The sequence below is a fragment of the Erinaceus europaeus genome, chromosome 12, assembly GCF_950295315.1.
Source record: "Erinaceus europaeus chromosome 12, mEriEur2.1, whole genome shotgun sequence".
Classification (NCBI taxonomy): domain Eukaryota; kingdom Metazoa; phylum Chordata; class Mammalia; order Eulipotyphla; family Erinaceidae; genus Erinaceus; species Erinaceus europaeus.
Window position 1 is genome coordinate 55,005,839 of NC_080173.1, and position 60,948 is coordinate 55,066,786.

The following is a 60,948-nucleotide window of genomic DNA, read 5'->3' on the forward strand; positions in this document are numbered from 1 at the left end:
CGAGTAATGAGGCTGAAGGGTCGACATTCCACACCTGACGTCTCTGGACACCGTCTGAAGTGAAGCATGCTGAGAAGGTACTCGTTGCGTTGATTACGTTGGGATCGGCGGATGCAATATCATTTGGTATGAATTGAGAGAAGCATGCAGAAAAGTGAGCCCCACCAGAGAGGTTCCATGACTGGGGGAAATATAGGCTCTATAAGAGATTCCTGTTGTCTTAGGGTTTAAGAAGGCAAGTTATTGCTATAATCACATTATTTGAGAATTGAGTTAACTTTGAAATATCTCTTTGTTAGGATTTGCTGTATCTTACACAGCATCACCATAATTTATGTCCTTTGACATTATTTGTAGATAGCTGTGCCACTGGTTGCTTCTGTTCTTCCTGGTCTAAGCTTTTAAGGGAGTCAACATATCAAAGACTCAGCCTATGGTCTGTGCATTAAAAAGTTTGAGACATTCAATCAATTTTCCCCCTCTCATATTAATTAAATAGTGATTTATAAGACTACAAATTAATAGGAGTGTACATAAACACCATTCCCACCACCAAAAGACTGTGTCCCATCCCATCCTCCCCCACCCCCCCACCCCCGTGAAGCCGAACATTCACCCTCACCCTCAACCCAGAGTTTTACTTTGGTACCCTACTCCAAACTGTTCAATCTTTCTTAGAGAAATTCCTACTAAATTTATGGCTAAGGAAAAAAATCAAAATGCAGAGAAGCAAATGTAGTATGATTCAACTTTTTAAGTTAAAGTTTTATTTATTTACTGATAGATAGGAGGAAAGAAAACCAGAGCATCATTCTGGTACATGCACTGTGGGGATTGAACTTGGAATCTTATGCTTGAGAGTCCACTTTATTTACTACAACACCTCCCAGACCACAGATTAGACTTTTTTGAGTATGACACTCCATTTGCCCTAATATGTTTTTTAATTGTGTAAGAGAGAATTGTTACAGAGAAAGATGGGAGAAATGAAGTTATGAAGGAAGCTAGCAAACAATTCAGACTGTTAATATGGAGAAGAATGGGTGAGAACTATTTTAAAATAGGTTTTTGTAGTTTAAACTCACTAGTGTGTGGGGTCAGGTGATGGCGTACCTGGTTGGTTGCACATGTTCCAATGTGCGAGGATTCAGGCTCAAGCTCCTGGGAAAGCTTTGTGAGTCGTGAAGCAGTACTGTGGGTGTCGCTTTTTCACTCTTCCTATTTATTTCCCCCTTTCCTCTTGATTTCTCTCTGTCTCTATTTTATTTATTTGTCAATAAATAGATAAATAACTTATGCGTACACTGGGAGATAGTGCACAGAACATGAGTATGTGAGGTTCAGAGTTCCATTCCTGGCAATTAATATATTTAAAATGTTTCATGAGTAAATAGTTGACACAATCAGTGGGAAATAGAGTTATTCTTTTGTTGGGAGACTATTGGCAGGTAGACATCCCTTGGGAACTGGTTTAATGAGCACAAAAGATCAATATTTAATTAACATATCAACTGCTGGCATGTCAACTGATGTTTTCCAAAATCCTTGAAGTGGAGTTTCTCTTTAAGTAGCCAAACTGTCATCCGAAACAGTGTTTACAGTTCTCCATTTAACTAACACTGAAGAACTGAATGATTACCTATGGCAGGTCAGCAGAACATAAATCAAGGAGAGTTTGTTGAATTAGGTGCCATCAAATAACTATCTCCTGTCCTCATCACAGCTTACAGTTTTCTCACCAAACTAGTCTCCTGACAACTTCCATGTGCCTTTATCATTGTTTTCAATTATTTATTTATTTTTTAAATATACGTATGCATTTACTAAGGGGAACAGGAGGGAAACAGAACACTGTTCCAACATCTCAGGTGCCAGGTTTGGAACCCAGACTCATACATGCAAGTTCTTCTTCTTTTTCTTCTTCATATATTCAAGTTCTGAACTCTACCCACTGAACCATGGGCTGCTTAAATGTCTCCCCAGACCTTTCTGTAGTGATTCTTAAAGTGTTTGTTTTAAATCTTCAGTCTTGTTTTTCTCTTTATGTTGCTTCCTTCCCAACTTACTGGGTTTCTTCCCCAGCTGGTTATGCCTCTGGTTTGGGGGGTGGGGGTGGGGGTCACTTGCTTTTCTTCTCCCACCTTCACTGGCCTGCTAGTTCAAGAGAGGGCTGCAGGTGTATAATCCTTGTCTGTGTGGTGCTTACACATGCAGGGAGAAAGAAAGAAGGTGGGGGGGGGAGTGAAGGGGCGTGGGGAGGGCCGAGGTGAAGAAAATAAAGTAGAGGGAAGGAGAGGAAAGTAATCAGCTGATTAAATAGAAAGTTGGATTTCACATCTTTGGGGCTTCACGGCTTCCACCAACTTTTTCAGATGATAAGCGCCACACTACTGAAGCCTGCCCCATTGCCCTAATGTTCCTATGTGATGTACGGGGGTGGGGGTGGGGGGCCGAACCTGAGTCGCTAGCATGGCAAAGCAGGCTCCTCCCAGATGGGCTACATTGCCATGACACCTTCACAACTTTTTGAGTATTGCTAGGTGTCCAGTGTCTAGTTAAGGTTTCACATTTGAATAAGGCCTGACCCCAGAGATATCCGGCCAGATGTGTGATCCGTGCCCACTTGCACTGTGCCAGGGAAGCACCTGGGGAAGATGCCATAGACAGCAGGTGCAGGAGAGGGAGCAGAACAGCTGCTAGGACTTGGCAAGGAAACAACAGCATATGCCAAGGTCTAGAGGTTCTCCAAGTGTGGTCCCAGCACCACCTGGGAACCTGTTGAAAATCTAATTCTCCCACAACACTCCCGCTTAGCAAAGCAGAAACGCAGCGGGTGGAGACAGGTTCCCTGTTATGGCAAGTACTCCAAGTGAAAATCATACACTTTGGAATTTGAGAACCTCGGCTCTGGCCTCAGGCGGAGGGGCGTGAGGGTTCAGGAGGGGAGGAAGTGAGGCTCAGAGAGGGGCCTCTTAAACCAGGCAGGGGAGTTAGACTTTGCCCCATGGGAGTGGCCTCCCGGGTGCTTTAATCAGGAGTGCAGATAGGGTCTCTCCATCTCAGTTGTCTGAAGCTCTAGCTGGGTACTGCCCCACGCTGAGTCCCTCGACTTCGATATCCGGCGGCGAGCGGGAGATTCGGCTGCAGACCTCCGGGTCCCGGGATGCTGCGGGTGTGCTGTGCTGGAAGAAGTACGCAGACCCAGGTGCAGGCTTGGCGGGACCCACGCAGACCGCGCGCCCCGCCCAGGGCCCGCCCCACGCCCACCGCGGCCTAGCGGCCCGACGCTCCGCCCCCAGCCGCGGGGCGCGGCGCCTCCAGCCCTGGGGCCCCGCCCCGGCGCGCGCCCGGCCCGCCTCCAGACGGGGGAGTCGCCGGGGCCCGCGCGCGTGCCCGCGGCCGGGTTGCAGGGTTGGGCGCGCGCCCCGCGCCCGGGCAGGAAGATGGTGGCGAGCGCACGGGTGCAGAAGCTTGTGCGGCGTTACAAGCTGGCGATCGCCACGGCGCTGGCCATCCTGCTGCTGCAGGGCCTGGTGGTGTGGAGCTTCAGCGGCCTGGAGGAAGAGGAGCTGGGCGAGGTGCTCCGACGGGCGGGCGGGCGGGCGGGCGGCAGGGCAGGCCGGCCGCGGGGGCGCGCCGGGTCCTGGCGGGGCTGCAGGCGGCGGGACGGGGGGAGTGAGGCGCCGGCCGCGTGTGTGTGGGGTGCGGACGGCCGCCTGGAGCCGGGCATCGGACCCCTGGCGCTCCCTCCCCGGAGGGCTGGAGGGGCTGCACGCCAGGGCGGTGCATGACCCCGAGGCCCGGACCGGGGCGAGAAAGGGGAGCTGGGCGCACTGGCCTCAGGCCCCAGGAGCCGTGAAGGTCGGGCTCAGGGAGAGGGAGTGCGGCCGGGAGGCGGGGCTCCACCCGAGGCTGCTAGGAGGTGGGGAGCCCCAGGCCAAACTTTCTGAAGTTGGGAGGGGGCGGGGGTGTGCATGCCGGGGCGGAGAAATGGGGCGTGGGGACCCTGTGCATCCGCGCCCGGCTGCGCCTCAGGAGCCGTGGCGAGTGGGAAGTGAGTCGGAGTGGAACTCATTTCGGCCACTGAGGGGGCGACAGGGAGTGACCCCGACAGATGGAACTGGACTGTCCCCTAGACGGGCTCTTGCAACCGGGCATCTGAGCACGAGGGTGTCTGAGTGCGGGAGTCAGGAAAAGGGCAAGTGGCCTGTGAGTTGGGCTCAGGACACCGGGGAATTGTGGGGCAGGCCCCGTGACTCTCAGGGATTGGGGACAGTGCCTGCTGCTCAGCGTAGCCCCCGGCCCTGGAGCAGGGAGAAACCCTGGACTGCTCCAGTCGGCCCCCATTTCCCCATTGCACGGGTCTCTCTCGCTCTTGCCTGACCTGTGCCAGCTGGAGGTCCGGGTGTGCCCTGCCTTGTGTGGTCAGGAAGTGGGGTCTGGAGCCATCCTGGAAGGCCCAGGAGGATAGGCTCTGAACTGTGAGCCAGAGGGCATGACTGCCCTGCCCAATTCCACCCCCTTGGTTTCTGGAGCCTCTAGGACTAGAAGGTGAAATTCCCTTTGCCTTGTCCTCTTGGGCTGTTCCAACTGACAGGATGAAGGCCAAGGGACCCTGATATCCATGGCCCTTCCCTACATCAAGGCAGCTGGGAGACCTGCTATGAAGGCCAGGGAAAACTGCTGCCTTTTTAAGGGATGAGAGGACAGGAACAGAGTGATAGGAGACTAACTCCAAAAGGAGCCACAGGCAGGGGGCTGGCTTTGTGACATCTGAAGGAAGTGAGCTGGGCTGTTTGGATGGGGGAGGCAGCTTGAGGGTGGGGTGGGCTAGGAGACAGCTGGTGGTGGTGCTGGGAGGGAGGGAGGCTGCTGACACTGGGGGAAGTGAGCAGACCCACTGACTGCTCTGGGGGAGGGACAGGCTGAGCTTCTGAAACTTTTCAGCAACATGTGGCCCTGGCCTGCACGGCTCTGTAAGTCCACATAGATGGAGTGATATAGAGTGCAGGCCTCAAGTTTCCGGCAGCAGCCCTGTGCACAGCCTGAGGTGGAGAACTGGAGCAGCTGTGTAGCTGGGGTACTGCTTCCCTGCCCTCCTCCAGCTTCCTGATAGCACCTGCGAGAGGCCTCCCTGGATTGCAGGGTTAAGAGATCCGTGATGCCCAAGAGACTGTGCAGTCCTGGATGCCTTCAGTGTTGGACACCGCCAGCAACTTCCTCACTTGGCCTGGGATTTGCCAGGCAGCATAACATAGTGCTTAGGAAGGTGGATGCTGACAGGGCACCCACTTCACCACCCTATGTCCTCCAGTGGTGCTGCTAAGTGTCAGTGTCACCACAGACAAAGCACCCAACTTCTTTCTGTGTCCTCATCAGTGTCCTGCCTCCAGATGCTGGTGACAGTGCCTCTCTAGTCAGGCATTTGTAAACACTGAATGAAAATGATGCCTGGGGAGTATTTGCAGAGCTCCTGGCATTTGCTATGCTAGCGATAAATAACACATTGTTATATCAGAATCAGTCAGTCATTCAACAGATTTCCTTTTAAAGATTTCTGTATTGATGAGAGCGGGAGGAGAGAAGCAGAGCATCATTCTGGCATATGCAATGCTGGGGGTTGAACTCAGGCCCTCATAATTTTAAGTCCAACACTCTTGCCACTGTGCCACCTCCGAGATAGCCAACAAATATTTATTAGGTCCTGCTTCATACTAGTCACTGTTCAGGAAGATAGCACAATGGTTATACATAACTGGCACTGTGCTAAAGTGGAGATACAGGAATAAAATAGACAAGGTTTCTGTCATGGGCAGGCAGTGTGCAGGAGAAGCCTGGCAGTGAAAAGGCAACTCAACAGAATTCCCAAGGGACTGGTGGGGAGCGGGTGGTCTGGAAGGCTTCTGTAGGAAGGGCATGTAGCTGAAGGGTGGGGGACAGGAGGACAGAGCTGAGGCAGAAGACCCAGTGGAGGATGGACTCTGCTGGTGCCTTGGAGGGATGGAAAGGAAGGTGTGGTGTATTCCCTGGAGGAAGGTTTCAGTGAGTGCAAGCAGGGGCCAGGGTTTTATTCTAAGTGCAGTAGGAGAGCTTGGGTGGGGTCTGAGCAGAAGCAGCTCAGATGTGCATTGATAGCTCACTCTGCCTAAATGTGGAGGGGCTGGAGTGGAGGCCAGGAAGGCTAGTACCATCAGGAGAGCCACTTTAAAGTTCTCAGAGCTTTCTCAAACATCATCTCACCACTTGGACGTGGTGGAGTGTGATGCATGCATTTCAGTGCTCGGAGTGGCCACAGAGCTAGGAGGTGGCAAAGGACTCTGAATAGTACCACTTCAAGAGGACAGAGAGGACTTAGAGCACAGTCCTTGCCACTAGTAATCAGAAACCCTGACTTCAGGGGCAGCTGAGACCCTTTCCCCCAACCATGTAAACAGGCTAGGGGTTAGAATCCCAGGACAGAGTCCTCACTGCTGCCTCCTGGGCTCTTGGCTTCTGGGGTTGTCCTTTGCAGGGTCAGCCAGCTCTGTGCTGCAGTGCCGACCACCAGTCTGTCCACCTCCTCCCACATCCTGTCCCCATCCCTACCGCAGCTCGCCTGGCCATGTGTACCAGATCTTGCCTTCTTGACTGGCTTTCTGACTTGCTGATACAGGCTTCCACCCTCAGAGCCCACAACTCCACTGTCATTTCTACCCACCTCAGCTGGAACATGGCTTTTCTGTGCCCCTTGTGCGGCCAGGCTCGGTTTTGACAGGTGGACAGTCTCATGTGGGGCCACATTTACCTTTCCTGAAGCCAGCCCAGTTTAGAGTGTCTGCCTCACTGTAGGCATAGAATGGGATCTACTCCCCTAGCTCTGCACCCCCCCCCCCATCCTGTATGTGTCTTTTCTTAGGTTGGGCACAGGTATCCTCAGCTCTCATTGAGTACCTCTCAAGAACAGAGGCCTGACTAGGGGCACACGGGACCTGAGTGCTAGGGTGCAGGTTGGACTCTACCCAGGTGTCAGCCTGCTGTAGGGTCAGGAAAGGGGCAGAGCCTGGGGAAGGGAAGGCAAGAAGACCTCAACCCTGCAGGGTCCAAAGTATTAGAGGGCTGGGAGTTGGGTGGTAGTGCAGCAGGTTAAGTACACATGGCGCAAAGCACAAGGACCAGCTGAAGGATCCTGGTTCGAGCCCCCAGCGCCCCACCTACAGGGGAGTTGCTTCACAGGCGGTGAAGCAGGTCTGCAAGTGTCTTTCTCTCCCCCTCTCTGTCTTCTTCTCTCTCCATTTCTCTTTGTCCTATCCAACAATGACGACATCAACAACAACAAAAATAATAATTATAACAACAATTTAAAAGGCAACAAAAGGGAAAATAAAAACAAAAGTATTAGAGGACCTTGGCCCCTCTCCTGGCTTCCTAATCCCTGTCCAGCCATAATACAAATGGCAGTATTATTGATTATTAAGAGTTTCGCATTCATTCATTCATTCAACAAGTATTTGTTGAGTGTCTCCCACTGTGAGGCTCTCCTCCAGGCTCAGTGACCACATGGGTGAACAAAACACCAGAAAACCTGTCCTCATGGAGCTGGTGTTCTTGTGAGGGGAAAGACCCAGACTAACACCGCACAAATCAGTTAGAGGATGAAGGCAGGTCTTGAGCATCAGGTGGAATTGGGAGAGTGAAGGCAGCCTGGGGTTGTCACTTCAGTCGTCAGCGCTGCTCTATTGAGCAGATGCCCTTAGAGCAAATAATGATAGAGGCGTGGTATAGACTATAGGGATGTCTGAGACCAGGGGAAGACACAGTGTACAGTGAATACTGGGCAGTCAGAGGTGATATTGGGAAGGCCTTGTGGCTGGAGCCTAGTGAGCTTAAGAAGGGGTAAGTAGATGAAGTCAGAATAAGAAATGGGCAGCAGGCAGTGCACACAGCACAGCACTCTGATCTGGTGTGAGGGTGCAGGGGTTTTGGAGGGAGGTTTTGGAGGGATCAGAGGCTTGGTGAGTGGGAGTTGTTTTAACAGGGACCTTGGCTGCAGTGATGGCAGCAACTAGAGAGCAGGGGAGGAGCCAGGACTCCAGACAGGCTGGCAGCGAAGGAGGAAGCGAGGAATGGAACATTCAGGATGTCTTTGGGAGAAGGACCCAGCAGGATCTACTGAGGTTGCATCAGGTGTGAGGGAAGCGAGTCAAAGGTGATTCCTGTGACCCGGGAGGTGGTGCCATGAACAAGGCATTGGACTCTCAAGGTTGAGGTCCCAAGTTTGATTCCCTGCATTCCATGTACCAGAGTTATGTTGTGGTTCGTCCTTTCTCTCCCCCCCTTCCTCTCTCTCTCCCTCCCTCTCTCTCTCTTAGATAAATCTTTGGGGAATAAAAAGATGGGGGTAGGTGACATACCCCTTTAAGCACACACATTACACTCTGCAAAAGGGACCCAGATTCAAGCCTCTGGTTCCCATTTTCAGGGAGGAAAAGCTTCACGAGTGGTAAAGCAGCACTGCGTGTATCTCTTTCTCCTTATCTTCCACTCCACTCTCAATTTTTCTCTGCCTGTATCCAATGTAAATAAATAAATGAATAAGAACATGTTTGGCCACAGCCACCCAAAGAATAAAGTTGGTGCTGAGGTGAAGGTTGAAGCAGGCTGGGAAGAACAAGAGTCTTCTTTTGGGGAGTTGGGCGGTAGGGCAGTAGGTTAAGTGCACATGGCGCGAAGTGCAAGGACAGGGCGGCATAAGGATCCCTGTTGGAGCCTCTGGCTCCCTACCTGCAGGGGAGTCACTTCACAAGCTGTCAATCAGGTTTGCAGGTGTCTATCTTTCTTTCCTCCTCTGTCTTCCCCTCTCTCCCTTTCTCTCTGTCCTATCCAACAATGACAACAATAATAATTACAACGATAAAACAAGGGAATAAATATTAAAAAAAGAAAAGAATCTTCTTTTGGGTCCATGGGTTGGAAACGTCTAGTCAGTTCCCAAGGGTGAGGTCAGGGAAGCTGGCAGTTCAACTCCCAAAGGTGTGTAAGGAACAAGCCAGGTCAGAGTGAGGAGCCTAGTAATGGATAGAGTTTAGAGACTGAACGAGATCACCAGGAAGCTAGGACAAGGAAAGTTCCCAGAGTTCCCAGGAGAAAAGCTTGAAAAGTCAGCCAGGAAGTCTAAGGAGTGGCCAGGAGGCAGGGGCCCAGCAGGAAGCCAGGTGAGGAGGATTCCTCCAGGAAAGGGCTGGTTGAGTAAGTCAGGCTGCTGACAGGCCAGGCAAGAAAGAACTTGTGGTGGCACTTCTGGAGTGGCAGAGGCAGGGAACCATTAGCGGGGTTGACAGGAGTGGCTTCTCAGTCTCAATTCACACCAGCACATTAATACTTGCTGTCACCCTGTGTGTGACGACAGGAACAGCTCAGACCAGGTGGATAGTTGTGGGGAGAAGCAGAGCTTGGTGGATCCAGCATATTCACACTGGATCTCTTGCTCCTCTGTCCCTTGTGTGTCTTATCTGCCTGATGCCAGCCTAACATGTGCCTACTACACCAGCCACTGGGGAGATGGGGCTGACGTTAGAGTCTCAGGGAGCCCAGTGTCAGTTAGAGGAGCATCATCTTCTAGGGCAGACAAGACAGCTTCATACTTGGAACCAGTCTTGAAGGGTAGCTGAGATTTGTTTAGGCAGGGAAGGGGGGAGGTCATATGGCAGGGGGTGAAGGAGATGGGGAAGAGGGTGGGTAGACACTTAAAAAAAGAAAAGATTTGTCATTAGTGAGAGAGAGAGAACCAGACATCACTGGCATATGTGATGCTGAGGGTAAAACTCAGAACCTCATGTTTTTTGCAAGTCCAGTGCTCTAGCTATGAACAGCTTCCCTGGACACACAGTAAACACTTTCAGATGTGACCAGAAGCTTGAGAAGAGGCAGCAAGATTGGAAAGCAAACAGGGCAGCCACACGTGTATGTTCAGAAGCAGCTCACTGCCAGCTGCCAGTGGTGGCACCTTCAGGTAGAAATGCTTTTCTTCTGGCCTGGGGAGATAGCAAAGTGGTAATGCAAACAAACTTTTAGGCCTGAGGCATCAAAAGTCCTAGGTTCAGTCTCTAATACCAACCAGAGCTGAGCAGTGCTCCAGTAAAAATAAATAAATAAATTAAATAAAATGCTTTCCTTCTGAGCACACCTCCCCCCCCCCGCCCCCCCAGTAGACCCAGGGAAAATGCTGGTGGACATTTCTGTGTGGCCTGCAGTATCTCGGCACACTTCCATCACCACGAGTGCAGACATTCCTTTTTCATATCTACTGAAAATTATCTGGTTGCAAAGCATGGGAAGACGCAGTGTCCTGTGACCCTGCTGTAGAAGGGGTGGTGCACAGGTGCTTCCTCCAGGGCAGGGCAGGGAGGGCTCCCAGCAGAGGTGTTTGTGCTCAGTCCTCAGGTGATTGGAGCTTCTCTATTAAAAATAATTTGTTACCACCGGAGCTTTACTGCTCCAGGCTGACATTTTTCAGATAGACAAAGAATCAAAGAGAGGGAAAGAAGCCACAGTGCCAAAACTTCCTCTAGTGCACGGGGGTCCAGGCTTGAATCTGAGTCACACATGGCAAAGCAGCACTTTCCAAGTGAGCTATTTTGCTGGGCCAAGGATCAAGGATGCCTGACTGGGAAACATTTTTTTTAAAGATTTTATTTATTTATTAATGAGAAACATAGGAGGAGAGAGAGAAAGAGCCAGACATCACTCTGGTACATGTGCTGCCAGGGACTGAACTCAGAACCTCATTCTGGAGAGTCCGATGCTTTTATCCACTGCGCCACCTTCTGGACCACTAGAGAACATCTTTTTTCTTCTTTTTTCCAAATATTTATCTATTTATTAATTAGAAATAGGAAGAGAACTAAAGCACCACTCTGGCACATAATAATGCCAGGGATTGAACTCAGGACCTCATACTTGCCAGTCCAATGATTTATTCACTGTACTACCTTCCAGGCCAGAGCAGAGCTTCTCCAGGTACAGAGTGGCAGAGGCTTCTTGGCTTAAGGGTGCCCCTGGCCAGCAGAGTTAGAGGAGCAGGAGAATAACTATCCCAATGGCCTCTGTCTGCTTGTCTTTTGCAGAAAGGACGGCAGAGGAAGCCCCGGCCCCTGGATCCCGGCGAGGGCTCCAAAGACACCGACAGCTCTGCAGGGCGACGGGGCAGCGCAGGCAGAAGGCACGGGCGCTGGCGGGCCCGTGCTGAGGGTCCGGGCGTGCCCGTGGCCAAGGTTGTGCGGGCAGTAACCAGCTGGCATAGAGCCAGTCGTCGGGTGCCCCCTGCCCCACCCCCAGAGGCTCCGGGCCGCCAGAACCTGAGTGGGGCGGCAGCTGGGGAGGCTCTGGTAGGGGCAGCCGGCTTCCCACTGCATGGAGACACAGGCAGTGTGGAAGGAGCCCCCCAACCCACGGATAACAACTTCACCCCCAAGTGCGAGATTGTGGGCAAAGACGCCCTGTCTGCACTGGCCCGGGCCAGCTCCAAGCAGTGCCAGCAAGAGATTGCCAATGTGGTGTGTCTGCACCAGGCCGGGAACCTCATGCCCAGGGAGGTGCCTCGGCATTGCAAGCTGCCTGGTAAGGAAGGGACAGGCCTGTGCAGCAAAGGGCAACCCTGGGAGGCAATGTCAAGTGCTGTGAGTGGCCTGTACCCCTCAGAGTTGGGCTCCCTCTCCAGGATGTCCCCTCTTCCCATTTCCCATCCTCACTGTGGCTTGGGGCAGGGTCTCACTGGTGCCCCTGTTCTCACCACTCAGGAAAGATGAGCCCAGGCATCCAGTGGGATGAGAGCCGGGCCCAGCAACCCATGGATGGCCCCCCTGTGCGCATTGCCTACATGCTGGTGGTCCATGGCCGGGCCATCCGCCAGCTGAAGCGTCTCCTCAAGGCCGTCTACCACAAGCAGCATTTCTTCTATATCCACGTGGACAAGGTATTGTGGGGGTACACTTAGGAACAGAGACCCAGAAGGTCACAGACGGAGTTTCTGACCTGCTCAGATGGCCCAGAGATAGGGAGATAGCCTCGGATAGTGCAGCCCACACAAAGAGACCGGCTGCTTGGGACCTGGAGCCCTCCCCATGCCTTCTTTGTATCACTGGGCTCTGTCCTACTGCTGGGCGGGGCTGGGGTTCAGCCTGTGGCTGAAGAGAACCACTCCCCTCTTCCTTGACCCCCCACAGCGGTCCAACTACCTGCACCGGGAAGTGGTGGAGCTGGCCCGGCACTATGATAACGTGCGGGTCACGCCCTGGCGCATGGTCACCATCTGGGGCGGGGCCAGCCTGCTGAGGATGTACCTGCGCAGCATGCAGGACCTGCTGGAGGTGCCCGGCTGGGCCTGGGACTTCTTCATCAATCTCAGTGCCACCGACTACCCTACCAGGTGCGGAGCTGTGCTCTGAAGCCTCCAGGTGGGAGGGGTGCCCACCAAAGCCCTCATGGGCTCTTTCTCCTCCCCTGGCTCCAACCATATTTTAGGGATTTGGTTAGTAAAGGGTGATCTGAGGACTGAGAGGAATAAGAGACCCCAGAGGTGGTACAGTGGATAAGGTGTTGGACTCTTAAGCATGATGTCCTGAGCTTCCATCCCTGGCACCTTATGTGCCAGAGTGGTGCTCTGGCTCTCTCTGTCCTCTTCTTATCCCTCTCAAATAAATATTTGGACATAGCATAGTGGCTGTGCAAAAGATTTCCAGGCCTGAAGCTCTGAGAGGAACAGGAGATGGGTAGGAGAAGGAGCCACAGCTCTGTACCTGGGGGCTGCTAGGTCAGACAGCAAAGGTGTGGAGGAAGGACAGGGCGGTTTTCCTCGGGACCTCAGTTGCCCACCAGCTCAGAACATCATCCAAGGGTAGGGCACACAGTCCAGCAGCTCTGAAAGAAGGTAGAGTACTTTGGGGGCTCTGATCTGAGCCAGTGACTCGGCCCCCCTCATATACACTGCCCACACCTCATCCCTTCTGCAGGACCAATGAGGAGTTGGTGGCCTTTCTGTCCAAGAATCGAGACAAGAATTTCCTCAAGTCGCATGGCCGGGACAACTCCAGGTAAGGGGCAGGAGCCCTCGCCCTGGGGCTCTCCAGCACCCTTCTCTTCCCACAAGACTTCAGGGTCCACAGAGCAATCACAGCTGGAGGAGAGCTGGTCCCTGGGTAGGTGGGAAAGCCTGGCCCTTGAGCTGTGAGTCCCTCAGCCCTGACCAACCTGCTGCCCACAGGTTCATCAAGAAGCAGGGCTTGGACCGGCTCTTCCACGAGTGTGACTCACACATGTGGCGACTGGGGGAGCGGCAGATCCCAGCAGGCATCGTAGTGGATGGCGGCTCTGATTGGTTCGTGCTGACACGAAGCTTTGTGGAGTATGTAGTGCGCACAGAAGACCCTCTGGTGGCCCAGCTTCGCCAGTTCTACACCTACACGCTACTCCCAGCTGAGGTGGGTAACCCAGGTCTGAGCCAAAGCCAGGGAGGACTATGAGGGTGTGGGGGTGTGCTCCCCTAACCCAGCTCACCCACCCTGCACCCTGCAGTCCTTCTTCCACACAGTGCTGGAGAACAGCCAGGCCTGTGAGAGTCTTGTGGACAATAACCTGCGGGTCACCAACTGGAATCGCAAACTAGGCTGCAAATGCCAGTACAAGCACATTGTGGACTGGTGTGGCTGCTCCCCCAACGACTTCAAGCCCCAGGACTTCCTCCGGCTACAGGTGCTCCCCACACTCCTGCCCCTTGCTAGGGCTGCCCCTCAGCCACTCACCAGGATCAAAAAGGATTCAACCCGAGAGTAGATGTTTTTTCCTTTCCTTTTCTGTTTAAGATTGATTTATTTACAATAGAGACAGACAGGGCATCACTCTGGTACATGTAATGCTGGGGATCAAACTTGGAGCTTCATGCTTGTAATCCCAGCACACTAGCCATAGCACTACCTCCCAGGCCGCTGAGAGTATACCTGAAATGTCCTTGCCACAAAAAAAGAAATCGTAGTTATGTGATGTGGTGGAGGTGTTAGCTACTGTTACTGTGGTTATCCACTGACGGTATATGAGTGTTTCAAATCAGAACTCTGGACACTGAGTTTGTACAGGGCACACAGTGCTGTCTATCAGCTACAGCTCATGATGGGGAGGGAGGAGGGAGAAGACTCAGGAGAGGCCAGTCAGGGTATCTCAGGGGGCTTCACTTGGGACAACCCCTCAATGGCAGCAGGAAGCCTTAGTGGTTGACTTCTAGTTTGTCCTGGGAGGAACTCCCTCTCTGTTCTGTCCTCTGGGGCCTCCAGATTCCTTTATCCCGATTTTCCTGCTCCAGCAAATCTCTAGGCCCACCTTCTTTGCCCGAAAGTTTGAGTCAACCGTGAACCAAGAGGTTCTAGAAATCCTGGACTTCCACCTGTATGGCAGCTACCCACCTGGCACACCAGCCCTCAAAGCATACTGGGAGAACATGTATGACACAGCTGACGGCCCCAGTGGGCTCAGCGACATCATGCTCACCGCCTACACCACCTTCGCTCGCCTCAGCCTGCGCCATGTTGCCACTGCTGTGCCCCCAACAGCCACCTCACTCTGCAGGTAGCCTCCTTCAGACTCATTCACTTTGGGGTGCAGGGCCTTGGGGAGGACAGCCATAGCACTCCCAGCCCCTATTAGGGGAGGATACAAAGGAAAAAAAAACCCAAGGTGAGAGCCAGGCACACATTGCTGTGGGTGTGAGATTCAGAGCAATGGAAGTACCTGGGGTCGGGACTCCCCAAAGCCCCCTTCCTGGGATTCCAGGCCAGACCAGGTGTGCTCATGGCTTCTCCCTTTCTCCTTGCTGGAACCTTAGGTTTGAGCCCCGGGGCTTGCCGTCCAGCGTGCACCTGTATTTCTATGACGATCATTTCCAGGGCTACCTAGTGACGCAGGTGGTGCAGCCCTCAGCCCAAGGGCCGGCAGAGACGCTTGAGATGTGGTTGATGCCCCGAGGGTCGCTGAAGCTGTTGGGGCGCAGTAACCAGGCCAGCCGGCTCCAGAGTTTAGAGGTGGGACAGGTCCTCCCCTTGCTTTCTCCTGACCTCTGGCAATACTCAGGGTAGTGGGGAGAGGAATATCCAGGGGAGGGGTAAGAACTGGGTTCTCAATAATGGCAAATTCAAGTGCCCGTGCTGTGTCACTCTTGTGTGCATACATTGGGGAGAACCTCCCACTTGGGGTGCACAGAAATACAGGCAGGGAGGGGAGTAGACTTTTATTCTGACACAAGCCCTGTCTCTAAACCATAGAGATTTCCTTCCAGAGGGGGTTGGCTGTCCAGTGGCTCCTCTGTCTCTTCTCCAGAGGCTTTGGCTTTCTATGAGATGGTGTCTGGGCAAGCCGGCCTACACAATGTTTCTCTGCCTTCCTGTTCCTGCCACTTCAGAGCAATTCAGAACAGGAGGAGAACTGGCAGAACCTAGTTTGATCCTCCATTCTGCAGATGGGGAAACTGAGGCTCCAAACGATAGTGACTGACCTGAGATGACTTAGAGAGAACTCTTCCCCCAGGCTCCTGCCCAGCTGCCTTCCTTCCTGCAGGTTGGCACGGAGTGGGACCCCAAAGAGCGTCTTTTCCGGAACTTTGGGGGATTGCTGGGGCCGCTGGATGAACCTGTGGCCATGCAGCGCTGGGCCCGGGGCCCCAACCTCACAGCCACCGTGGTGTGGATTGACCCCACCTATGTGGTGGCCACGTCCTATGACATCGCAGTAGACTCGGAGACTGAGGTCACACAGTACAAGCCCCCGCTGAGCCGACCTCTGCGGCCAGGGGCCTGGATTGTTCGGCTGCTTCAGTTCTGGGAGCCTCTTGCTGAGACCCGCTTCCTCGTGCTGCCCTTAACCTTCAACCGCAAACTACCTCTCAGGAAAGGTAAGGATCTTGGTCCCAAGTGATGTCCAGAAGCCAGGCAGAATAGGATCCACCATCTGGGTGACCCCTATAAGCTGACCATCAGGGGCTGATTCCCAGCCCAAGAGTGGGGAGGTGGGGGTAGTTGGATCCTTCAATCCCTTAGCTGCTCAGGGCCCTGCACTGTGTCCTGACAGGAAGGTAAGCTTTGGGGTCAGGCAGACTTGGCTTTGGAACATAGCTCTGACACTTTAATTGGGCTTTCAGCCTTGGCAAATTACTTGGCCTGTTTATTATGTACAAAGTAGAAGTAATACAACTATTGAGGATCTCCTGGGAGCATGGAACAGAAATCACTGGTGTGGAGCAGGTGCTCAGTTGCTAGTTGTTTCTTTCTCCAGCCACATCCTGTCTCAGAGAAGGTGGGGGAGGGAAGGGCTAACATGAGGAGGACTGGGTACCAGGTGTGGTAGATCCAGAACAGGCAGGCTGCTCGTTCCCCCAGAACTCAAGAGCCCACTGAAGGAGGCAGAGGGAAGGATGGAGGCCAGACTGGCAGGCAGGTACTAGAGCTGAGTCTTCAGAAACACACTGGGTGTTTAGAGACAGGAGAGCCTAAGCTGGGAAACAAAATTGGGAGGTACATATGAGGTGCCACAAGGGAAGGGGAGTAGGATGCAGGGGGTTGGCAGGAAGAAAGGCTGGCAAAGCAAGCAGGGTGGCCCTTTGCTGAAGGGCCTGAGACCTAGGCGCTTTTGTTTGTTTTGTCTTGTCTCTTTATGCCACCAGGGCTACTGCTGTGGCTTGATACCTGCATGGCTTCACTATTTTTGGCAGCCTCCCCCCCTTTTTCTTTCTTTTTGATAGAGGGTGAGAGACAGGGAGAGAGGGACAGAGAGGAGAAACACCTGCAGAGAAAGAGAGACACCTGCAGCAGTGCTCTTCTGCTCATGAAGCATCTCCCCTGCAGGTGAGGACCAGGGGCTTGAACACAGGCTCTTGTACATGGTACTGTGTTCCCTCCACTGGATGTGTTACTGCCTGACTTGGTATCTAGGATTCTGACTGCTCTGGGAACCACTAAAAACGCTTGCGATGGGGTGCCAGGCGGTAGCACAGTGGGCTAAGCACACATGGTGCAAAGCGCAAGGACCTGCATAAGGATCCTGGTTTGAGCCCCGGCTCCCCAGCTGCAGGGGGATCGCTTCACAGGCAGTGAAGCAGATCTGCAGGTGTCTGTCTTTCTCTCCCCCTCACTATCTTCCCATTTCTCTCTGTCCTATCCAACAGCAACAACAGCAATGACAGCAATAATAATAACAACAACAAGGGTAATAACAAGGGCAACAAAATGGGAAAAATGGCTTCCAGGAGCAGTGGATTCGTAGTGCAGGCACCAAGCCCCAGTAATAACTGGAGGCAAAAAAAAAAAAAAAAAAAGTTTGAGACAGACCAGGGTTTTACACAAATCAAACTGTTACTAGAAAGTACCCACATTTTCTGAAAGTGCCTTGAACTTTTTTTTTTTTTAACCAGAGCACTGCTCAGCTCTGACTTCCGGTGGTGTGGGGGACTGAACCTGGGACTTTGGAGCCTCAGACATGACAGTCTCTTTGCATAAACATTATGCTATCTTCCCTGCCCCACCCCCCTTTTTAAAAGATAGAGATAGGCAGGGTTGAATGGTGATGCACCTGGCAGAGCTAGCATGTATAGTTTACATGTTAAAATGCACAAGGACTCGGGTTCAAACCCCTGGCCCTCACCTGCAAAGGGAAGAGCTTCACAGGCGGTGAAGCAGTGCTGCAGGTGCCTGACTCTCTCTCTCCCTCTCTACATACTCTTCCCCTCTCAGTTTTTCTGTATCTATCCAGAATAATAATAGTAATTATAATTTTTTTAAAAAGAGAGAGAGCCAAGGCAAAGAGTGAAAGAGACGATAGTTGAGGGCTGGGCTGTAGTGCACTAGGCTGTGTGCACATTGTGTGAAACGTTAAGGACTGACAAGGATCCTGGTTTGAATCCCTGGCTCCCCACCTGCAGGGGGGGTCAGTTCACAAGCAGTGAAGCAGGACTGTAGGTGTCTATCTTTCTCTGCCCCTCTCTGTCTTCCCTTCCTCTCTCAATTTCTCTCTGTCCTGTCCAACAACAATAAACAACAATAAAAACAGTGGCAACAAAATGGAAAATATGGGCAGAAGGTAGGAGCATAATGGTTATACAAAGACTCTCATGCCTGAGGTTCCAAAGTCCCAGGTTCAATCCCACCACTACCACCACCACACCACCTTAAGCCAGAGCTGAGTAGTACTCTGGCAAAAAAAAAAAAAAAAAAAAAAGGACCTCCTGTAGAAGTGAAGTCGCAGTGCAGGCACCAAGCCCCAGCAATAACACTGAAGGCTAAGGAAGGAAGAGAGGGAGGGAGGACAGAAGGAAGGAAAGGGAAGAAAGGAAGGAAGAAAAAGATGACAGCACTGAAGTTTCCTTCAAACCTGGATCACCCAGGTTTGAAGGCATCGCACTATTCAAGTGAGCTATTTCACCAACTCCCTTGACCCCACTCTTAAATCCTCTGGTTGAGAATTCAAAGGTTACTGTCTTGATTTCATAAATCAAAGTTACACAGGCATAGAGAGTTTTATGGACAGGTCCAAGGTCACTGAGCATGATGCTACTCAGTGGTCAAGTAGGGATGAAAACAGGAGTGCACTAACTGGACTCTATGGGTATGGCCTCTGTGAAACCAGTTGGGGGTGTGGTATACTCACTGCCTGCTCTGTACCCCCAGATGATGCCAGCTGGCTACACTCCGGGCCACCCCACAACGAGTACATGGAGCAAAGTTTCCAGGGCCTGAGTAGCATTCTGAACCTGCCTCAGCCAGAGCCAGCAGAGCAGGCTGCCCGGCGGCATGCAGAGCTCACGGGTCCGGCACTCGAGGACTGGACAGATGGGGAACTGAGCGACTTCTGGTCTGTGGGGGGACTGTGTGCCATGGGCCCCTCTGTCTGCCCTTCCCTGGAGCTCTGCAGACTGACCAGCTGGAGCTCCCAGTTTCCTGACCCCAAATCGGAGCTGGGGCCTGTCAAAGGAGACGGGCGACTCAGGTAGCAGGGCCTCAGCGCCTCCGGGAGACCGGGGAATTGCACCTTACAGACAATGGAGGGGGGTCCCCCCGACCCCTCCTATCCCGTCCCCAGACAGGAACCAGAGGGCAGGTGACACAGCACATGAGCCATGGAGAGCCACACAGACGGCAGGGAAGGCGGGTGGCATATTTACTACAGTGGATGGATGACCTGCTTGGGACTGCAGGGTGTGCAGGAAGGTGGGGAGAAGGGCTCCAGCATTCCACACCCCATTCTTCCTCTTCCCCTCCAATGGTTTGCTTTGTTTTTTTTTTTTTTTTAAAGGAAAGTGGGTAGAAGGGGGAAGAACTCACACAAAAGATGTGCAATAGGGCTCAGAGCAGCCCGAGGAAGTGGGCCATGGCTCTGGGGAGCAGGGGCCTGGCAAGCCCATCTGCTGACACCCTGGAGGAGGCTGAGCCTGCCTTCTCTCCAGGGGTGTCCCCAGCCTGGGCCTGTGGTGCTCAGGGCTGAGGCTCTGCAGGGGTGCCGGTGCCATGCCAGGCCCTGAAGCCCAGGGGACAAGTGATTTGTGGGGAGCACTGCAGAGCTGGCCTCTAGCGGACAGCCTCTCTTGGCCACGGGGCTGCAGAAGAGGGTGGGCAGGGCTGGCTCTAGGGCTTTCCAGCATCCTTTACCCCCTGGTGGGAAAGGCAGGCACCAGGGCCTGCTAAACCCAATGCAGAGTCTCCCAGGTACCCAGAACTGCAAGCAGGGCCTGGGCTCCCCCCCTGGAGGGATGAGCCCTCATGAGCAGTGTGGGGAGAAGACTCTGGCAGGGCTCTCAGAAGAACCTGGGCAGCATTGTGCCTGAAGCTCAGTGTGAAGTCTGAAATATGCAACAGAAGAAATAAATCTCTATCTCTCTCAGCTGCACCTCTGTGTTTTTCCTGCTGGGTGTTACTGAGCCATTGCTATTGGGCATTCTGGAAGTCTTGGTGGGTACTGGCCCAGTAATCCTTCCCTGCCACCAGGCAGTAGCAGATGCAGGCTGCTTTTGGTGTCTCCCAAGGGTCTGTCTCATGCTCTACTCATTCCCTATCTGCTCAGTCGTGGGTTGCAGAGAGCTCAAGAATGGAGGCCATTGTAGCAATGCCTGGTGGGTACCCTGCCTGGAGTTTTATCTTTTGAGATGCTGAAGCAGCCGTGGCTTCTGTCCTCCCGCTAAAATTTAGGCAGACCATATTTGAAAACTGTCTGCCCTCCTTTTCTTGAACCCTTTCCCCTTTAAATGTCCTGCCTTTGTCAGCATCAGTTCTGCACACCCACTGGACGTGGAAGCCATATGATGATCTCTTAAACTGTCAACATCATCCATACATAGCCATTCTCTCCAGTCTGGTGAACTTCCTGCCTGGCTGCCATGCCACTTTCCTTCTTACCAGAAGAGGGCACCCCTGACCACCAATTTGGTTTGTTAAACCCAGTGTATTGCAGTATCTCATTTAATCCTCACAGTCTTTGAAGCAGGCACTTTAAAATTCATTTTACACATGAGGAAGCATGAGCTTAGTGCTGAGAAATGGTAAAGTCCAAATCATGACTGTACCTGTGGTGAGAACAGGCGTTAGGCCACCTTGCTGCTCCCCTGCAGACTGGTAACTAGGGAGGAACTAGCAGCAAGAACTCCCTGGAGACAGTCTGGGTTCAAAGGATTTCTTTTTTTCTGGTTCTTTAATGAACAATTGAAATTCAACTCTGGTTGTCTAGTTTGTTTTATTCATATCAAGTCTCAGGTTAGTAAGAAGTAATGTGCTGAGTTAAGGAGATAGCATAATGGCTATGCAAAAAGACTTTATTGCCCAGATATTCCAGGTTCAATCCCCAGTACCACCATAAACTATAGCCAAGCAGTGCTCTGGCTAAAATACAAAACAGAAAAAATAATATGCTAAGCTCAGCACATCAGGCATAGGTAATAAATGTCATGATAGTGTGAGTCTGCTGACTACAGACTCACAAACCAGCATGCAGGTTTAATCTGAGGCTGTACAATTGTTAGACTAGCAGTTCTCAAAGGTTAAAACAAACAAACAAACATGTGGGACAGGTGCTCTAAATCCCAGCCACTTCTTCCCCATCACACCAGATCCTAGTTACCACTGCTATCTGGGTTTGGAGTTTGCACTATTAGCCCAGTGAATGGTGATCCTGAGGGTTCTGAGTTCATAGGCCTGAGCAGCCCAGCAGTGGTGCTAGTTAAACGCTCCCCTGGGTGATTCTAATTTGCAAACTGGCAGAATCCCCTAGCACCAGTCCTGGCCCCAGGGGTTAGAAATACTGCAGCACCAGAGCAGGTTCCAGGACTCCAGAGAGATTCAGAGGGTGGGCTTGGGGATGCAAGTCCTCTTTCTAGTCCAGGTTATGAGGCAAGTATGAAAACAACTTCTCTCTCTGGATCCTGGCTGATGGTATTACCCCATCATTCAGGATTAGCTCAGCCTCCAGGCATGGGCTTGTTGAGGCTTCTTTGCAAACCTTCCTAGACTGGGCCCCTAGCAGAATATGTGGCAGGGGGTGGTATGGAACCCCAGAGTTGCACAGTAATTCCTTTGAAGAAAGGGATGACTGGGCAGAGGCTTTATATTTTGTAGCTCCTATGGATGGCTTCTAGGGCAGCCTTGGACACCTGTTCCACTAGAGGTGGGAGCCAAGATCAGAGGACAGCCAGTGGGCACCTGGAGCCCTTAACTGGACCAGTGGGAAGTAGAGGGACATAGAGACAGCTGGGAGGGGACCTAGGACTGAAAAGTGCAAAGATCTGGGCAAGAACAAGCTCCTGAGTGCACGTAGGGCTTAGTAGAGACCCAGCCTATTCCCACTGACCCCTTCCTTTAAAACAATAGACTAGAGAAGTAGCTTAACTGATAAGAGTGTTAGACTTAGATGCCTGAGGTTCCTGGTTCAGTCCCCAGAATAGTGTGCATCCAAGTGGTGCTCTGATTTCTCTGTCTCGTGTGAAACTCCTATGTATAAGTAAAATAAATCTTAAACAAACAAAAAAAGGGCTGTTAGGAGCGAAAGAGCACTGCCCACATCTGGCATAATAGTGCTAGGGATTGAAACTAGCTTCTAGGGCCTCAAGCATGCAAGCTGGTTGATACTCCTACAGGCTGATCTCTCCATCATTCTTACCCACTCCTGATGGTTGAGGAGGGATCCTTGGGCCTGCCAGGCTTGCAGAAGAGAGTACCATTTATGGGACCAGGGTAAATTGAGAACCTAGAGAGAAGCTCAGTTACACTGTTTTGGGCCACAGTTTCTGGGTGAGGGTATAGGCCGGGTGGAGATAAGACTGACAGTCCTGTGACCTGCTGGCTGTCTTCAAGGCCAGTGCCGTCTTGGCATCCCTCTGCCTCTCTGCAGCCATCTCCCTGGACAACAGCCTCTGAGTCATTGTTATGGCTAAAAGTGAGTATTGCTGTTGCCATAAGGGCCACCTTAAGCAAGCCATTTGAGAAGAACGCTGTGTAAGGCCTGTCTGTTCCCTGGGGTCCCTTCCCTGTTAGTTCTGTAAAGCCACTCTGTAACTGGAACGGGTCTGGGCACCAGGAGCCTTAGCATGTGGAGATGCCCCACCAATCAACTGGACCTTGGTATATGAGACCCTGTGAGAAGCTAAAATGAACCTCAGCAAACCCTGGTTTTCCTCTAGCAAGGGTTTGCAGGAAGTAGGGAATCTAGGACCATACCTGACAAAACAAGGTTACAAGACACAACTCAAGAAATGGGAGTCCTCCACTACTAAGCTGCTGTTTCAGGTAAGTCCTTAAAAAGAAACCAATGAGGCCTACTTACTCTCTCTCTCTGGGGCTACAGCCAATACGGCCTACCTCCAAGCGTCAGAACAATCACTGTCCCCAGCTAAGACTTCCTTCCTGATCCTTCAAGTGAAGGCCATGGTTGGGGGAGATAACATAGTGATTATGCAACAGACTCTCATGGCTGAGGCTCTACCAGAGTCCCAGGTTCAAGTCCCTGCATCACCATAAACCAGAGAGGAGTAGTGCTCTAGTGTAAAACAACATAAGCCTACCCCCAGCCCAATCTCAACTCCATGGAGTATTCCTGAAGCCAGATTCTTGGCTGCTATTTATGCCTAGAGATAATACAGAAAAAACTATAACCAGGTAGTAGACTCAAGCATGAAAGTCTTAATCTATAGGACTACATGTGATAGAGGATTACATGTTCTGGTTCTCTCTCATTAAAATATAAATTTTTTGAAAATAGAAATTTACTGGGAAAAGGCCTCAGTCCATGCAGATGGGCCCTCTCTGCCTTTTGATCCAAGATAGACCCTCTCTGCCTTTTGATCCAAGGTCTGCCAGTAGCCACTTCGAAGTTTGTGGCCCCAGCTCCCTCTGAATATATGGTTCCAAGAAAAGGGTATGGCCATATTGCTTTTTTTTTTTTTTTTTTTTTGCCTCCAGGATTAACAATGGGTGAGTCCACTGCTCTTGGAGGCCATTACTTTTTCCATTGTTGGATAGGACAGAAATTAGGAAGGGAAGACAGAGGGGGAAAGGACACCTGCCTCACCACCTGTGAAGCGACCCCCTTGCAGGTGGGGGCCGGGGGCCTGAACTGGAATCTTTGTACAGGTCCCCACACTTTGCACTATGTGCCCTCAAACCATTGTGCTACCGCCCAGCCCCAACATACTGCTTTTTTTCTGGGCCCCCACTTCTATAGGATTCAGAAGGGAAGGGACAGTGATACCCTTGAACACAAGTTTTCCTTTTCCCTTCCCTCTGGGGGATGGTCCTAAAGCCCCTCTCCCTCCTAAATACATTCCCACTTTTTTTTTTTAATATTTAATTATTCATTTTCCCTTTTTGTTGCCCTTGTTTTTATTGTTGTAGTTGTTGTTACTGATGTTGTCATTGTTGGATAGGACAGAGAGAAATGGAGAAAGAAGGGGAAGACAGAGAGGGGGAGAGAAAGACACCTGCAGACCTGCTTCAACACCTGTGAAGCAACTCCCCTGCAGGTGGAAAGCCAGGGGCTTGAACTGGGATCCTTAAGCCGATCCTTGTGCTTTGCGCCACCTGCGCTTAACCACTACACTACCACCAACTCCCCACTTTTTAAAAAAAATATTTATTCCCTTTTGTTGCCCTTGTTTTTTATTGTAGTTATTATTATTGTTGTTATTGATGTCGTTGTTGTCAGATAGGACAGATAGAAGGGGAAGACAGGGAGAGAAAGATAGACACCTGCAGACCTGTTTCACTGCTTGTGAAGTGACTCCCCTGCAGGTGGGGAGCCAGGGGCTAGAACCAGGATCCTTGAGCTGGTCCTTGCGCTTTGCACCACCTGCGCAATTCCCACTTCTTATGTCCCCTGTGAAGTTCCCCTTGGTAATGTGTGTGCTTAACCAGGTCACCACCACTCAGCCCATGAAGTTCTCCTTGGTATGCAAAGAACCCGGGTAAAGAACAGCCAATCAGTAAGCAGTTCCACCCAGGTTTGTCTCTAAGTAGCATAAACTCATTCAGGATTCCAGTTAAGTTTATTGTGGGTCCCAAATCAATCCTCCCAAAGTGTTTCCCAGTCAGTCACCTCATCACAGAATCTTCTGCAGCCACCACTGGGTTTCTCTTCCTCAGGATGGCTAGTTGATATTCTCAACCTTTGGCTTCTTCTAGTTCCACTCTGCTGTCACCCAGGCTGCAGTCTCACTGTCTGATGGCCTCCACTGGAAGCTTAGAGCATAGACACCAGTTTGAAGGTGCCCTCAGGTTTGGCAGGAACCACATGGACAAACGTCTTGTAGAGCACAGCGCCCCTGGGTAGCTTGGTAACCAGATCTACAGCCTCCGAATTGCTGGGATTGGGCACATAAACCTCCTTGGTGTAGCGGACTATGCCCTCCTCCAGGGCATACAGGCACTTGTTCTTCCCCAATCCCACCTGCAATGTAGAGACCTGGTTATCTGGATGGACAGCGAGCTAGCCCACTTTCAGGGAATCTCACAAGAATTTAGGACCATGGGGCACAAGGGAAGGATACAAAAAGCTCCATCTCCAGTTCCCTTTCCCACTGCTTGACTGCTACCTCCTTTTTGACTCACTGATAGAGGAAAAAAAAAAAAAAAAAAACACCACCAATCCTGGTGGTTGCCCAGTTCCTGAAGACTGACATCTGCAACCATGTATGTGACTATCCAAAAGTCACAGCAGACAGATTCCCCAAACCAGACCCAAGAAAATTCCCCTCTCTACCCAGTACTTCTGGGAGCTTATTTCATTTGGACTAAACTACTAGAGTTGTCATATTAAACACTAGTTTGACATAAACGTTCACCTGTGCAATCTAGGTCTATAGAAAGTATAGTGGTCTGGGAGATGGTGCAGTGGATAAAGCACTGGACTCTCAAGCATGAGGACCTGAGTTCAATCACTGGCAGAACATGTATCAGAGTGATGTCTGGTTCTTTCTCCCTCTTTTTCTTCCTATTTCTCTCATTAATAAGTTAAAAAAAAAAGTATACTGGACTGGGGAGACAGCATAATGACTATGCAAATGACTTTCATGTCTGAGGCCTCAGGTTAATCCCTAGCACTACCATAAACCAGAGTTGAACAGTGCTCTGGTGTGTGTGTGTGTGTGTGTTTCTCATTAAAATAAAAAGAGGGAGCAGGTGGTAGCACATCTAGTGGAGTGCACATGCTATAATGCAAAAGGTCCTGGTTCAAGCTCCCAGCCCCAACCTACAGGGGAAAGCTTCACAAGTAGTGAAACAGTGCTGTAGGTCTCTCTCTCCCTATCTGCCCAGTCACCTCTCGATTTCTCTATCTCTATCCAAATGAATAAATAAATAAATGAATAAAGTATTTTTTAATAAAGAAAGTATAGCCCAAAGCTGTATGGATACTGTATATGTTAATAAAACGCTATCAGCTAATACTTATAGTAACTGAGTGCAAACACTGTTCTAAATTCTCTATAAGAGAATTTTATTAATTTAATTATTGTAAAGTAAGCTTACTTATTTCTAACCTTGGTTTTTCAGACCAAGGTTTGAACTGTGCTGCACATGCACAGTTAAAACTTTATAGTAAGGGCCAGGCAGTACCGAAGCAGGTTAAGCACACATGGTGTGAAGCACAAGGACCGTGGAGTAAGAATCCCGGTTTGAGCCCCTGGCTCCCCACCTGTGGCGGGTATGGGGGGGGGGGTCACTTCGCAAGCGGAGAAGCAGGTCTGCAGGTGTCTTTCTCTCCCCCTCTGTCCTCTTAATTTCTCTCTGTCCTATCCAACAACAACAGCAATAGCAATAACAACAAGGGCAAACAAAATGAGAAAAAATGACCTCCAGGAGGAGTGGATTCATAGTGCAGGCCCTGAGCCCCAGCAATAGCCCTGGAGGCAAAAAAAAAAACCAAACAAAACTGTATAGTATAATTTTTTTTTTCTTTTAGAATTTGGAGTTTGAAGATTGAGGTGTATAAACCCAAACAGTCCAGCATATTCAGTATTTCTCCAACTAAAAAAAAAAAAAAAAAAAGATCCTGAAGTCGGAGTGCCCAGTTTAAATCTCAATACTACTTAATACTGTGTGACCTAGGCAAGTTACTTGACCTCACAACATTTTTTGCTTGTTTTTTATCAGCAAAATGAGAAAACTGTGGCCCCAGAAATTATTTAATGATTAGAGCACACACACACATGAGACCCCAGGGTCAATCCCCAGCACTGCATATGAAAAAGTAGAGCTCTGGTGTCTCCCACAGAATAAATAAATGTTTAAAGGAGAGAGTATCAACTATTTTAAAGGATGATCTTGACCATTATATTTAGTCAGTAAAAGTTTTTCATGCCTAAAGCTCCAAGGTCCCAGGTTCAAGTCTCTATACCACCATAAGCCAGAGCTGAGCAATGCTCTGCTAAAAATAAGTATGAAAGGGGGGGGGAGAGGGAGAGGATGGAGAGGGGATGGTGCACCTGGTTAAGTACAGATGTTGCCATGCATAAGGACCTGGGTTCAAGCCCCCATTCCCCATCTGCACAGAGAAAACTTCACAAGTGGTGAAGTAGTGCTACAGGTCTCTCTGTCTCTCTCTGTCTCTCTTCCCTATCCCCATTCCCTCTTAATTTCTTTCTGCCCTATCAAATAAAGTTTTAAAAAATCTTTTAAAAAAGAAAGTTTTTAAAAACTGAGTAGTGCAGCCCAGGAGGTAGCACAGTGGCCTCTCAAGCATGAGTCCCTGAATTTGATCTTCAGTGTCACATGTACAGAAGTGATGTTCTGGTTCTTATTCACTAATAAATCTTAAAAAATAAAATATCAAGTGGCATTTTTAACTCCAGAAGTTAATATAGCTACAAATCAGTGTCTCAATTTCTAAAAGATAAAGCTACCATATATGTATCTTGAAATAGGCTGGGAAGACAGTATAATGGCATTGCAAATGACTTTCATGTCTGAGACTGTGAATTCCGAGGTTTAGTCCCAAACACCAGCATAAACCAGAGTTAAGTAATTCTGTGGTGGAAAAAATCTTGAACTTTGAACCATTAAATATTTCTTCTCCTCCATGAGATGAAGACTAGAAAGGAGAACCAAGAGGTAAGCACTGCCAAGGCAAAATAGGAATGCAGAGTCAGACAGACTGGTTCAAAATCCCAAAGTCCCAGCCCCTGGGCCCTGTAGTAAGTCTCTGCTATCTTGCCTATAAAGTAGGTGATATGACCTCACTGGGATTGGTGGGATAAAGTTGAAATGAGATAACGTAGGCCTGAGAATCAATACGATGCCTAACATACGGCAAACAATCACCAAACACAACTATTAATGTCATTTTCACTGTGCTTAGGAGAATGGCTATGTGATTCCAGGAAATACAAGAGGAGGGGCTAGAGAGCAACTCACATGGGCACCTGGGTGCCAGCGAAAGTGGCGCTGAGTAGCAAGGATGTTGCCAGCGTGAACGTAGTGACCTAGAAGAGAAGTCTGTAAGTATGCTCAAACTCTGAGTCCCAATGATGGAGCAACACAGCAAAGTGCTAAGCAAATCTGTGACCTGAGTGCTGCAAATCAACTTTTAGGCTTGCCTCTAGATACAATGAACTTCTTGCTGGCCCAACAGGAGCAGCCCTGCCCTCCACCCAACACTTGCCTCTGCAGTTACATGGCAAATATTCACACCTGTCTGCTCTTCTTTAGGTCTCCTACCCAGTGTTGGGTATTATCTACCTCTTTAATCCAGAGTCCAATGCTCTGAGAACCTAAGCAGAGAGTACTGGATCAAGACTTGCATTGTTTTCCTTATCTTTAAAGGAACAACAAAGGGAAGACAGGGGTGCAAGCAAGAAATGGAAAGCAAGGTACACTCTCACCCTCTAATTTCTTTATGCCAAAGTGTTTGCCTGGTGACTTTCCACCATGGTTTTTGGAGCTGCCACCTGTCTTCTTGGATGCATATCTAACAGCAAGAGCAGCTGCCTGAGGGGGATTCAGCAGGGCTGTAACAAATAAAACAGAAATGTTGTACAGAAACACTCCCAATCAGACTCTCTTGTCTACCTCACTGAGCCATTTGCTAAGCTTAGAGGTGGCAAAGAAGGTGGAGATGGGAGCAGAAATGCCACTTTACTGTGTCATTGTCCAGAAGTACCTAGCCTCCTCCCATGGCTGGGGACAGCCCTTTCCCAACGTTGGGGACAAGTAATTCCTTGTATTGTCCAGGGTGTATGCACTGCATGAATGTATCAAGGTGTGTGGCCCAAGGGGGCTGGGGGGTGAAGAAGAGGTAGTGAAAAATTAATGGGAAAAAAAAAAAATCACACACCCTAGGTTCTGACACATTGTTTTGTTGAGAAACACCACAGAAACAGAAGCCAATACGTGGACATCACAGAGCTGCCTGTTTCAGCTTCCCTCACCATCATGTCCTCAAGGCTGCCTGCCCTGTGGAGGAGCCAAACCACAGAGCCCGGCGGCAGGACACCCAGAGAGAAATTCATGCTTCAGTCTTATCTACAACTTTCTGAGTTATCCACTCAGCCACTACACACCACCAGTCACTTGTAAACAAAAAGGGCAGCTTCTCTGAGTGTAGCTCCCACAGACACGTGCTTCCACAGGTCTGTACTTTTTTTCTTCTGCAAGCCCATCAGGCAGAGTTGTTCAACCAAGACTTGACACCCTGTCCTTGTTAATCTGACCTTTCCATGATTCATTCCAAAGTACCCAATGACTTTCATTTTAAAAGTAAAGTGAACTCAAATCCATACTAACCAAGATGGAAGCCCCTTACTATATGATAACCCAGGGCTGGCAGTATTTGCTTTCAGGTCTCTAGATAAAGCCACGGTTATCTGGGCCATGAGAGGATCTTTAGAAGAAACTCCTGGGTCCCTAGAGCCTATAAATGCAGAGTTCCTGAAGCCTCAGCTTCAGTTCTGGTGAGGTTGGTTGGGGCAAAGGAACTGAATTAAGACTTTATGGAGACATAAACGAACGGATCTGAATAAAAGTCTTAATTCAGTTCCTTTGGCCCCAACCAATCTCACCAAATCCCAGCGAGGGAGGGGCGATATGTTGGCCCGCAGCACCAACAGCCAGGGACGCTCAGTGTGCGCCACGCGCGCGTCTCTCCGACCAGCAGCCACTGCTCCGCTCCCTAGAGTCACGTGACCACGACGGCCGCCTCTAAGACCTCATTCACCTCCATACCCAGGGTCCCCAGATGAGCACCTTCTCTATCCCCCAGACTCCCTGCAGGGGATCCACTCCACTCTACTCTACCCGTCACCCCGCAATGACCGTTACCAGCTGTCCTCGTCCTTAACGCCACTAGGGCCACCGCCATGATAGCTGTACACGCACTTCCTGTGTCAGAAAACTGCTTCCCGTGCCGGGATATCTACTTCCGGGTCCTGCGTACCAGTTGAAAATGAGGCGGGGAAGTTGTAGGTGAGTGTCTGATTGCGGGCCGGCTGGAGGGTCTGGGCTTAGTGCTTCCGTGCCGCTCTGCGGGCTGCTGGTAACCGGGGATTTTTCCGTGTTGTGTGAGCGAGCCGCATTGCCCTGGTGCTGACAAGAGAGGAGCAGAGCCACAGGAACCCGCTGTTGCGACTCCATTATTTTGGAAGAGTCTGGGAGGCGCAGGAAAGAACAGGAGTGAGTCCTCTTTACTGAGTGCTTAATTACTACGTGTCAGATACTGGAGTAAGTGCTGTAGATGAGTGGTTTCATTTAGTTCTCACACCAGTTACCCCTGTTTTAGTAAAAAACGAAACCCAGAGAAGCTACAGAGCTTATCCCGGATCAAAGTTACTGTGTTAGTAAATATTTGTTCAAAGTGTGATTATTGCAGGGTGAGGGGTAGATAGCACAATGGTTATGCAAAGAGATTCTCATGCCTGAGGCTCCAAAGTCAATTACCCCCGCACCACCATAAGCCAGAGCTAATAGAGTTCTGTTTAAAAAAAAAAATTACTGCACGGGAGCCAGTATTATGCAAGTGCAATTAGAACACTAACAAAAATTTGCACATAAGTGTTCATAACAGCATTATTCACAACAGCGACTAAAAAAATGAAAACAAACCAAATTCTTATCTAGTGTTGGGTAAACAAAATATGGCCTATCAGTGCAATGGACTATATTCCACTGTAATAAGTGAGTGTTAGGGTCTAGGTAGTTGTGTACTCGGCTGAGTGTACGTTACCATGCACAGGGATCTAGGTTCAAGCCCCTGGCTCTCACCTGCAGTGGTGAAGCTTTATGAGCGGTGAAGCGGTACTGTAGTTCTATCTCTATCTCTCCTTCCCTTCTCAATTTCTGTGTCCTTATGCAAAGTAAATAAAACATTTTTTTAAGTGGGTGTTGAAGCGTTGAAACATTCTATATTGTAAATTGTGTAGTGGATAAAGCATAAGGTCCCATGTTCTATCTGTGGCATCATTTGTGCCAGACTGATGCTCTGTTTTTGTTTGTTTTACCAGAGCACTACTCAAGTCTGTTTTATGGTGGTGCTGGGGATTGGATCTGGGCTCTTTGGTGCCTCAGGCACTAAAGTCTTTTTGCATAACCATATGCTTTCTCCCCTACCCACTGGTTTTCGTTCTTTTTTTATTTATTTTCCCTTTTGTTGCCCTTGTTATTGTAGTTATTGATGTTATTGTTAGCTAGGACAGAGAGAAATGGAGAGAGGAGGGGAAGACAGAGAGAGGGGGGAGAGAGAGACACCTGCAGACCTGCTTCACCATCTGTAAATTGACTCCCCTGCAGGTGGGGAGCCGGGGGCTCAAACTGGGATCAAGTGCACTTAACCCGCTACCGACCGACTCCCTACCCACTGGTTTTCTTTCTCCTTCTTTTGCCTTCCCTTTCATAAAAAAGTTTTTTTTTTTTTTTTTTCCCCTCCAGGGTTATTGCTGGGCTCGGTGCCTGCACCATGAATCCACCGCTCCTGGAGGCCTTTTTTCCCCCTTTTTGTTGCCCTAGTTGTTGCAGCCTCGTTGCGGTTATTATTGCCATTGTTGACGTTGCTTTGTTGTTGGATAGGACAGAGAGAAATGGAGAGAGGAGGGGAAGACAGAGAGAAAGGGGAGAGAAAGATAGACACCTGCAGACCTGCTTCACCACCCGTGAAGCGACTCCCCTGCAGGTGAGGAGCCGGGGGTCATAAAAAAGTTTTTTGGGAGGCCGGTAGCGCAGCAGGTTAAGCGCATGTGGTGCAAAGCGCAAGGGTCCTGGTTGGAGCCCCCGGAGTCACTTCACAGGTGGTGAAGCAGGTCTGCAGGTGTCTATCTTTCTCTCCCCCTCTCCGCCTTCCCCTCCTCTCTCCATTTCTCTCTGCCCTATCTAACAATGACAACATCAACAACAATAAAACAACAAGGGCAACAAAAAGGGAATAAATTAAATATTTTTTTTTAAGTTTTTTTAAAAAGGTTTTATCTATTAATGAGAAAGAGAGCGATAGAACCAGATATCACTCTGGTACATGTGCTGTCAGGGACTGAACTTGGGAGTTCATACTTAAGAGTTCAATGCTTTACCCACTGTATCAGCCACTTCCTAGACCACAATATAACAGTAGTTTTTTTGTTTGTTTGTTTGTTTTTCCCCACGAGAAACCTACTCAGTTCTGACTTGTGGTAGTGTAAGGAATTGAACCTGAGACTTTAGAGTCTCAGGCATGAAAGTCTTTTGCATATCTATTATGCTATCTCCCTGCTACCCCAAATAAATATGAAAGAAAAAAAGCTGTTCCAAGTTCCAGACTGAATGTGTTGGGGCCAAGTCCTGTTTCTCTTTATTTCTTTATTTTTTATTTAAGAAAGGATAAATTAACAAAACCATAGGGTAGGAGGGGTATAACTCCACACAATTCCCACCACCCAATCTCCGTGTCCCATCCCCTCCCCTGATAGCTTTCCCATTCTCTATCCCTCTGGGAGCATGAACCCAGGGTCGTTGTGGGTTGCAGAAGATAGAAGGTCTGGCTTCTGTAATTGCTTCCCCGCTGAACATGGATGTTGACTGGTCGATCCATACTCCCAGTCTGCCTCTCTCTTTCCCTAGTAGGGTGGGTCTCTGCGGAAGTGGAGCTCCAGGACACATTGGTGGGGTCTTCAGTCCAGGGAAGCCTGGCCAGCATCCTGATGGCATCTGGAACCTGGTGGCTGAAAAGAAAGTTAAGATACAATGCCAAACAAATTGTTGAGCAATCATGGACCCAAAGCTTGGAATAGTGGAGAAGGAAGTGTTAGGGGGTTACTCACTGCAAACTCTAGTGTACTTCTGCTTTCAGGTATATATTTTGCACTAGTTTATGGATACATGTGAACATATGCTCTCTCTCACAGAACCTGGTCTATATCTAGGTTTTGGGACTTTGTTAGAAAGTGAACCACCTGGGATGGAATTAGAGAATGCTATCTTCTTCTAGCGTTTGCCCTTCTTCCGTAGCCAGTCAACAGCGTCAGGTTGAGCCTGATGTAAAGTTTCGAGACCTCCTTTGAATCTGGAGAGGTGGCAGTCGTTGACTATGTGGGTCATAGTCTGTCTGTAGCCGCAGGGGCAGTTTGGGTCGTCTCTGGCTCCCCAGCGATGGAACATAGCGGCACACTGGCCATGGCCTGTTCGATAGCGATTGAGGAGGGCCCGATCATAACGTGCTAGGTCAAAGCCGGGTTGACGCTTGCAGGGGTCTGTGATGAATGCTATGAAAGGAAAGGTCTCACCCGAGTAATGAAGCTGAAGGGTTGTCATTCCACACGTGCAGTCTCTGGACACAGTCTGAGCTGAAGCATGTTGAGGTGGCAATCGTTGTGTTCATTAGGTTGCGATCGGCAGATGCAATATTATTTGATATGGATTGGGAGAGGCATGCGGGAAAGTGGGCCCTATCCTAAGCTTCCAGGACTGGGGGAAATATAGGCTCTATAGTGGAGATGTGAGGTTCCTGCAGTCTTAGGGTTCAAAAAGTCAATGGATAGTTAATGTTATCATCACATTATTTGGTAATTGGGTTAACTTTGAAAAGTCCTTTTGTTAGGGTTTGCTGTATAGTACCCAGTATCTTGTATATAGCTGTGCCATTGGTTGCTTCTGATCTACTTGGTCTAGGCTTTTGAGAGAGTCCGCATATCAAATACACAGCCTATATATTAAAAAGACTCAGTCTGTGTTTTAAAAACTTTGAGACATACAATTAATTTTCCCCCTCTCATATTAATTAGTGATTTATATGACTACACTTTACTAGGAGTGTACATAAACACCATTCTCACCAAAAGACTGTGTCCCATCCCACCCACCCACCCCCACCCTCCACTGGCCCAGGAAGCTGCATGTCTACCCCTCACCACAGGGTTTTTACTTTGGTGCCCTACTTTCAATTTAATCAGATCCTGCTTTAAGTTTCCCTTTCAGATCTTCTTTCTCAACTTCTGTTGATGAGTGGGATCATCCCATACTCATCTTTATCTTTCTGACTTAGCTCACTTAACATAATTCCTTCTAGCTCTGTTCAAGATGGGTCAGAGAAGGTGGGTTCATTGTTCTTGATAGCTATATAGTATTCCGTTGTGTATATATACCACAGCTTTCTCAGCCACTCATCTGTTGTTGGGCACCTGGGTTGCTTCCAGGTTTTAACTATTATGAATTGTGCTGCTATGAACATAGGAGTACACACCTCTTTTTGGTTGGGTGTTATGGAGTCCTTGGGGTATAACCCCAGGAGAGGAATTACTGGATCATATGGAAGGTCCATGTCTAGCCTTGTGAGAGTTCTCCAGACTGCTCTCCACAGAGGCTGGACCAATTTACATTCCCACCAGCAATGCAAAAGGGTTCCTCTGTCCCCACAGCCTCTCCAGCATTTGTTGCTGCTGTCCTTTTTGATGTATGCCATTCTCACAGGAGTGAGGTGGTATCTCAATGTTGTCTTAATTTGCATTTCTCTGACAATCAGTGACCTAGAGCAGTCTTTCATATGTTTGTTAGTCTTTTGGATCTCCTCTGAGGTGAATGTTTTGTTCATATCCTCTGCCCATTTTTGGATGGGGTCATTTGCTTTTTTGTTGCTAAGTTTGCTGAGCTCTTTATATATTTTGGTGATTAGTTTCTTGTCTGATGTATGGCATGTGAAGATCTTCTCCCTTTCTGTGAGGGGTCTCTTTGTTTGTTTAATAGTTTCTTTGGATGTGCAGAAGCTTTTCAATTTGATGTAGTCCCATTGGTTTGTTTCTGCTTTAGTCTTTCTTGCAATTGGGTTTATTTCATCAAAGATGTCCTTGAGGTGTAGGTGGGAAATGTTTTCCTCTAAGTATTTGATTGTTTCTGGTCTAACATCCAGGTCTTTGATCCACTTGAAGTTGATTTTTGTTTCTGGTGAGATAAAGTGGTTCAATTTCATTCTTCTGCATGTTACAACCCAGTTTTCCCAGCACTATTTATTGAAGAGAGTCTCCTTCTTCCATTTAATGCTTTGGGCCCCCTTATCAAAGATTAGATGTCCATAGGTGTGGGGTCTCGTTATTTCTATCACATATTCATCTTCATAAAGTTTGGCCAAAAATATATCTAATAAAATGAATTATAAATGTCATTGTCTCTTCCTTTTAGGAAATTAATTTGATGGCTATAAATAAGTCATCACTCTCACTGGAATCCAGTGAAAGTGACTCTGAGGAACTGCCAACTTTTACCTTTCTGAAGAAGGAACTATCTTTGACAAAGAAAGAGGAACATCTTAAGGAAAAAATTGTAGTGGTTGACACCTCATATTCTGAGGCCTCCTGCCCTCCATTGCCACAACTGAGAGATAAACTAACTGTCCTAGATACATCTGAAACTGTCACGCAAACAGAACCAGTCAAGGTTCTGAGTAGTGGAAGTGAGGATGAGGAGGAAATTGTCCCTTTGGCTGAGAGACTTACATGTAAGTTTTTGACCTACAAGCAACTAAGCCCTAAGGATTCTAGCTCCCCAATTAAAAATATTTGTGATCGTCCAGATAATGAAGAAGCAGCAAGTGACTGGAAAAAACAGCCCTTCTCAAAGATCCCTGATGATCCCCTCCAGGATATATCAAAGAAGCATGCACCTAATAAACCGTCTGTACTAGATGATCCATGCCAGCATCTTGTTCAGAACAATCGCTTGACAGTAACCAGAACAAATACTGAGGTCTCCCCACTTCAGAAGAGAACCAAACACAGTGGGAAGGTCCAGAGGAGAGGCTTACAGGGATGCCAGCAGCGGAGACGAGAGAGGCAAAAGGAGAACACCATAAGACAAGAGGAAAAGAAAAAGAAGGCAGCACTAGTTAACAGGCTGAAAGCGCAGAGGCCAGAGGAATGCTTGAAACACATTGTTGTGGTACTCGATCCAGGTCCTCCTCACATCTGTCTTTAGCCTGTGCTGAGTTATCTGCTTTCTGGGCCACCCACTGATAGCCCCTTTCTCATCTGTTGCAGTGCTTTTACAGATGGAAGGTGGGGGCCAGCTCCTTGGAGCCCTGCAGTCCATGGAGTACTGCTGTGTGATTGAGGTGCAAGCCGTGCCTCACAGCATCACTTGGAGAAGAACTCAGCTGGCTGAGGTAAGAGTTCTCTGACTGATCTCCCTCATCTTAGTCATAGGATAAATATGCTTTTATTTTAAAAGATGTTTATTTAGCCAGAGCCTTAGCAGGAGAACAGGTGGCAGGCACACTCAACTTAGGATAATTTGAAAAGGACTTAACAAGGGACTCCTTTCCAAGTTGTAGGCAGGGTACAAGGGAACAAAGGACAAAGCCGTACACCAGGGTAATAACAGCATAGTGAGGTTGCTGTGGGTGCTGTCTTGTGGATCTGCATTAGCTGCTGTCTCCTCATTAGATGTCAGAACCATCCCTCCCTTTGGAACAATTGAAAATTGTCCTGGACTTGCATGTCACAGGTTTAGTCCCTGGCACAAACAACATTTAGATTGAACGGTGCTCTGGTTAAAAAATAAAAATATTTCCAAATATTGTTTATTGTCTCTTGTGGGGATAAACAACAACAAAAAAACTTCCCTATTTGAGAACCACTGGCATAGCTATTACCATGTTTAGACCTGAAGAGGTGAAAGGAGGAAGTAGTTATCAGAAATGGAAGGAAAGAGGACCAACTTGTGAAGGACCTCTATTTAGAAAACCCTACACACCCCCACTGGGAGGGAGCCAGAGAAAGAAATACCTTGATTTCACTGTTCTCCCTCCTCTTCATTCTCCTGCTGGGGTTTCTCCCCAACCATACCCAGCCAGAGGACATTCAGGGAGGGGAAGGGTGAAGAGTGGATCTGTGGAGGCAGAGAGAAAATAAACTGGTTCTCTGAGTGGACTTTGGTAATGGGAGGGCTTGTTGTTTTTGAATCCCAGTTTTGTGCCTGTATTGCTATGTCCTGGAATTATTTCATCTTGTTGTGCTTCCATTGCCACATGTACAAAATGAGGACACAGTTAGATTCTTTCTTTTAGAGTGGAAACTAAACTAAATGAGATAAGCAGATACCGAGGACGTAGCAGGCACACACAGTAAGTGGTCCTTCCCCAGCCCAGTCTTCTCAGATTACCACAGCTGCTGGAGTTGCCACTGTAGTGAATCTGAAGTATGCCACCCTTCGTTTTCAACAGTCTATAGATGATGCATGAAGGTTGTTGTGTCCTGGGATACCTTACTATTCATGTAGAAGCTTCACTTTGCTTTTTATTTCTTTTTAAATTTTTAAATATTTATTTATTCCCTTTTGTTGCCATTGTTTTTTATTGTTGTTGTAGTTATTATTGATGTCATTGTTGTCAGGACAGAGAGAAATGGAGAGAGATGTGGAAGACAGAGAGGGGGAGAGAAAGATAGACACCTGCAGACCTGCTTCACCGCCTTGAAGCGACTTCCCTGCAGGTGGGGAGCTGGGGGCTCAAACCGGGATCCTTACGCTGGTCCTTGCACTTTGTGCCACCTGCGCTTAACCTACTGCACTACCACCCAACTCCCAGCAGCTTCACCTTTCAAGGCACTTTGACATTCTTTCTTCCTTTTATGTTTCAGTAATAGTTCTAAGTCCCACATTACAGGGGAAAGTGAAGCTCAGTTTTCTTTCTTTTTAAATTTTATTTATTTTGCCTTTTGTTGCCCTTGTTTTTCATTGTTGTTGTAGTTATTATTGTTATTGATGTCATTGTTAGATAGGACAGAGAAAAATGGAGAGAGGAGAAGACAGAGATGGGGAGAGAAAGATAGACACCTGCAGACCTGCTTCACGGCCTGTGAAGCGACCCCCTTGCAGGTGAGGAGCCAGGGGCTCGAACCGGGATCCTTAAACTGGTTCTTGTGCTTTGCGCCACGTGCGCTTAAGTTGCTGTGCTACCGCCTGACTCCTTGAGAGTTTTCTTTCTTTTTACCTGAGTGTTGCTCATCACAGGCTTATGGTGGTGCTGGGGACTGAATCTGGGACACTTGCTGCTTCAGGCCCGACAGTCTATTTGCATAGTCATTATGCTACCTTTCCAGCTCTAGAAGGCCTTGTTAGAGATCATAGCTAATTCACTCTGAGCGAGTGAATTAGCTATGATCACTCTTTCACCTACACTGCCGCACTACAGGTCTTAACTTTTGCTTACCAGAAGCAGGGACCATCTGGCGGTTGGACAGTGTTAGCCCCATGAAATAATTTGGTCTGGCCCTGCCAAGGCAACCAGAATTTTCTCTCTCTCTCTCACACTCTGTCTTTTTAAATAGCAACATTAAGTGCTACTTTTCAAGGTTGTATGGTCTGAAATGGCATTATAAATATCCAAATGGCTCTGGCAGAAAAAAATGTTCCTAACCACTGGCATACAGACACCCAACCAGAAAACTTTCTGCTCCCAAATTACTCTGTAAATACCACACTGCTTGGCTGGGGAGATAGCATAATGGTTATGCAAGACTTTCATGTTTCAGGCTCTGAGGTCCTAGAGTCCATTTCCCACACTATGGTAAACCAAAACTGAGTAGTGCTCTAACTTAAAAAAAAAAAATCAAAAAATTTTAATATTTATTTCCTTTTGCTGCCCTTGTTTTGTTGTAGTTATTAATGTCATTGTTATGAGATAATAACAGAGAGGAAGGGAAGACAGAGAAAGAAAGGGAAGACAGAGAAAGAAAGATAGACACTTGCAGACCTGCTTTACCGCTTGTGAAGCGACTCCCCTGCAGGTGGGGAGCCAGGGGCTTGAACCAGGATCCTCATATCGGTCCTTACGCTTTGTGCCACCTGCACTTAACCTGCTGCGCTACCGCCCGACTCCCAAGAATTTAAAATTTCACTCCAGTGAGATTTTAACCTTGAGGCAGCCTTAGCTTTGCTTTTGTTCTACTTATAGCAAAGATAAAGCGCTCCAGACCAGTTTCCATTATGGTTCTTGTTTTTGTTTGTTTGTTTTTTGCTTCCAGGGTTATCGCTGAGGCTCAGTGCCTACATCCTGTGGCCAATTTTTTTCCCCCTTTTTTTGATAGGACAAAGAGAAATTGAGAGGGGGAGGAAAAGACAGAGAAGGAGAAAGAGAGACACCTTCCAGCCATGCTTCACCACTTGTAAAGCAACTTCCCTGCACGTGGGGAGCTGGGGGCTTGAACCAGAATCCTTACGCAGGTCCTTATGCTTTGTGCTATGTGTACTTAACCCGATGTGTCACCGCCCAGCCCCCATGATTCTTGTTTTTGTCACATAAAATGTTTTTGCAAGGGCCACTCAGTGCATACTTGTTACTCTCAAAGCCAGTCATGGCTAAGAGAATAGCTCACTTTGATAGTGTAGTGCTTTGCCATGTGCATGACCCAAGTCTGAGCCCAGCCTCCACCACATTGAAGAAAGCTTTGGTGCTGTGGTCTCTTTGACTCTCTCCCTCTGCCTCTGAAAATAAATAAGTAAATAACCGGAGCTACTTATTTGTACCAGTCTTTTGGTATTTTTCCTATTTCCCTACTCAAGAATTCAGACACTGGCAGTTACTTCTCAACCTATTTGAATTCATTTGTGTTCTTTTCTTAGCTCTTTTTTAAATAGATTTTTTACATATATTTTTATTATTTATTTCCCTTTTATTGCCATTGTTTTTTATTGTTGTTGTAGTTATTGTTGTAGTCGTCATTGGATAGGACAGAAATGGAGAGAGGAAGGGAAGACAGTGAGGGGGAGAGAAAGAGAATCTCCTGCAGGTGGGGAGCCAGAGCTCGAACTGGGATCCTTACGCCGGTCCTTGCGCTTTGTGCCATATCCGCTTAACCCACTGTGCTACCGCCCGACCCCCTCATTCATGTCTTACCTCTTAAGTTGCAGTACCCCTGTTATGGGGTACACCGAGGTTGAACAATTGAGAGCTGGAGAGGGATAGGATCATAGGTTGTTTCTTGCCTACATATCTGCATTTCCAGAAGCAAAAAGATGTGAAATAGACCAGGATGACATGGTTAGTTCATTCACCCAGGAAGCCTGGGTCTCTCTCACAGGTGCTGAGCACCTGCTGACCTGCCTTCCTCTGCCCGGTTCCGGTCCTTTGGCAGGAAGAAAAGGAAAGCTGGGTGGAAGAGCCGATGGTCTTGGTGCTGCTCCTGGCAGAGGCACTTGTGCCCATGATCTACAACTTCAAGCAGGTGAGTGCAGCTCAAGGAATAGAATAGGTGCTGAGGCATGGGCTAGAGGCCAACTCTCACTGGGGAGAACTAATTCAGACTCTGCTCCTTTGTGCAGGAAAGTATTGGTGGCACCAAGGAAGGAAAGGAGACACTTCGGAGTTTTGTAACTGACATCATAGCAAGGACAGCAGGGAAAACTCTGTCACTGGTGATTGTGGACCAGGAGAAGTGTTTGAGGTTCGGGTGCATATGTGAACCTTACTATTAAAGGGGGCAGCTCTTGGGCCAATGAGGGCTGAATCTATTCAGCTCAAATCTGGGTCCCTCAGCAAGATCACTTCCCTGACAAGTCCTGTAGGATGCTCTGGCCTGATCCTCTTCCCCTCAGCTCAGCCTGGAGCTACTGCCCTTCTTTGATTTTTTTTTTTTCCCCCTTTGCCCAGTACTCTGAATCCTCCCAAGAAAAGGAGACAAGGAGTGGCAGGTAGACAACATGCCACAGAGAAAAAGAAGAGGCAGCCGGAGACCAACATAAGGCCTGTGGTGACCAGGGTCGATGTGGAAGAGGTAAGAATTTCTGTTGCCTGAGCCAGACCGAATGCCCTCTAACCAGATATGCTATTAAGAGTGAAACGCCTGCTAGACAGAATGTTCTGCCTTAGCATAGAGAAGGGACCAGCCAATGTTCAGTTAGCAGTGAGAGACTAACTTCTGAATGTTCTTTGCACCTGGTCAAACTGTCCTGTTTTGGGTTTTCTAGGCACTGGTAGATCTCCAGCTACACACAGAAGTCCAGGCTCGAATCGTACAAAGCTGGAAAGAGCTGGCTGACCTGGCATGCTCGTTCACAAAGGCTGTGGCTGAGGCACCTTTCAAGTGAGTGATTCAATTAATAAGGGATCTCAGAGGCAGTCCCTCATTTTTTACCTGAAGTAACTTAAGACCCAAGAGGCTAACTTGTCCAATTTCCTAGAAAGTCAGAAAACCCAGAACTAGATTCCAGGTTGTGTGTGCGTGCGTGCATTATTGGATAAAGACAGAGAGAGATGCCTGTACTACTGCTTCACCACTTGCAAAGCCTTCATCCTGCAGCTGAGGACCAGGTGTGTGAACCCAGGTCCTTGCACATTGTAACATGCTCTATACAGGGTGCACCACCACCTAGCCCCATCCAAATTGGCTTTTACCCAGCCCCTTGTTCCTGCTCCTGTGTGCATAGCCTTTGTGGTCAGCATGACTTAATCTTAGTATTTAAAAAAAAAAAAATTCATGTCACCATGTGGATTCAAGCCACTGGTCCTCACCTGCAGGGGGGAAGTTTCATGAGCAGCAGAACAGTGCTGCAGGAGTCCTGCCTTCTGTCTCTCATCCTCTATGAAAAAAGGAAAAAATGGGTGGGGGAATGTGACCACCAGGAACAGTGAAACTATGCAGGTACCAAGCCCCAGCAATAACCCTGGTGACAACAACAAAATAATAATAAATCTAGAACCTTATTGGTTTACTTATTTTTAGACAAAGGAGAGAGGGAGAGAGGAACGAGAACAGGAGGAAGAAAGAGGTAGGTAGGCCACAGCACTGATGCTTCTTTAAATGTGGGTGCTAGGCTAGAACCTGGGCTGCATGCATAGCAAAGCAGCACACCTTCCAAGTGAACTATTTTGCTGGGCCTCTGATACCTTCTTTTACAGAAGAACAAACATCATTAGGGGACTCAGCAACTAGCACTGTCTGGGGAATTAAGTGAGCCCTCAAACAGCCAATGTTATTTCCACCTCTTCCAAAGTCAGTGGAAGTTTTCAGCTTCCCAGTTTTGGGGGCTCGTGTAGCAGAGTGACTACTTGCAGCTCTGTAACTACTGTTTACAGGAAGCTCCGAGACCAGACTGGTTTTTCCTTCTGCCTGGAGAGTGACTGGGCTGGAGGCGCGAAGGTGGACTGTACTGGCAGGGGACTGGCCATGGTCTGGAGGAGACATATTCAGCAGCTGAACCGAGTCAGCCTGGAAATGGCCAGTGCAATTGTGGATGCCTATCCCTCCCCACAGCTCCTACTTCAGGTATTGTGCCCATGGTCACTGCCAGTACCCTGGGGTTTTAGTGGACTCCTGGATGGTTCCATGGATAGCATGAGGGAGGGCTCAGTTAGCACTGAGCCAGGAATGACAGATTCTCAGTCCCCAAGCCAGGCTTACAGCCCCCCTCCCCTCTTATTCATGGTCGGGGTAACCGTGAGTAGTAATATTACTAAGAAGTCCTTTACCACTTTCAGGCTTATCGGAAGTGTCTTTCAGATCAAGAACGCCAGAATCTGCTTACAGACATAAAGGTGCGTCGTGGGGAAGGTGTGACAGCCACCTCCCGCCGTGTTGGACCGGAGCTCTCTAGGCGTGTCTACCTTCAGATGACCTCCCTGCAGCCTGACCTCTCTTTAGACAGTGCGGACTGAGTAACCCTGGCAATGAGGTGAATAGCTTCTATGCAGAGCTTGGGAGCACCTCCTAGAGCACAAGCCTGGGCCAGCCCCACAATAGACTATTCCCAGGCATCATTATTTATTAAAATCTCCCTGTCAGCTTGGGGCAGAAGGCTGGCCTTATCATCACTAGCATTTAATGTTCTGGCAAAAACCAACTGCCACATAAGGACCATCCTTACCCCTGTCCCAGTCAGTCAAAACACAAAGGAACAAAGAGACCACTCAGACATGTATTTAATGGTGTAAAAATCCAAAAGAACCCTCAACATCCAACCTCAAGATCATGAGTTAACTGTCCTCAGTGGATCAGCTTGATCAGAATAATATTTAGCCTTCCTCTGACTCACTGACATTGCCTTAATGAATCAAGGAATGGGTGTGCTGTGCTGCCTTCTGTTATCTTTTTTAATCTCAGCAGATGTAATGTGTTTTGTGTCAATAAAGCATTTGTACCCATGGTTCTGGAGCATGGAGGAAGACTAAAGGAATGTGTAGTGACTCAGTAAGGTGTGGGCATGTGCTGTAGACTCTCTCCAGGGAGAAAAGGGTAAGTCATTTCTTCTAGAACTAGAATGGTTATTAAGTGGGAGTACGATCCAAATGGGCTATGGGGCTGAAATGGTGGACCCACCCTGTCACTGTGCACTGACAGGTTCTTGCTCCCTGGAGAAGCAAAGAGCTTTACAATCAGCTTTCTGTGAGTGCCATGACGTAACCATTTCTTGATCCCTTTGTTTAGCTATTATGAAAAGATGAAGCAAAGGAGGTTGATCACAGCAAGAAAATACTGAACACATTCATAGACACAAGAATGAACAGTCTTGCCCTTATTTATGCTTAACAGTGCACCACTTGTAAACTCCATGATTCTACTTGTTTCCCTTAAGCGGGTATACTTCTAGGTCTAAGAGACAATTCTAAACCTGTCTCGATGAAGTTTGAGTTTTCAGGTTGCCTTTGAGGTAGTCAACCAGCTACTAACAGAGCTGTCATATAGACAATGTGACTTCGCCAGGATCTGCATCCTTGCCCATTGACAAGTGGGGAGTTAATGCTCTAAAACTGTGGCAGGGGGGCCTGGACTGTCTCTCATCTAATGGGAGCCACAGAAGTTGGGGCAGGACTCCATAGCAACTGCCCAAGACCCTCTTGGCTATGATATTTGTACTTGTGGGTCATGAGTCTACCATGGCAGAATCTTATACTCTGGCGGAAAGATTCTCAAATCTGATGTGAATTCTGTTTTCCCAGAAAATTATAGAGGGAAAATGATGTCAAGGAGTCCAGTTCTTTCTCAGACTACTGATAGCTGGGAGAAGGTAGGCAAGGCATGAGAAGCCCTGTCTGCTAGTGTTTTACATTGGAGCGGATGGTCTTGAAGTCCCTTTTGCAGCCTGAGGTTTCCTATGGTCATTAAAATGTGTGAATGTCTGAGGTCCTTAAGAAAATAGATATGTCCCTCCCTCTCCCCCCCCCAATTTAAACTGGATTTACTGAGTGTGGTGTTCCCCTAGTCCCCAATAACACCCTGCGCCTCCTGCTCTGCCTTGGCTACCCCGAGAGGAATGAAAGGGCTTGTGACATACAAAAGTAGAAATGTAGTGACAGCTGACCATTTAGTAGAAACAAACCTGGCCTTTACAGGTTTAACAACTAGAACAGGCTTTTTTTTTTTTTTTTTCTCTATCTCTCTCTCTCCCGACCCCCAAGCCTATTCCTTTAGGCATGCAGGTAACTGTCCCTACCTCCTATTTCACCTTATCCCTACATGGAACCCTAAGGAATAAAGTCCTACAAAGAGGAGGTCTCAAGTACCAGTTGGTAGCCATTTGATGATGGCGGGTAGGTCTGATGCTAAAAAAGAGGTTGTGTCCAGCAGAACCCAATTCCATAGGAATCCAAGCTCCAAGGCTGGGAGGCAGCAGGTGTTGAGGACAAGCTCACTGCTGAGACTCGGTCTGCAGGACCCATCGAAGGATGTCATGGCTGCGCAGACCCCGGATCGCATTATCATAGATGGTGTTCACGCTGGTGCAGAGGGGCTGCTGCTGCAGCTCTGTCACCCGACAAGCCACCAGCCCACCAGCCACACACAGCAGCAGCAACAGCAGCAGCTTCAGCACAGCCCAGGATCGGGTGTGTTTCTTAGGTGGTGGCTTGCGGGGCCGAGAGCCAGACTTAGATTCTAGAGGGACAGAGTCACAGACAAAAAAAAGGTCAGTCAGCCTGAGGAGATCCACACTCTAGCAATCTATGCTCATTTCCTCCATACAAATTAGTCTAGTCAGACATTTTCTTAAATGAAAAATCCCCCAGGTCCTGAAGAAAAAACTGTTTTTAAGAGCATCTGAACTATTAAGACTTTGCTGTGTAGAGGCTGAACATAAAGTGCTCCCCCCACCAAGGGAGTACATTCAAAAGTGAACTTATACACTAGATGGCTGACATACCAGTCACCTGTCCTAAATTATTCTGTTACCTGGTGAGGATCCAGGCCCCTCAAGATCAATGGGAAGAGCTTATCCAGAGGCATCAAGTATGGATAGCATGCTACCTCTTTGTGGAAACAGGATTAAGACTTATTATTACAAATGGGTTTTTCTCACTCAATCCTGCCTTTATCCTCTGAGATGTGTCCTCAGTTTTACATAAGAAAGCTGGTAAGGTGGGAGGGAGTCAGGCGGTAGTGCAGGAGGTTAAGTGCAGGTGGCGCAAAGCACAAGGACTGGGCGTAAGGATTCCATTTCGAGCCCCCGGCTCTCCACCTGCAGGGGAGTTGCATCACAGGTGGTGAAGCAGGTCTGCAGGTGTCTATCTTTCTCTCCCCCCTCTGTTTTCCCCTCCTCTCTCCATTGCTCTCTGTCCTATCCTACAACAATAAAACAAGGGCAACAAAAGGGAATCAATAAAATAAAAAAAAAAAAAAAAGCTGTTATGGTTAGGTGACTTCCTGGAGCAGGGACGGGGACACTGGCCGCCATCTTAGGTGCCTCTCAGGTTCGCTTGGCCCAAAGGGTATTTAATCGTGTGTGTATATACAGCCACATCACTACACAAATTCAATGGGCTGTTTTCAGAGAAACACTGAGCTGTGTTTTTTATATGTAATATGTACCCCTGAATGCAGGCCTGGTATTCAAAAAGAATAATTTACTCCTACATGGAGAGAAAACTAAGCAGTGCTGCCTTTACTGACAATGCACCAATTACTCAAAATACTAAGTGTATGTCACGGATGTTACAAGGAACTGTGATCATATATAACTTGATCTTTCTTGGTGACTTAGGGATCTCCAACCTTAAAAAAAAAAAAAAAAAAAAAAAACAGCTCAGACCTAACTAGGTAACTCACCTGGGAGGGCTCCTGCTTTGCCATGCATGCAACTCACCTGAGTTCACAGTACACATGTAAATACAGCTCTGGGGAAACTTGGGTGCTGTGCTCTCTTTGGTTTCTCTCCCTCTAGCTGAAAAAATGGGCTTAGGGGGCCAGGTGGTGGCACACCTGGTTGAGTGCATACACTACAGTGTGCAAGGACCCAGGCTGGAGCCCCTGGTCCCCACCTGCAGGTTGAAAGCTTCACAAGTGGTGAGGCTGGGCTGCAGGTGTCTCTCTATCTCTTTCCCTATCTCCCTCTCCCCTTTTAATTTCTCTCTGTCTCTATCCAATAAGTAAAAAAAAAAAAAAAATTTTAAGTGGGCTTAGAACAGTGAGGGGTCAGGCAGTGACACACCTGGTTGAGTGCACACATTAGATCAGTGTAGCCCGGGAGTCAGGTGGCAGTGCAGGGGGTTAAGCACATGTGGCACAAAGCGCAAGGACTGGCGGAAGATCCCAGTTCGAGCCCCCGGCTCCCCACCTACAGGAGCGTCGCTTCACAGGTGGTGAAGCAGGTCTGCAGGTGTCTATCTTTCTCTCCCTCTGTCTTCTCCTCCTCTCTCCATTTCTGTCCTAACAACGACAACATCAATAATAACTACAACAATGACAACAAAAAAGACAACAAGGGCAACAAAAGGGAAAATAAAAATAAAAAATAAAATTTAAAAAAATCTTAAAAATAAAATAATAAAAAAGAACAGTGTAGCCCAGAGACAACAAAATAAATAAATCAAAATAATGCAGCTCGTGTGTGTGTAGGTAAGAGTTCGACTGGTAGGGTACAGGACTTGCATGCCTAAGACTCCTTGTGTGAGCCCCCTGCTGTATGTGGCAGAGTCATGTTCTGGCTTCTCACTCTAATGACTAAAAATTTAAAAGCCAATAAAAGGGCAGGCAAAATAGCTCACCAGGACAATATGCCTGCTATGTCATGTTCATGGCCCAGGTTTGAGCCTAGCTCCCACCACGCTACAAGAAGTTTTGGCACTTTGGTTTCTTTCCCCCATCCCTTGTCTCTTCTTGTCTCTGTCTCTCTGAAAAAAGTTCTGAGTGGTGAAGCCCCAATAGCAACTAAATAAGCAAATACAAGAGCACGCTTCCTGTCGTAGGAGTACTCTAAGTCACATGTGACCAAAACACCTACAGATAAGCATGTAGTTCTAGGGAGACAAATCAGACAGGCACTTCCCTAGGAGGTCCCAGCCTCATCACCAGCTTAATCTCTCCATGTGCTACTCTCATGCCTAGAAAGGTTTGACATGCTCACTCAGTCATCTATACCTGCAAACAAAAGTGAGTCCCCACCATGTCCCTAGTAGAATACTGCAATAGAGAGAAAACATACTTGGGGCCTGATTCACTTCCTTTTTAGGTTTCTTCTCCTGCTCCCGCTTGGTTGCTTTGAGAGCATCGTATTCCTTCCTCCGGCGCTCCTTCTCTTCTGCCTTCTCCCGCTTCCGCAGTTCCCGCTCCTGAGCCTCTTTGGCTCGCTGTTTGGCCTCCCGCTTCTTTTCGGCTTCTACAAGAAAGTGTACCCCAAAATGACTTCTCTCCACTATGCTTCCCTGTAAGATTGAGAGCATACTTCTGCCTCTTTTCCCCCTGTGACATGGAGCCATATACTTCAAAAGGAAACAGCTATCTTTTGCTCTCTAGACAGTGAGCCTAAAATGCAGTAAGCAGCAGAGCTCATAGGTAATGAGCCATGGGTGAGGTTAAGGCACAGATGTGGCCTAGGAAGAGGCTCAGCATCTGGAGCACAGGACTTGCGTACCTGAGGTCCCGGTTTTGACTCCTGCACTGCATATGCTGCAGCAGTACCCTACTGTCTCTGGTTCTCTCATCAAGTCTTAAAAGTGCAGGTGAGAAATCTGGCACTCCTCTGGAATTAAGTACAAACTCCAACAGCATAGCAACTGACAGCCTTGTACAGCTCAGGTATGCAGAGAAGAAACCATGAAGGTATAGACTCTATGGGGTTCCTATCTTCCTCAAGCTTTGGAAAGGAATGTGACAAGAAGAAAGTGAGCACTTAGGTTCAGGTTCAAGGTTAGAGATGATAAAAATACCCTCCCCACCACACACACACACACACAATATATATATATATATATATACACACTTTCAAACTCACATTACAGCTCGTTATGTTTACGTGCTGAACATAACTTACAAATTATTAGGTTCTAAAAAACACATTTCCAAATTAGTTATTTACAAGTCTGAAGTACATTTTTCCAAAGCCAGAATGCCACACATGATGATTAAATGGCTTTTTTAGGGCTTAAAAGACTATTTGGACCACAATGTAACTGAATAGGAGTACTATAAGCACTGTGTTTTTCCACTGCTTCTTTATGTATAAACAAGCTCCTGGTTCCAGCTGGGCACTGAGAATGCTAAAAATATACCACACTAAGCTTCAGAGAACATGTGCCATTAAATGACAGCAGCAGTGTTCAGAGTTCTTAAATAAGGCATCTCGGAGCTAAAGCATGGGACTGTCATTGATGCAGGAGTTCTGATCTCAGGCTGCCTGTAAACAGTACTACACAACAGTTTCCAGTGAGGGGCCAAGAAGTCAGCCAGCTAGGAAATAGCCCACTGTGTGCCAGGCCTTGTCCTCAGTGCTCGAGATACAGCAGAAAGGACAAGTCAAGGCCACAAATATAATGATAAATAACATTTTGCTGGAGAAGAGAGTAATGGTAGAGAGAGAGAGAGAGAACACGAGAACATAAAGTAAGAAGAGCCCAGGAGGTGGCATAGATAGAAGGCTGTGCTTTCAAGCAGGAGGTCTCACAAGTTCAATCTCCTGTACTAAATATGTCAGGGATGTTTTGGCGCTCTCCCTTTTCTCTCTTCTCAAATAAATCCTTAAAAAGGGGTGGGACCAGGACCAAGTGGTGACATACCTGGTTAAGTGCACACATTACCGTGCATAAGGCTCCAGGTTCAAGCCCCTGGCCCCCAACTGCAGGGGAGAAGCTTCACAAGTGGTAAAGCAATGCTGCAGGTGTCATCCTGCCTCCCCTTCCCTCTCAATCTCTGTTTCATCAAATAATTTAAAAAACAAGAGAAAGAAAGGCAGGCTGAGGAAACAGCAAAATGGTTATGCAAAAAGAATTTCATGTCTGAAGCACTACAAGTCCCAGGTTTAATTCCTTGCACCACCATATCCCAGACCTGAATAGTGCTCTGGTTAAAAAAAAAAAAAAGTGGTCCAGGAGCACTACAGTGGCTAGAGCACCAGGCTTGCAATATGACGTCTTGAGTCTGATCCCTAACATCACATATGCCACAGTGATGCTCAGATTCTCTTTCCCACTCCTTAATAAATAAATCTTTTTTAAAAAGCTGGGGTACCAGGTGTTGGCATAGCTGGTTGAGTGCACACATTATCATGTGCAAGGACTCAGATTTGAAGCCCACCCCACTACTCCTCACTTGCAGAAGAGATGCTTCATGAGCAGTGAAGCAGGTCTACAGATGTTTTCTTTCGCTTTCCCTCTCCATCTCCCCTCCCCTCAATTTTTCTGTTCTATCAAATAAACATAACAAAGGGGGGAAAATGGATGGATTTGTAGTGTCGGCACTAAGCCCCAGTGATAACTCTGGTGGCAAAAAAATAAAAAGTTTCTTAGGGTTGAGGGGAGATAACTCCATCTCTCAGAGCACAGCTTGCATGCCAAAGGCCCTAAAGTTGCCAAGTTTAATCCCAGCACCACCACATGCCTGAGTTGAACAGTGTTCTCATCTCTCCCTCCCTCTTCTCTCATTCTCTCAAAATCAATCTTAAAAATAAATACAAGAGGGGCCGGGTGGTGGCACACCTGGTTAAGTGCACATGTTATAGTGCACAAGGACCTGGGTTCGAGCCCCTGGTCCCCACCTGCATGGGGAAAACTTCGTGAGCAGTGAAGCAGTGCTGCAGGTGTCTCTCTGTCTCTCTATCTCTCCTGCTCCTCTTGATTTCTGGCTGTCTCTATCCAAAAAATAAATAAAAACAAACAAAAAAAATTTTAAATAAATACAAGAAGAGTCGGGCCGTAGCGCAGCAGGTTAAGCACAGGTGGCACAAAGCACAATAACCGGTGTAAGGATCCCAGTTTGAGCCCCAGCTCCCCACCTGCAAGGGAGTCGCTTCATAGGCAGTGAAGCAGGTCTGCAAGTATCTATCTTTCTCTTCCTCTCTGTCCTCCCCATTTCTCTCTGTCCTATCCAACAACAACGACATCAGTAACAATAATAGTAACTACAAGAATAAGAAAACAAGGGCAACAAAAGGGAATAAATAAATATTTAAAATAAATAAATACAAGTGGTGCACCTGGCTGAGCACACAAATTATTATTTGCAAGGATCCATGTTCGAGCCCTTCGGTGCTTACTAGCAGGGGGAAAGTTTCATGAATGGCAAAACAGGTCTGCAGGAAGTCTCTTCTCTCCCTCACTATCTCCCTCTTCCCTCTCAATTCCCATCTCTATCAAATACATTTTTATATATGATGACAAAATAAATACAACAGCAAACATTTTATATGAGGATGAGTTTGAGTGCTTAAGTCACCTGGTGTCTAGACTGAGAGACAGCAAGTAAGTGAACAATTAAGAACAATGAAGAAAACAGAAGATGTGATAGAGAATTTTAAGTGGGATAGCAAGTCTAGTTCGGGTGGTTCTGAAAAGGCTAAGATTAGCAGAAGATAACACCTCAGAAGAGAGGGGAATAAATTACAGGAAGCCAGCCACGTAAGGATTTAAAGGAAAAGGATCCTTTACCGTAAGCCCACACTTAGTGTGCTCATGCAACAGCAGAAGTGCATGGGGCTGAAGCTCACTGCATTCTCTCCTTTGGGTGTGGAACAGATCAGAAAACATGCAAGTTTGAGCTGTGGCAGGCCTAGCTGGTCACATTACTGATTCTGAACTCCATTCTAAGTAGAAGCCATTAGCAGGCTTTGGGCTAATGGCAGTATAATTGATTTGTTTAAAAAAAAAAAAATCTGGTTGGGTGGAGAGTGGCTTTGCACAGAGGGCAAAGAACTATGGGAAAAGGACATCTATGAGTACTGTGGCATCCACAGGGTAGAAATTTGCTTATGGATGGCAGCACTGGAGATGGAGAAACCAATCACAGAAAGACTTGCTGGCAGAGTGGATATGAAAGCAACAGAGGAAAGGAACTGCAGCCAGCTCTTCAACTCCAGGCCTGCCTGCATTAACTGCAGCAACAGGGACCTGCCATTACAAGGAAACAGTGGGAGAGGCTAAGGGGACCTAGTTTAGCCATGTTTCCACTGAGATGCTGAGAACCCTCCAAGAAGAAAGACAAGCAGTTGGCTACAACTCTGAAGCTTGGCGAGGAAGTGGAGATAAGGCAGGTACTATCGGCCGCTGCACTGCTCCCCAATCTCTTCACAACTCTTATAGTGAATTCTAGATCCTCAACACAAGGATGGGATGAGGTCCCAAAAGATGGCTAGAGGAACGGCCACCTACCTCGTTCTACCTCCAGCCGCCGCTGCCTCTCTCGCTCTTGATCTGCCTGCACAGCCTTCATGTGCTGTAACACCTGTAAAGGAAGAGAAAGCAGAAGTCTTGACAGTGCACACATTCATCTGCTCATGGGAGTCTCAGGAGAGACATACCTGGCTCTTCTGAAGATTCTACCTCACCCCAACCAGCAGCAATGCAAAGCCAAAGGAGTTTGTCCTAACCTTTAGATCCCAACTTACTGTACCAACTTTAAAGAGTCATCTGAGCTTAAAACTGTGCGGAAAGGGTTTGTGAAAAACAAATGTCCACTGGAATCCACAAAATGTTCTGCAACAATCGCTCTCACATGCATGCCTTTACATCCAGAAATTCTTTGTGATGAGCAAGAACAGCACTTCTCTATGTTTCCCTGACTTCCTTCCTTCCTGGCTGCCCGTCCATGGGTTTCCTCAGGAATTCCCTCCAGTTCGGAGGCATTTTATTTATCTGTCATAAGTTGGTTTGCATAACCATTATGTTATCTCCCCTACCCATCCACTTCCAACTCCCCCCTTACTCCCTGCACCCATCAAACTCTTCCTCAATCTCATGTGAAATAAGTCTTTCCCCACCCACCCAATACTGGGGCCTTGTATGTACATGGTGACCATTCCCAGGCTGACACTTTTCATTTAAAGAGAGCCAGCACAGTGCTAGAGCTGCCCAGTGTTGTGGCAGTCACATGTTGCTGGGATAGCCTGAGGGTGCTTCTTCCCAAGCAAGTGCTCTCTGGGTTGGAGAGAACTCGACTGGAGCCAACTTAGGCTGCTGCGTGGGAGAGGGATCAGGAACTCGTGCTGGGCTAGCGTCGCAGGAGATACACTCTGGGACTCTCGGAGCTGGAAGGCAATTCCAAGTGTGTTAAAACAGAAGAGCAGCTGTATATATACTCACCAAGTAGAGTGGAAACAGGATGTGACGTAGAAACAGTGGAGTGAAAAGAGACTGGTGGAAATCAGGGTGACTATGAGAGGGGCGGAGCAAAAAGACATCTTGAACCAGTGGGGATTAAACCCATGCCCTGCAGGAGGGCGGTTCCTAGGTAACTGGTTATGTAAATAGACCGCAGGGATAAGCAGAGGGAAGCTGCTTACTGTCCAACAACATGTAATACCAGGGCTCTAACCAGGTGGGCTTTCTCCCATCTCAAAAATTAAATCTTTTAAAACTAATTCATCTCATTGACATAATGTGATTTATAAGACTACTGTTTCCCCAGTGGTACAACTTCCTATCTCCCCAAAATAGATACGTATCAACACCTTTCACCCACTACTAAATTGCCATCTCCCTTCACTGGGTTCCCAGACTCCTTTTTGAGTACTTGAGTCTGCTAGAAAAAGAGAGAAGGAAAGGAATGTACAAGAGTGATGCTGTGGGGCAGTGGGGTAGACAGCATAATGGTTATGTGAACAGACTCTCATACCTGAGTCTCCAAAGTCTCAGGTTCAATCCTCCATACCACCATCAGCCAAAGCTGAGCAGTGCTTTTTTTTTTTTTTTTTTTAAAAAAAGGGGGGGGGAGTCAGGCGGTAGCGCAGCGGATTAAGCGCACATGGCGCAAAGCGCCAAGGACCAATTAGGATCCCGGTCCGAGCCCCCTGTTCCCCACCTGCAGGGGAGTCGCTTCACAGACAGTGAAGCAGGTCTGCAGGCATCTCTCTGTCACTCTTCCTCTCTATCTCCCCCTTCTCTCTCAATTTCTCTCTGTCTCTATCCAATAACAAATAAATTTTTTTAAAAAGTGATGCTCTGTCTTCTCCCTCTTTTATGAAACTTTTTCTATCTAATATGAAAATAAATAAAACCTTTAGGTGCAGAAGAAGATAGCTCACCCAGCAGATCACACATTTAACCTTGTGTGAGTATGTGGGTTCAAGTCCCCAACCATCAGATGGAAATAGCATGCAAAGGGGAAGTCTCATGAGTGGTGAAACTGTACTGTGCTGTCTCTTCTCTTGCTCTGTCTCTCCCTTTGTCTTTCATGACTGTCTAAGAAAAAAAGAGCCTATCAAGAGTGGAACGGTAGAAAGGCAAGAGAGCTGGGTGCTGCTTGAGTGTACATATTACAATGCACAATGGCCTGCGTTCAAGACCCCAGTCCCCACCTGCAGGGGGGAACCTTTGTAATTGGTAAAGCAGGTCTGAAGGTGTCTCTCTCCCTCTCTGTCTACCCATTCCTCTTGATTTCTGGCTGTCTCTATTCAATAAAGATGAAGAAGGAGAAGGAGGAGGAGGAGGAGAAGAAGGAAGAGGAGGGTGAGGAGGAGGAGAGTGTAGGCATGAAGCTCTAGCAGCAAAATATAAGAAACACTGGGGGGAGGGATGGCAGTACTGCAGTAGAGCAGATGACGACATTGTTCTACTACTTGCAAAGCAAATATATTTTTGCTTGATAGGCTTAAAATGAACATATTTCACTAAGACCTTAGTGCTTTAAGCAGTCCAAGGGCTCTGAGAGGGAAAAACAAGAGAAGGCAGAAGTAAGCCCCAAGGGAATGTACAAAGGAAACACTGGGGAGCTTCGTGCTTACCTTGTTGGCACACTGCTTACACTGCTTCTCATCCAAGCAATCGCCAGCCACTTTGGCCAGGACAGGATCCAGGGGATTATCCTTCAGGTCCAACCACTTCAGGTTCTAAAGAGATGGACAAAGACACTCAAACAAAAAGTTTCTCAAGGTGAAAAAAAAAAAAAAAAGCGAGCAGGAAGAAAACCCGAGTCCTAGCGCAGGGAATGTCCCTTGGGGCAGGGCCAATAGGGTGACATTTCTGTTAGCTTTTCTCGCAGCCATGCTCCATCTGTCCCTGAGCCCTTGCCACAAGTACTGGCTCATGAACTGCTATTACCTTGAGCTGAGCAAAGCTGACAGGCAGGGTAACCAGTCTGTTGTTGAGGAGATCCAAGTGCTGGAGGTTGACCAGACGACCAAAATCTGCTGGCAGTTGCTGCAGTTTATTCTTACTCAGGTCCAGCTTCACCAGGTGTGTGAGGCTACAGAACTCCATCTAGGACCCAAAAAGAGATCACCTACGCTTTGGGCTCAGACTCTTTGGCGTAATAAGAACTCCAAAAGTCAGACATGTCTATATGTAAACCCTGACTCTACCTATTACCAGCTATTCTGCTTCAAATGAAAATGGAAATCACACTCATGGCTCCTGGTATTTTATTTAAAATATTTTATTTATTGGATAAAGACAGAAATTGAGAGGGAAGGGGGAGTTAGAGTGGAAGAGAGGAAAAGAAACACCTGCAGCACTACTCAACCACTTGAGAGGCTTTCCCCTATTATAGGTGGAGACCAGGGGCTGGAACATGGGTCCTTGTGCAAGGTGACAAGTGAGCTCTATAAGTTGTGCCACCACACAGCCCCAGTTCCTATATTAAATAGTGATAAGTTCACATGAAATAACAACACAGGCTAGCAAAAAAAAGCTCATGGGGGTGGGGGTCGGGTGGTAGCACAGTGGATTAAAGGCACAAGGACTGGTGTAAAGATCCCGGTTCGAGCCCCCGGCTCCCCACCTGCAGGGAGTCACTTCACAGGCGGTGAAGCAGGTCTGCAGGTGTCTATCTTTCTCTCCCCTCTGTCTTCCCCTCCTCTCTCCATTTCTCTCTGTCCTATCCAACAACGAACGACATCATCAACAACAATGATAATAATAACCACAACAAGGCTACAACAAGGGCAACAAAAGGGGGGGGGGGGGAATGGCCTCCAGGAGCAGTGAATTCATGGTGCAGGCACTGAGCCCCAGCAATAACCCTGGAGGCAAAAAAAAAAACCCAGCTCATTTGGATAGTGTGTATAACCCAGATTCAAGCTCACCTCAGTATACTGAAGAAAGTTTCAGCACTATGGTTTCTCCCCAACCCCCTCACCCCCAATCTCTCTTGTCTAGGTCATTCCAGGTGAAAAAGTCAGCCGTGAGGTGAAGCCTGGAGATGGCACCCCACTCCCCAAAACAAGGACTTAACTAACCCATCATCCACAATGCTATGAAGCCATTCACTAGGGACCAATTCTGAATGCCCACAGCACCCAATATCCACCTTCCATAGGAGGAGCTGAAAGGTGGCACCCTGGGGAAACACGTATTACCACCTTTCATAAGAGATGTCAAAACATAGTGTAACCACCTATTTTTTTTCTTTTCCTTTTTTAATTATCTTGTTTATTTATTTGGATAGAGACAGCCAGAAATAGAGAGAAGGGGGTGATAGAGAGGGAGAGAGACAGAGAGACACCTGCAGCCCTGCTTCACCACTTGTGAAGCTTTCCCCCCTGCAGGTGGGGACCAGGGGCTCAGACCCAGGTCCTTGCACACTGTAATGTGTGCGCTCAACCAGGTGCGCCACCACCTGGCCCCATCCACCTATTTTTCTCTAAAAAGATCAAGTGCTCCTTCATCCTCCAGCCTAAGCCTGTTATTATGTTACCTTTTCCATCCATGGCCCTGGCCACCTCACTCCTTGTCATAGTCTCTGGAGCTCTCCCTCTACTCTGCAGCACCAGCAGTGCTTAGCACTGGTACTCAGTAAGTGTTCTTGGGCTGAATGACTGAGCAGTGTCCATCCCAACCATGTTCTGGCTCCTCAGCACAGTTCCAAACATCCTTATCGTTAAGCCTCTGCTCAGGATCCAACTGAAGTGATGCTCCAAGCTCAGTTAATGAGGGCCTATTCATGCCCTCTGGGGACTTGTAAATGCCAGTGGGTCTGCACTGCACAGACAACAAACTTGAGATTGGAAAGTGCACTTGGGGCTACTACTGAGCTCTGGTAAAGCAAACACCAGGTGTCTAGCTGCAAGGAATCGCAACCCTTCTTTAATTGAACACAAAATATTTCCTAGGAGAAGCTGGCTCTCAGATGCTTTTTCAGTGTTAAGAGACTGTTCTTGATGAACTGCAGAAAGATGCTGTAAACAGTGAGTGAGGCCCAGGGGAATGCTGAGTGGGGAATGGACTAATGATCTGATGAAGAGGCTGCCAACTTTTGAGACTCGCTCCCTGAGCCAGAGCCCAATACAACACAGAAAGGAGAGAGGTGGCCAGAGCAGTGGATGAAAAAGGCAACGCTGGGAGTCGGGCGGTAGCTCAGTGTTAAGCGCATGTGGCACAAAGCACAAGGACCGGCTTAAGGATCCCAGTTCGAGCTCCCGGCTCCCCACCTGCAGGGGAGTCACTTCACAGGCGGTGAAGCAGGTCTGCAGGTGTCTATCTTTCTCTCCTCCTCTCTGTCTTCCCCTCCCTCTCTCCATTTCTCTCTGTCCTATCATCAATAACAACAACAATAATAACTACAACAATAATAAAAAAAGGGCAACAAAAGGGAAAATAAATAAATATAAAAAAATAAAATAAATTAAAAAAAGAAAAAGGCAACACTGACAACAACCTCGGCCCAACAGTGAAAAAGCAAAAAGGCAAGGAAGTGAAACCAGTTGTTGTCCATGAGAGGTCCAAGAGCTAGTCAGCCCTAGTGCTTACGTGGAGGAACAGGAGGAGAAGCTGTAGAAGAAAAAAGCTAAAAGGATCTGACCAGACTGGATGTGGCTAAGTATACGTGTAATTATTACATGTAAGTATACATGTAAAAAAGTATGCATGCAATTTCCAGGGCTGAGAGGAAATGAGATGGCAGTTCCATACAGCCTATTTTCCCGTCAAATGATGCACAAGGAGATTGTTTATGCACAGCTCTCTTCCTGGAACGCAGAGCAACTTACAAAGTGATCTCTTGCTTTCTTTATGCAGTAGGAAAGTAAATCATTTTTCATTTCTTTTTGAAGATTTAGTCATTAATGAGAGAGAACTAGAGTATCACTTTGGCACATTGATACCAGAGACTGAACCTATAGTCTAGTGTCTTATCCAGTGTGCCACTCCCAAATCGTGGTGAACTAGTTTTTAAAAAGGAACAAAATAAGACAGGGAAAAAATAAATAAATAAAGGTAAGCCTAGTTAAGTTTATGTGGCCTGACTCTCCCTCTGTCCTAAAGAATGAGATCTCTGGCCATGGGGTGGGACTCACAGTGGATGAACCGATGGACTTGCAAGTTTGAGGTTCTGAGTTTATTCCCTGGTACTGCATGTGCCAGAGTGATAATCTGATTTTCTCCTACTGCTGCTTTTCTCTCCCTCACAAATAAATCTTAAAACAAACCAAAATAATAATAATTAATAATAATGAAGAAACAAAAAATAAAACCAAAACAAGACAAAAACACTTTGCATCCCATCCCACCCAGACAAGCCACCCCACTGCCCACACGATGGCTCTAGCTATAGCCTGTCTGCAGAGTGATCCCAAAATTATGCCATATGACATACTCCCATAAGAAGGAAAGGGAGGCATGCAGGGTTCTAGAAGGAATTCTGCTTGTTTGTCAAGCTTACCGGTAAAGTAGTCAGTTTATTGCAGGACAGATCCAGTACCGTGGCCTTTGGGAGAGCAGCCTGGAGGAGGGAAATAAGAACAAAATGTCAGATCAACACCCAGAATAATTCCATGACATCTGCTAATGAAGTTATTTTCCAGAGAAAGCTCCCGTGATTAGGAAAGCCTTTAAAAAAAAATTGAACTACGGAGTTGTCGCAGCGGGTTAAGTGCAAGTGGTACAAAGCGCAAGGACTGGCATAAGCATCCCAGCTCCCCACCTGACGGGGAGTCGCTTCACAAGTGGTGAAGCAGGTCTGCAGGTGTCTATCTTTCTCTCCCCCTCTCTGTCTTCCCCTCCTCTCTCTATTTCTCTCTGTCCTATCTAACAATGACATTAATAACTACAACAATAAAAAAAAATGAACTAAAGTATAATGCTTCTAAAGAAGAGGAAAAGGAGCCAGTCAGTGGTCTGGGAGGTGGTGCAGTGGACAAAGCATTGGACTCTCAAATATGAGGTCCCAAGTTCAATCCCCAGCAGCACATGTACCACAGTGATGTCTGATTCTTTCTCTCTCTCTCTCTCTCTCCCCTCCTATCTTTCTTATTAATAAATAAATAAAAATGGGGGCTGGGTGGTACCACACCAGGCTAAGCACACATGGCATGAAGCACAAGGACTGGCGCAAGGACACCGGTTTGAGCCCCCGGCTCCCCACCTGCAGGGAGGTTGCTTCACTAGTGGTCTGCAGGTGTCCATCTTTCTCTCCCCCTCTGTCCTCCCCTCCTCTCCCGATTTCTCTGTCCTATCCAGCAACAACAATAACAGTAAAAGCAACAATAAGGGCAACAAAATGGGGGGGGGGAAGGCCTCTAGGAGCAGTGGATTCATAGTACAGGCACCGAGCCCCAGCAATAACCCTGGAGGCAAAAATAAATAGATAAATAAATAAAATCTTAACGAGAGAGAGAGAGAGAGAGAGAGAGAGAGCACCAGTCAATCACAACCTAGGGAAGAGCAAAGAGAGTATGGTTTGGCTCTGGAACATTCAAGAAGGAAAAATGAAATTCTGAGAAATTCTCCAGAGCAATATATGTAGTCTCTAGGGTTCTTGTGTTTCCCCTGTTTCTCAGTTCAGGGTCTTCCAGGAACTCAATTTTCATGCTGGTTGAATAATAACTGAATAAACAAGTGAAAATGGGCCCTTGCAGCCTCACTCCACTTCCCCACATATTCAAGCTGGAAAGGCTCAGGGAGATTGACCTTTTTTTCTCCCAACTCAGCAGCACAGACCAGATGCCTGGAGTAACTGGTTCGGGTCCTAGGGTCAAACTGAACCAAGGCTGGCCATCTTCCTGGGATGGAATGGGGGGAAGTACCAGCGGCCAACCTGCACTTAACAGCCCACAGCTCAGTGAAGTCTGACTACCCAAGAAAGCTTCAGATGTTACAGTGGGGAAAATGCCCTGATAATTACTACACCCATCGGCAACTGCTACCTGGCAAACATTTTACAAGCCCATTTTATTTAATCCCCATAATGACCCTATGTGGTGGGAAACATTACGACCGTTTCCCAAATGAGGAAATCTAGGAACAAAAGTCACTTAGCTTTCCAAGGGCATGATAGAATTAAGCAGTGGAGCTGGGGCATGAACTGGGAATCGGTGCCCATCTCCATACTCCAGAGTCCGGGCTGCGGGAGGACTGCGCCGGGCGCCAAAGGCAAATGTAATTGGGTGAAGGAAAGCGTAGGTCATCCAAAGTGGGGCTGGCCCAGGGTTGCGGGTGGGGAGGAACCAAGTGAGAAACGCAGGGATGAACGTATTCCAGTATGCCACGTAGACAGCAAAGTGGTCGTGGCACTCCCCTGAGCCCTGGAACCCCAGTTTCCTGAGATGGAGGGCGGGCACAGAAGGGCCGCGGGTCTAGCCGGCTGCAGCCGAGTGGGCCCTTTTCCAGGAGACTTAAGTTCAAGAAGGACGCCTGGGGCCGGGGCCACCAGTCGGGGCAGCCAGTTAGTTCCCTGGAAGAGGCGGTTGTGGGCCACACCCTGGTCGCCCGGAGATCTGCTACTCCACGGAGTCATTCATTCATTTTGTTCATTCAGTCTCCAAATGCCTCTAACAGGCACTCGGCAGGTGTCAACTAGCACAGAACTCAGCCTTGCGAAACGCGCCCCCCAAAAAACAAAAACAAACAAAAAAAACGGGGTAGGCGGAGAGTCAGCCCCGACCCGCAAAAGGCCCACACGGCAGGACAAGCAATCCGCCCCCACCGCCCAGCTGCTGGCACTGCGCCAGAGTGACACGTGTACACCCCGGGAAGAACGGGGGGCAGCCGGCGCTCCCCGGGGGCTGAGTTGCGCACCCCACTTCCTCCAGGTCTTAAGACGTGAAAACTGAGACTAGGGGCGTGTGGAATCGGTAAAAGGGGGTGGACGATGCGGGGTCCTCGCCCAGGGCCCCCCCCCGGGGGGCAGCACTGACCAGCTCCTTGACCGGGACCTCATTCAAGTCGCCGAGGCTCAGGTCCAGCTCGTTGCCGTCCAGTTTGTCGCGGAGATTCCCGCCCTTGTTACCGGCCTTGGTCATAGTGACGCCGGTTGAGCGGATCCCGGCTCTGGAGCTCCGACGGGTAGAAGGGCGGAGAAACTGCTCGTAGGCGGAACTGATTAGCCCGCAACCGGCAGCGCCTGTGTCCGCGGCCGCAGCAGAGGCGAGAGCGCCGCAGCCCGTCCGCCTGCCCTCAACACCCGTCGTCCCGCGCCCCGCTCCCACCGGTGCCCGAGGCGACGACGACCACTTCCGTGTCCACGTCGCCTTCCGTGACCACCGAGATGAATTGGGCCAGCGAGGCCCAAACGTGCGGCTGGAGCGCCCTCGTGTGCCTGGGATGCCGCGCTGCAGACGCCGCCATCGCGGAGGGGGTGGAGTTCACGGCCCAAAGAGCTAGCAAGAACGTAGAGCCTCCGTGACGCCTGCAGAGGAAAGTGGGGGACCTGCAGACCAGGAAACTGGACTTTGCATC

At 48.3% G+C, this 60,948-nt stretch overlaps 4 protein-coding genes across 8 annotated transcripts; 2 read left to right on the forward strand and 2 right to left on the reverse strand.

The window, feature by feature from the left end:
- The first annotated feature begins 3,373 nt into the window (after nt 1-3,373).
- XYLT2 (xylosyltransferase 2) lies at nt 3,374-19,887 on the forward strand. Its single transcript, XM_060203699.1, has 11 exons — nt 3,374-3,578; nt 11,103-11,595; nt 11,775-11,950; nt 12,201-12,403; nt 12,987-13,067; nt 13,238-13,454; nt 13,549-13,725; nt 14,330-14,592; nt 14,849-15,044; nt 15,577-15,910; nt 18,678-19,887. Exons 1-11 carry the CDS (start codon nt 3,444-3,446, stop codon nt 18,998-19,000), a joined length of 2,598 nt encoding a protein of 865 aa, XP_060059682.1. The 5' UTR covers nt 3,374-3,443; the 3' UTR covers nt 19,001-19,887.
- Nucleotides 19,888-24,513: 4,626 nt separating this feature from the next.
- Nucleotides 24,514-29,913, reverse strand: MRPL27 (mitochondrial ribosomal protein L27). Its single transcript, XM_016189324.2, has 4 exons — nt 29,799-29,913; nt 28,364-28,489; nt 27,897-27,964; nt 24,514-24,933 (listed from the first exon to the last, which is right to left on the reverse strand). The coding sequence occupies exons 1-4, from the start codon at nt 29,836-29,838 to the stop codon at nt 24,727-24,729; spliced, it is 441 nt and encodes a 146-aa protein (XP_016044810.1). The 5' UTR covers nt 29,839-29,913; the 3' UTR covers nt 24,514-24,726.
- A 25-nt stretch (nt 29,914-29,938) lies between these two features.
- On the forward strand, nt 29,939-43,093 carry EME1 (essential meiotic structure-specific endonuclease 1). 5 transcript variants are annotated; one of them, XM_016189335.2, is made up of 9 exons: nt 29,939-30,197; nt 35,112-35,880; nt 35,966-36,090; nt 40,061-40,150; nt 40,248-40,369; nt 40,576-40,699; nt 40,893-41,008; nt 42,001-42,190; nt 42,425-43,093. In XM_016189335.2, exons 2-9 carry the CDS (start codon nt 35,124-35,126, stop codon nt 42,455-42,457), a joined length of 1,557 nt encoding a protein of 518 aa, XP_016044821.2. In that variant the 5' UTR covers nt 29,939-30,197; nt 35,112-35,123; the 3' UTR covers nt 42,458-43,093. The 5 variants fall into 5 exon arrangements, with proteins under 5 accessions (XP_016044821.2, XP_060059684.1, XP_060059685.1 ...); XM_007525606.3 differs by having other exon boundaries at nt 29,941-30,197; nt 42,403-43,093; XM_060203700.1 differs by having other exon boundaries at nt 29,941-30,149; nt 42,403-43,093.
- On the reverse strand, nt 42,826-60,697 carry LRRC59 (leucine rich repeat containing 59). Its single transcript, XM_007525605.3, has 7 exons — nt 60,408-60,697; nt 57,935-57,994; nt 54,379-54,537; nt 54,063-54,167; nt 51,493-51,565; nt 47,337-47,510; nt 42,826-44,794 (listed from the first exon to the last, which is right to left on the reverse strand). The coding sequence occupies exons 1-7, from the start codon at nt 60,510-60,512 to the stop codon at nt 44,550-44,552; spliced, it is 921 nt and encodes a 306-aa protein (XP_007525667.1). The 5' UTR covers nt 60,513-60,697; the 3' UTR covers nt 42,826-44,549.
- Between the last annotated feature and the right edge of the window lie 251 nt (nt 60,698-60,948).

Excerpts from the sequence above, each read along its gene's own strand:
- XYLT2 (XM_060203699.1), top strand. The coding sequence starts at position 3,444 with ATGGTGGCGAGCGCACGGGTGCAGAAGCTTGTGCGGCGTTACAAGCTG. Across the intron at positions 13,726-14,329 it reads AGGACTTCCTCCGGCTACAG|CAAATCTCTAGGCCCACCTT; the intron begins GTGCTCCCCACA and ends TTCCTGCTCCAG. Across the intron at positions 15,045-15,576 it reads GCCGGCTCCAGAGTTTAGAG|GTTGGCACGGAGTGGGACCC; the intron begins GTGGGACAGGTC and ends TCCTTCCTGCAG.
- MRPL27 (XM_016189324.2), bottom strand. The coding sequence starts at position 29,838 with ATGGCGGTGGCCCTAGTGGCGTTAAGGACGAGGACAGCTG. Across the intron at positions 28,490-29,798 it reads GTTAAGGACGAGGACAGCTG|CCCTGCTGAATCCCCCTCAG; the intron begins GTAACGGTCATT and ends TATTTGTTACAG. Across the intron at positions 27,965-28,363 it reads TGGCATAAAGAAATTAGAGG|GTCACTACGTTCACGCTGGC; the intron begins GTGAGAGTGTAC and ends CTTCTCTTCTAG.
- EME1 (XM_007525606.3), top strand. The coding sequence starts at position 35,124 with ATGGCTATAAATAAGTCATCACTCTCACTGGAATCCAGTGAAAGTGAC. Across the intron at positions 35,881-35,965 it reads TGTTGTGGTACTCGATCCAG|TGCTTTTACAGATGGAAGGT; the intron begins GTCCTCCTCACA and ends CATCTGTTGCAG. Across the intron at positions 40,151-40,247 it reads TGATCTACAACTTCAAGCAG|GAAAGTATTGGTGGCACCAA; the intron begins GTGAGTGCAGCT and ends TCCTTTGTGCAG.
- LRRC59 (XM_007525605.3), bottom strand. The coding sequence starts at position 60,512 with ATGACCAAGGCCGGTAACAAGGGCGGGAATCTCCGCGACAAACTGGAC. Across the intron at positions 54,538-57,934 it reads ATAAACTGACTACTTTACCG|ATGGAGTTCTGTAGCCTCAC; the intron begins GTAAGCTTGACA and ends TTTGGGTCCTAG. Across the intron at positions 44,795-47,336 it reads GGAAGTGAATCAGGCCCCAA|AATCTAAGTCTGGCTCTCGG; the intron begins GTATGTTTTCTC and ends CTGTCCCTCTAG.